Consider the following 72089-nt stretch of genomic DNA (forward strand, 5'->3'; position numbering starts at 1 on the left):
TTGATGACATGGAGACATCTTTTAACCGCCTGCGTCGTGTAGATGATTCTCCTCCTAGTCCTTTCACGTCAACTTTATTTCCTCCTGTTGGGAAACCAGTTAAAGTATATGAATTCTTCAGACTCACTCCCACAAAGAAACTCCAGGCACACAGACATATTTTGATAAGTTGCAGTCAAGTTGAACCCTTCATGTATTAAGTATTATATAAGCTCACTAGCTTTTACACTTTATATTTGTTTCTCACTGACTCTTCTAACAAATTACACGTCACTGTAGTGAGTTTAGAATTTACCTTAGGCGGTAGCTACGGGAGCATGCACGTTCCGCTGACATTGATAAAAGAGTCTACAAAGAGTTTTCCGGTTGGTTTACATGTTGAATATGTAATGACAACAGCCCATACACAGATAAATTCAAAGCTCTTTCCCTCGGTCTGTTAGACCATGCATGAAGGTTTACCACGTATAATGTCAACGGCTTCAAGTTCTGTACGGTTGAACGTGATCAGGGATTGCTCACACAAAACTCTAGAGTTTGCGAGACATTTAGGACGAGATGTTATGTTAGGAGCAGTGACGGCGATATGTAACTCTGTTCAAGTGCTCCTGGGCAAATACGACAACTTCACGGGGACTTGCTACTGACCACTTAGGCATCACCTCTGTTAATTTCTCTAGACTTATTCATACGGGAGAATCTGAAGATGATGAGCCATATATTCTTGCCTCCGAGGCACCTAGATGTGGGAATCAGGGGCTGGCGGGCTTAAAAGGGCTGGCCCTCTAGGGCTGAAGTTTCAAAAATACCCCAATTTGCTAAGCCCGACCCTTAAGCTACAAGGCTCAGGGCCGGCCTACGGGCTTTTGACCTGTTTAAGAAAAAAATACTATTTTTATATTTATCATAACTTTTATAAAAAAATAAAAATAAACCAATGAAATTATTAAAAAAAGACATAAATATGAATAAAATTAAGTCACAAATATAAAATATCACCATATATAAATATCTATCAACATCCAAGAACATCTAAAACATTCATTAACAAGATAACAACATCCAAAAGTTTTATCTATAGTGCAATTGTGCAATAAATAAACACTATCATTAATCTTTTGAAACTTCATCATCACTATAATTAATTACTCTTCTTCATAAGTATGCTTTTCTTTCGTAACAAAAATATCAAGTTTTTCTTTTTTTATAGGAATTTTACTTTTAAATTGTACAATCTAGCTATTATTTTACTTTAATATGAGAAACATTGTTGTTGAAATTCATGAATTTCTAATTCAAATTATAGAATCACAAGTTATATAAGTATAAAAATACTCTATCAAATATATATATTTATAGTTTAAAAATATCAACATATATAATATAAATCAAATCATTATTAAAGTCCAAATTAACCCATTTTTTAAAAATTTAATTGGATAAATTATTGTCTAATACTAAATTTAATTTTAAAATGATAATAATAACTAAATATTTGAAATATTATTAACAATGTAAAAAATTAATAACATTAGAATTATATAAAAAAATTTAAAAAACAAAAAAATTATAAAAGGGCTTAAAAGGACCGGCCCGCGACCCTCCATGGCCGACTCTTTTAAGCTCTCGGCCCTCCAGGGCTTATTTCTTATTTGAAAGGAAAAATATCAAGCCCGACCCTTATAATTTTAGAGCCTAAACGGGCCGACCCGACGAGTTCGGCCCGTTTTCCCGGCTCTAGAGGCACACCGGGTTTACTATGTCGAGAACGAGAAACATAAAGACTAGAATATGGTCGTTCACCTCAAGCCACGTGATCTTTATGATATGGGTGATGGTGATATTATTTACGACAGCGAATCCTTTCAACCCCTGAATTTTGAAAACTTCTTTCCTCAAGGAGATGATAATTTGGCAATTATCAGGTATATGTCTTTTCTTAAATTATTTAAATAATTAACTACTAATTACTAATTTTTTCTAAATATATTATAATTCTAACATAATTTTTTTAATATCTCCTTTTAGGCACGATGATGATCAAGAATAGCAATTTCAAAAATTTTAATTATTCAAAAAATTTGTCTTTCATAAACAAATATGTATACATTAAAATTGGTCCAGTTTTTAAAAAGTAAAAAATTATAATTTGTAGCGATTATATAACCGCTACAAAATGCAAAACCGCTGCAAAAACTAGCGGTTATACTATACGCTAGACAATGCAAGGCCGCTACAAAATGAATTAAAACGCTGTAAAAAAACTGCTACAAATATCTCGCTGATCACTATAAATGACATATCACCTTCTCATTCATTTACCCCATCTTTTTTTCCTTCCTCTCTCCTTTTTCTTTATAATTATCTCTTTTTTTCTTACTCTCTGATGTGGTGGTTTTTTTCTCTTTAGTATATGGTAAGATGATTTTCATTTTATAAGTCTTAATATCTTTTCTTTGTCTGTATTTATAATTTACTAACATATTTATTTCTCTTTTTCTTTCAGATTTTTCTTCTTCACATTTGTCATACCCTTCTCAACTGATTTAAGGACTTCTCAACATAATAGTTTAGGTTCAATATTATAAACTATCTTATCTCCAATTTAGCTATCTTATTAAATTAAATTCACTTCATTTGACACAATCTTGATTTAATTACTTATTATTTATCACAAAATTCAAATATATAACATGTAATACATTGGTAAATATACATATTAATAAAAATTCTCTAATATAATCTACTTAATGGTTTTTAAATTTATAATACTATTTTTTTAATAATCAAACATCTCAATTTTTTTTCCTGGAATAAAATTTCTAGCGGTTCCCAAACCGCTAGAAAATGAAAAAAAAGAGGGACAAATTTCAAAAAATTTAAATTTGTTGCCACATCAACCGCTAGAAATTATTGGCGCCAATTCCAAAATTTTATTTCCCAGCAAAATTTGATTTCCTCTAAACTTTCTAGCGGTTATTAACTGCTAAAAATTTTTGGCGCCAAAATAAAATTTTTTGTTTCCTTGTAAAATGAAATTTCACTCACAATTTTCTAGGGTTTATAATCATTACAAATTTCGTCTCATTGCCATGGGATTCCTTGTTTTTTCTAGCGGTTATTTTAACCGCTAGAAAGTTTTTGACATTTTGACATACTGCGTAGCAGTTCTCATAACCACTAGAAATCTGTTTCTTGCACTTGATTTTCTAGCGGTTTGTCTAACCACTACAAATGTTATTTGTTGCGGTTAAAACTACTAGAAACGTCATATTTTAACCGCTACAAAATACATGTTTTTTTGTAGTGTCAGGACTTTCCCAACCTCCATAAGGCTTTCCAGGAGTGGGCAGACAAGCTATTTTCCTGAAGTTCCATAGCATGCTATCAACATCCAATAGTAACGTATACTCTAAATTTTTGTGAGCTGTGCTCGAGCGTGGATTGAGCCTGGAAGCAATCTCACATCATGCAATGAGACCTCTTTACTTGGGGTGTGTTCAACTGGCCCTTATTCTTAATTTTTATGTACATCATTGCCCAATCATGCTCATCTTTTTCTTTATTCATTAACTTTCTGGGTAGCAAAGTTTTCCAGACAGAGTCATTGTTGGAGTAAGATGATAATGTGACATAACCTCAACTTTCCATGTCTAGTTTTTAGATGTTAATAACTGGGCACGCATGGTATGAGATTAGGTAATAGTGTTGATGCATTCTTTAAGACCAAAGACAGCAAAAGGACTCAACACCCGCACAACAATGACATAGAGGAAAGTGGTGGGAAGAACAAATAGACCTAAAAAGAACATAAATAAGATCACCAATCAATGGCTTTTTTTTTTTGGTTTAAGAAATTAACAATCATATCATTGATCTAAATAAAACATATAAGGTTGCTAAAATGAGAATTTTAGAGAAAATAATGAATAATGAATACCAAAGCAATAGGAATAACCTGAAGAAGTTGTAGGTTTGCTGAAAGTCTGAATAGTTGGATACATCTGATTCTGCCAATACCAAATAGTTGTTTATTTAGAAAGAGAAGAGAAAGAAAGAGAAAGAAAATGCACTTAAGATGGAAGAGAACAAAGGAAAGGAGAATGGGAAGAGAAGCAATGAAAGATGTAAGCGAGAATGGGGTGTATATATAGTGGAAAAAGGACAAGAAAAAAAATGGAGGAAGGAGAATGAGGCTAAATAGAAAAAGGACAAATTTTAAACAAAACAGAAAGTTCCAGGTAATGAACTTATGAACATGACACAAATGCCATCGCTTCTTTTTTTTAATTGGCATTGTTGACTCATCCCCAACCAAAGAAGCACCTTTTAACAGTTGAGATATATCAAAATTTAGGCATTTACTTATTTTGTCTTAACTTGATGAGGTCAGCCTTATCCATGTCAGCAAAATCAAGCTTGAACAAAAGTTAATATGATTATGGTATGAGAGTCTATTAATGACTATAAGATTCAAAAACAAAACTCCAATAACACACAAGGTCTTTAGGTATATGACTGGGAACCTAGGCGAAAAGAAAAGGGAAGGTCATATTGAGGGTAATGACAATACATGAAAATGTTGAGACTAAAATACACTAAGTTCACGCAATTAGAAGAAAAGATAAACTAAAAGAACGATGGGGTAAATATCAAAAAGTGGAGAATATTAGAAGATTCACACACACATATATATGACTGGATAACAAGTTTGAGGTGGTGATAATTAAGTAGTATAAACTATTTATTTTCATGGATAAATCTAAGAATATTCCTATAGAAAAATTATTATTGTCAAGACAATCTAAACATGGATAGCTCTTCCCCCCAACCCCAATTACCTGAAGGATAGCTCTTTCATATACATATACAAACATACACACACAAATATATGTGTGACTTTATTTTTGCTCACTGAATTATGACTCTATTGCCCAATTAGCCATCTATATTCAGATTCCATGCTAAAACAATAATTTGGTAAAGATTAGCTTATTCATTTAACACACATAATCATTTCTCAATCATATGGGTATTGTTTTAATATTGTTAACCCAAATGAGCATATGCACCCAGATAAGCACGTGCAGGATGGATCAAGGCTATAAGGCCTTTAGGTAATTAAGGCCCCCACATGTGGTATGTATGTATGTAAAGAGTAATTATTTTTGTATTGTTCATACTAGCATATATATAAAGAATATGAGGAGCAAATCTCAAATTAATATATTTACTCTATATAATTTTTAAATATAGATTTAGTTTTTATTTTTTATTGGGTTAATATCTCATTTTAGTTTGGTTGTCATGAAAATTCATCCAACAACTTTAAGGATAATCACAATTCGAGTGTCACCACTGACATAGTAGAGTTGGTTTTCATGGTGCGAAGATAATATCCTACCACTGAAGCAATATACTATCCTCGGTCCTTAATATAAGACTTTGTTTGACTTTTGTTTTGGTTCTAAATATAAGATTTCAATCCACTTTGTCTGTCATATTTATGTATTTTTTTCCTAAAAAAGTCCTTCTAATAATGATAGTTTTAATCAATAGACTTGATTAGTAAAGATATTTTAGGAAAGACAACACATATTCATTATAAATAGCTAACTTAACTTATTTCTTTAATCTCCTCAAATTAGTCAACTAGCTCTTATAATTAGGACCGGAGGTAGTATGAAGCAAGCACAATGAAAGGTTTCATTAAAAAAGATCGGAGCAAGGAAGCCATAATGGGATTCATTAAACCAAAAGTAACAGACATTTGTATCATTATATGGAAATTTTGCTTCGTTTGGAAAAGTTAATGTGTACTTTTACCCTAAGTGAATGTTATGTATCATGTGCACATTTGTATTACTCACTCTGTGAATATATTAACACCTTAACCCAATTACTTCTCATCCGGACAATTAAATTTAAAGTGTATAATTTCAATACACTTCAAACTCTATTCCTATTCGGTGATAAAATACGCGTTTATCAATCCGACACAGCGCGGAATTTTGCAACACCGAAAAAATCCCACAGCAATCATCGTTCCATATAAATCATGCGGCCTTATTCAACCCAACGTGAGCATATATATACAATTTGACACAATGCAGGTAGCTTGATGCTCCTTTTGTGAGCTGGAGTTTCACACCATTCTTCCCTTTCCTGCGTGCTCTAATGCTGTAATTTTCTTTCAACGTTCTCTCCTATGCCCACCACACCAGGATAATAATAATCTTTCTGTTCCTTTGGTTCATTGTAGCGAAGAGGAAGATTGGCGAGAGATAGACGCAATCTTTGAGGGTTTGGTCTTCCCCCGTACGTCCATCTCAATTTTGTTCAGACCCTTCTCCTCTGTGTTATCTGCTCTCGCCTCCATTGCAACTGCTCCATTTGAATTTGCTTCGATACAATTCTGAAAAATTCGTCTTGATTCACGATTGCGTGCTCAAACTAAACTAGATAGCCCGAGCTTACGAGTTTGGAACCATTAATGTTCTTTCCTTCAGTGCATTTATGAATCCAGATTTTCTGTGCGTTTGTATATTGGCGTTATTGGGTCATTGAATGCTTCGAGTTTTCGGTTGTCTTTTGGTGATGCAATTTCACGGCTATGCTTGAGGACTAGGGTTTTTAAGCAAAAGTTTATTGTTTTCTGGGACATCTTCACGAGGGATTCTGTATTTCGGTATTTGAGGTTGTTGTCTTGTTAAATTGCTTCAGTAGCTGAGATTCGGGTTTTGGAGTTTGAAGAGTATTGGTGTCGCCTATAGTGTGAATATCGTTGGGATATGAATCGCAGGGTGAGGAGGAAGGTCGCAAGAAAAGGCAAAGAAAAGGTGGTCTTGCCAAGTTATCCTGAAATTCGAGATGAGGTTTCGGATTCATACCCTGAACGGCTTGTTGATTGGAGGGGCTTGCCTGATGATACAGTAATTCAACTGTTTTCATGTCTTAGTTATCGTGACCGAGCAAGCTTATCATCAACTTGTAGGACATGGAGGCTTCTTGCTAGCTCTCCATGTTTATGGACTTCTCTTGATCTTCGCTCTCACAGGTTTGATGCCACAATGGCATCTTCACTTTCTCCAAGGTGTGTACATCTTCACAAGCTTAGATTTCGTGGGGCTGAATCTGCTGATGCGATAATTCATCTTCAAGCTAGGAATTTGCGTGAAATAAGTGGTGACTACTGCAGGAAGATTACTGATGCGACCCTTGCAGTAATTGTGGCCCGGCATGAGTTGCTTGAGAGCCTTCAGCTTGGTCCAGATTTCTGTGAAAGAATCAGCAGTGATGCTATAAAAGCAATTGCTCATTGCTGTCCTAGGTTAAGGAAAATTAGACTCTCAGGCATTAGGGATGTAAGTTCAGATGCCATTAATGCATTGGCTAAGCATTGTCCAAATTTGACCGATGTTGGATTCATTGACTGTCTGAAGGTTGACGAGCTAGCATTGGGAAACGTGTTATCAGTTCGATTCCTCTCTGTTGCAGGGACGTCAAGTATGAATTGGGGTGTAGTTTCTCATCTTTGGCATAAGCTGCCTAATCTTACTGGAGTAGATGTTTCAAGAACTGATATTGGTCCATCTACTGTTTCGAGATTGTTGTCATCCCAGAGCTTGAGAGTTTTGTGTGCTCTGAATTGTCCTATACTTGAAGAAGACACCAGCTTCTCCACAAATAAATACAAAAATAAGCTATTAATTGCCCTTTTTAATGATATTTTTAAAGGACTGGCTTCTTTATTTTTTGATGATACAAAGAATGGCAAGAATGTGTTTTTGGACTGGAGGAGCGTTAAGAACAATAACAAAGACTTGAATGAAATTATGATCTGGCTTGAGTGGATCCTATCCCATACACTTCTGCGATCTGCTGAGAGCTCTCAACAGGGCCTGGAAAATTTCTGGGTTGAACAAGGTGGAGCACTCCTGCTTAGTCTAATGCAGAGTCCACAAGAGGATGTTCAGGAAAGGGCAGCCACAGGCCTTGCAACCTTTGTTGTAATTGATGATGAAAATGCTAGCATTGACTGTGGAAGGGCTGAAGCAGTTATGCGAGATGGTGGCATACGGCTACTTCTTGGCCTGGCAAAATCATGGAGAGAAGGGCTTCAGTCTGAGGCAGCTAAGGTGATTCTACTTTTCCTTCCTGTGTATCCAAGATCGATCTGATTATCTTTTCCTAGTCATTCTAATATACACCACTTCTAAGATTGATTGATGTGTAGTTTCTGGCCAGGTACTCTGGGCATCACATGTTTTATGCATAATTATACCCTATAGTTGTCCTTTCTGTTGCCTTTAACGTTTACTTATAGTGCTGATAGAAGAGAAAAACTGACCTACACATTATTTGCTATCAAACTTCTTAAATATGTAGGCCATTGCAAATTTGTCTGTCAATGCCAATGTTGCAAAAGCTGTTGCAGAAGAAGGGGGAATTGATATTCTTGCTGGTTTGGCGAGATCCATGAACAAGCTGGTGGCTGAAGAGGCTGCTGGAGGATTGTGGAACCTCTCTGTTGGAGAAGAACACAAGGTTTGGTTTTCTTGCTAACTTGAATTTAAGTTCTCTTGCATTTCATATTTAAAGTCTCAGATATGAATGAAGGATTGTCCCATTTTAGGGTGCAATTGCTGCAGCAGGTGGAATACAAGCTTTAGTGGATCTTATATTCAAGTGGTCCTCCAGCGGGGATGGAGTTTTGGTGAGTTACTTCTATTTTATGTGTATATGGGCATTGAATGTTTCCTGATCTTTCTATAATTGGGGCTTCTTTCTTAAAACAAATACAACAGAACACTGGGCTAACTTATTATTTGTGCTCCAGGAACGCGCAGCTGGTGCATTAGCTAATCTGGCAGCTGATGATAAGTGTAGTACAGAAGTTGCGCTGGCTGGCGGTGTACATGCTTTAGTGATGCTTGCACGTAGCTGCAAATTTGAGGGAGTGCAAGAGCAGGTAGTACAGTAATACTTTCTATTATTGAGGCCATGTCATAGCCAATATAGAATCTGTTCTGGCTTAGAATTGCTTTTCTTTTCTACGTGTCAAGTGTTCATATTCATTTCAACTGATGATGTGTCATGTCTCATGTGTTTCTTCTTTTTGCTGAAGTTCCAAGCTCTGATTCTCTAATTGAATGCTTCTTAAGCTCCTGTCCATTCTATTGAGTAAACTGTAAATAAAATGGCATTGAATAATTAGTGTTACTTCTCTTAAACATTAGGCTGCTCGTGCATTGGCTAATTTGGCTGCTCATGGAGATAGCAACAGTAACAATGCTGCTGTTGGACAAGAAGCAGGGGCTCTGGAAGCACTTGTTCAACTTACACGCTCTCCTCACGAGGGTGTCAGGTAAGCTTCAGTCATTCGAGTCATTCTCAAGACATCTCTATGAATCTATAATTGTTATCGAAGTCTAGGAAATATTAAGAACAGTATTATTAAGCTGAAAGTGGAGAAAATAGGAATTAGAGGCACCTCTGTGTAGCTCTAGCCAGTATTACAACCTGAATCCAGTTTAGTAATCACGGCAGAGAAGACAAAATAACAAAGAGTGGGATCTAGCTTAAATCTTGACTTGTTAGATGTCTCAGTAAACAACATCTGAAGGATTTCTTGCCTTCTCTTCCCACTTCCACCATTTTTGTGCTTTGAGAACATGCACACCTTACCTACCTTGTCAGCCCTTATTTTCTAACTTCAGTTGTCACTTCCTCTGCCACACTTACTTTAGCACAGTCCAAAATTCCAACATCATTCCTCTGATTGTCGTACTCCTTGCTCTGAAGGGTATTATAGGTACTTCGTATAACTCACTGGTGTGTTTCTCATCTTTGCATATTTGTGTGTTCATGTGTGTTTTTGTAATTATCTTTATTGTATTTGATTACGCCATAGTATTGTATTCTACCTTTTGTGCTTGTAGGCAGACTTTAAATTTTTTTAAGCAACCTCATGAGGAATGTTAAACTCTTGACAATTCTTATTTGTCATGATTCTTTTGACATGTATAAAATGATGGTGTTGATGATACTGCATAAATGCTAGAGATTTTGGGGTAGAGAGAATAGGGAAATAGGTTGGAGAGAGAGAGGAGGGAGGGCCTAATTACGGTATTTGATCTCAATTTCTTTTATGATAGCAGAATTTCATCAATAAAGAAGCAATATACAAATGAGGATTACCAAATCTCCATTATAATGTAATAATCTACTAAATCCTCATGCAAAAAAATGCTTGAAAAGAAAGTTCTATCCTATTAAATACTCCCTCCGTCCCTTTTTATAGGATCTGAGTTTGAGTCCCACTGTCCTTTTTTATAAGATCCACTTTGAGTTTGTCTAACCATTAAATGCATTTTTACCAATTTTACCTCTAATTAATTTTTCCTATCTAGTCTCTTTCATCCTTTTGCTGATTATTGCTCTTTCTCATTTACCCTCTTATAAATAAGGGCATATTTGAAAAAAAAAAAGTACCTTTCCTACATATTTATTACTTTTAACTAATTTTAGCAGTTTTCTTAAACCACGCAATTCGGTTATTTCGATCTTATAATAAGGGATGGATAGAGTAACTAATAATGAAAACTGTGATAAACTCACAGTCCTTATTCATCTAGATATCCTAATATGTCGAAGTATTATTCATCACCATGTAATTTACAGATAAATAACCATATCATCATGATGCATCACCTGCCTAATATTCTTATCCCATTCTTCATCAAGTATTATCTCACTCTCTTTGACCAAATGATGCTCTAAAGTTCATTACTTGCTGTCACATATTAATTTGTCACTGTAACACAATATTTGGTTTCATTCAAAGGTAGCTGTTAGGTTGTGCTATCTCCATGTTTCAATCTTAATCGGCTTCATAACAGAGGATGTGCTGAAAATCATACTCAATTTGTTCTAGTCGACTCAGGCTTTGAGTTCAAGTAATAAATTGACAAATATGTTTCCAGTCTTACTTTTGAAAAATTATTATTTGAAACTTCAAGGCTATTCTGTTGATTGGAGTGTTTCAATAATGTTTGATATCAATTATCTTTCACCATATCATCTTCGAAAACAAAGAGGATCAATCACAATTTATCTTCACCTCTGTGGTTCTCCCTTCCTAAAAATCCAAAGCTAACATTGCTTGTCATGTGAAATACAATTATATAGAAAATGTTTGATATACTATTTTCTTACATTCTGTTGTATCTTGGTTTTGGTGGTATTTGACACCAATGTATTTAAGGTACTTCTTATTGGTATGACAGTTTAAAATTGCCATAGAATGGATACAAGTGGTATTTTAGAGTTGTTTATCAAAGCTCAAAAGGACGTGATGTGAGAGTGCTTTTATTTATTTTTAAGGGAGAATTACCAAGAAATCCCAAGGAAGAAATTTAATTACTAAATTCCCAATGACAAGTGACCAGCTTGAACCTGTTGTCATTTCCTACTTTGGAACTTGTTATTGCTTACTCTTCACTTGTCGATAGACTTTAGGGTGATTAAATCCCATTCTTGGGATCTGATCGTAATTCTCCCTATTTTTAATGAATGTTATGACTTACAAGATACGCCAAAAAGAAAGTCATTCTATTACGCCTTGATATTTTGGATAATACCTATCATCTTAAAGAGCAGTGTCCAACGACAAGTATCTTGGATTTTGATGGACATCTAAGATGTTAAGAGTCAAGATAACAGTATACCAAACAACTCTATCATTTGATGATTTTGTCATTGTGTAATGTTATATGTTTGAAGCATAACATGTGATCGAACACTAAATATTGTTTATAATAATATAGAAAAGTAAAGTTGCACCTTGATTAAGAAATGCAATTGGATTAAAATGACAATCATGATTTTGGCTTCTATCTACAGGCGAGCTACTTACACTTTCAAAAATTTTCTTCTGTGTCTGGGAAAATGAAATTTATTATTTTGTTCTAGCCTAATGGGGTAATTGGTTTTGAGAGTCCGTTGATAATCTTCCTTGACATTGTTAGAGTGCTCATTTGTAGCCTAGTTGACCTTATTGCCAGCATTTAGTGGAGTTTGAAATATAATCTGCTATCAAGTGGGATATAATCTGGAGTAGACCTGGTTGCAGTTATTGTTTGTGATTTTCCCATATTATAATCCTTCCTTCTCTTTGATCTCTACTAGTGTACCCACCAGAATGATACATGGCTTCTACTGACTTGACCTTGTATAAACATACATCTCATTTATAGGCAAGAAGCTGCTGGTGCGCTTTGGAATTTGTCATTTGATGACAGGAATCGAGAAGCCATTGCAGCAGCTGGTGGAGTTCAGGCCTTGGTATGCTATTTACCTTATTAATTTGACGTTTGTGGCGTTGTGTATTCATGCATAATTTGGCACTGCTTCCAGTTATGCAATGTAATGAACATCTGTGGCTTAAGCATTTTGTAGGATTTGTTTCCTAAACACTTTCACATGTGTTGTATGTAGCCTCCTCCTTTTATGAAGTTGCTAAATATTGTTTTTCTGAGTAAAACTAACCTTACATGGTTTTAAATATATGGATATGTTTGTAGCCAAGTACATTATCCCAGTTAGAGATTGACGTGCATGCTAATTAACAGATATTTCCACCCGTTGGCGTGCTCAATTAAAATTGATTTTGAGGAACATGGTCCCCCCACCCGCCCCAAAAAAAAAAAAAAACTTTTTGTTTAATGCTTTTGTATATTATTTACCTGTGAATGTTTGAACAGAAGTAGTGTTTTTTTTTTTAAATTTTTTTTTTATAATTCCTTTCTCTTCCCTTATTTAAGAAGAAGGAGAAGAAAGAAATTAAATGAAAGAAAGCAAAGTAGTGAGTACAATATGGTGTTCTCTGGAACTTGCTAAAATAATATATTCCCTCCATGGTGGGGTGTAATGATGCTGATTTCATTAATTTTACTGAAGCTAGAGTTCCTCCAGGCTTTGGGATTTATAGCCACTTTCCTTAAAACAGAAACATTTCGCAGGTTTGGGATGTCATGATCTTGCGTAATCTAACCCCTTACACTTTATATCTGAATTTTTTTCAGATCAGCCCATTCCCTTCGTGACTGGATATTTTATGTGCATAAATAAAGGGAATGCTTGAATCAAGTTGATTGTGTTTGTTGAAGTTCTGAACTAACCAAGTTTAGCTTACAAATTTCAGTCACAAATCTGTTGCGAAGCACAAACAATGCACTCTTGTAACTGATCTGGAAAATATTTTGTATTTAACACATGCTTCTTAATTTTGTGTAGATTAGAGTAAGAAGTCTTCCGGCCATTTTCCAGCTACAAAACCATTTTATTTTGCCGTATCTGGAAGAATATTTTTATGCATCACAAATGAATTTAATCAGACACAATTTTTTTTTTTTGGGTTAGCATTAAAGGTTTTAACATGTTGAAGCTTTTGATGTTGTGTTTCATGTAGGTTGCTCTTGCACAATCTTGTTCTAACGCCTCCCCAGGACTTCAAGAGAGAGCCGCTGGTGCTCTCTGGGGATTGTCAGTTTCTGAAGCTAATAGGTAGGTGTGAGAGTTTTCAATTATCTGGAAATTTTGCTCACGAGAATCAAGATTCTTAGAAAATTTATTATCATCATGTTTTTGAAATGTTATTGCAAATTGCTGCGTGCCATATTTTCAACATATTAAAACTTGCTTTGCACTTTTATTACTGATTACATTCTTTTTGAAGTGCTATAGTTATATTACTTCAGTTTTAAATAATTTTATTGGATTACCCTTGCATCTTTTTTTATATGCATTCTCATTATTTTTCTCTTTCTGTGTTTTGGAAATTGCCATTTCCCATTATTTTTTTCCTTTACTAACTTCTGCAGGAAAATAGTAATGGGCCTAGAAATCTTTTTCTAAGCTGCATCCACATCCCTGATGCTTACAATTCTACCTCACTGAATATTAAAATTGAAACGACAACAACGAACCTCACAAAGAATGTCAAAATTTTTGAACCTACTGTTGTGATTAGCTATTGATGCTGTATGCATTATCAGTAGTGTCTGTTCTGTTTATCCAAATAGGCCCTTTGACCAGTGGTCCCTTATCGGAGGTCAAGTTACTCATCTGTTTATAGAAGTCTTCATATAATTGAATATTCATACTTGTTCGGGTATTACTTCTTTCCTTCATTCCCTTTTACTGGCTAGGATCTTCTGTATTTAGCATGTGTATGGTGTCAAATCAAAGAAAAACTACGGGTGTCAGGCCCACATTAGAGCTCTCCCAATCTTTATTTAATTGCACCTGTACACTGCCGCAGATGTTCCCTTTGTTACTGTTTCTACCACTTCTTGTACTAACCCTTTCTTTTGTTAGGGTCCTTTTTAGGGGAGGGGAAGGAGGGAGGGTATAAGAGGGAGTGAGTGTGTTTGGTTGGACGGAAGGGAGGGGAGGGGAGGTAAAAATTGTCTTTTCGTGCTCTCCTCCCCTCCAAAATTATATCAACATCCTAACCTTATTGTATATATAAAATTGTATACATATTAATATTAGTAAAATATCATTTGAAACGTATATAAAAATATTAAGATAACATGTTTGAGATTCTGATTACATAATAAAATTAATAAGCTTATTAAAATACATATAAAAACATTTTATCATATGAAAATAAAATAAGGGCAAAGTTGTCTAAATACAAATTCCTTCCCTCCCTTCCCGAACCAAACAAGATAATATTAAAATCCCTTCTCTTCCCTCCTCTCCCTTCCATTAAAACCCCTTCCCTCCCTTCCCTTTCCCTCCCATCCTATCCCCTAAGCTAAACCAAATACGCTTTTGGTGATAACCACATATATCCACTTGTATATAAATTTAGTTTGATACTTATCCACTTGGAACAAATTATTGCACGGAGGATTTTTGTGCTAGACCCCAAGGCTCTTAGCTAACTTAAAATGTGTGAGGGATGGCAAATACTCTTGATAGTGCAAATGCAATTAAATTTATGGTGCATTATTGTTTCAACCTAATGATGTTGATGGTTTGAAGACTCGTCAAACAGTGTTGATGAATATTTGCTGTGGAACTTATGCTTTTCAGCTATGGGTGTTCCGTTTGGGTTGTTTAGGGCTGTGGACTTGTGTTGGGCCTCTGTGCAACTTGCATTGACGCCATCACTCTTAACACTCATCTAGGTCACCTATCTAAGAATGATACTATTATCCTTAAGGTTGAGAGACCTATTTGGATGAAGATTGATGCTCAACTGTGTTCTCTACTGTGGAATTCTGTTGATCTAAAGTTGCTTCTCCTTTATCAGTACTTTGAGACTTGATTTGATTTCTGGAATTAGGCTACCATACTGTATATTTATGATGTTTGCTGATGGTATGAGGTGATTCCAACTATTGTCAGTTTGAAACAACATGATGATACTGCTTATGTTAGCCATACTGACTCTTAGACAAGAATTCCAATCTAATGCCTGCAAGGATGGGATAAGCTGTTCATGGTCATGAGCTTACATAATCTCTGACCAAGAAACTAGATCATCGTCAAAATCAAATTTTTGGTGGCTCATCTCTTCCTACTCTAGATGATTTCTGTCCCATCTAGTGCAGCCTTCATTTGGCCACATGCCCAATATTAAGAAAACCTTGGACGCTTTGGTTTTGGTTCCACAAAGTTTTGATGAATGAAGTTGCGGTGATGGTGGACATAATGGCCCTGGTAAATGTCCTCAATGTATCTATTGTAGTAACAAAATGGGTCATACTCAAGATTTATGCGATAGCCTCCATAGGTGACCTTGCAATGCAAATGTCGCTCAGGCATCTTTTGATTCACAGTTACAGCTGCTTGTCTCTATCCCTAAAAGATGTGCTGAAACGCAACCGCTTACATTCATCCTTTTTAGTGGAGACAACTATGGAGAGTACTTATGTTTCCAAGTTGCCAGACAATCATTAACTGTTTGGTCTGATCATTCCATATATTTGGTTGTTTATATTGACGTCATTGTTATTATAGGCAATGATCGAGATGAAATCTCTAAACATTTTATTAACATCCTTTAAAATAGAGGATTTGGCCAAACTCAAGTACTTCTTAGGTATTGATGTAGATCAATCATCATCTGGCGTTGCTATCATAGAGAAAGCATGCTCTATACTTTGACTAAGACAAGGATATTGGATTGCAAGCCGGTTGATGTTGTAACAACATAGTGATGCAAATTGGCGGCTCTTTAATTCCCTAGAAGAGCAAGAAGCAAAATGTAGTTGGAAGGTCTAGTGCTGAAGTAAAATGTTGTACCATGGCAAGAAGCAAAATGTAGTTGGAAGGTCTAGTGCTGAAGTAAAATGTTGTACCATGGCTTTGGCTTTAGCAAATTCACGCATTATTTATTCTTAAATATTTTCATTAACTGGATTTTCTGTCATTGACCATACAGTTTGAATTTGATTATGAGACTATTTTCATGATGTAATTTTAATTTTTACTCCTTATTTATTCATATGTTCATTGATCTTAATGTGTTTTGTTAGCATTGCTATTGGACGTGAAGGAGGTGTCGCACCCTTGATTGCACTGGCGCGATCTGAAGCTGAGGTAATGTATTTTCTTGTTTGGTTGATGTCTAGGAATGTATTTATCAATGATGTGCAACTTTATAATGCTAAACTAGTTTCCTTTATTGTGCTATGGATTTGCTTATTCTAGGAGTGATTCATTATTATCAATAATCTTCTGAGTTGCTTAGCAGTTTTCCCTCTAATTATATTTTTACCCCTAGTCATTTCTCCTTCTTGGTGTTAAATTACGCTGCAAAAGCTTTATCATTTTTTGAGATGCTAAGTGGGTGTGTAAACGGACTAAATTTATTACGGAAAAAGCTCTGGTGCCATGTTGAACTAAGATTGCTTATATTTGGTGCTAGGTTGTTGTAATGATGTCTTTTGTTTTAAGTTGACTGATAGTTGAAACTTCTAGCCCTTTGGTATGCGTGTGTTGTGGCCCTTCATACCTCTCACACAAATCAATTAGATGAATATCAATTGTCCTTTTAACTCATTTCTTTATACAAGTGAATTTGTGGCATAATCCCAGCCTCTTTTCTGCCTTCAGGATGTCCATGAAACTGCTGCAGGAGCACTATGGAATCTTGCTTTTAACCCTGGTAATGCTCTACGTATTGTTGAGGAAGGAGGAGTCTCTGCTCTTGTTGATCTATGTTCTTCATCATTATCAAAGATGGCACGTTTCATGGCTGCATTGGCATTGGCTTACATGTTTGATGGGAGGTAACTAGGCTGATTAAAACTTGTATCTTGTCACTGTAACCTTCTCCATCTTATGTTTTGTTGGAAACCTAAGTAGTTACTGATCCCATTTAGCTTAATGGGGGTTTATTATTATTATTTGATGGTTATTATCTGGTATTTATCGTTATTTTTATCTTTTATCTTGATTAGTTTAAATTAGATTAACCTAGATTTTCCCTATCTTGGTTGAACATAGCCAGGAAGAATATATATCACTCTCTCCTTCATTCAGTAAACTAAGCACTATCATCCCCTTTCTGCTTATTTTTGAGAATGCCTAATACTCTTTTTTGTGCATGCTATTGTTGGCCTTTATTGATGTTTTAATGGGTTTGATTAAACAAGTGCAGAATTTTTGTAATTAGTAGAAATTTCATCTGTGTGAGATGCTTCACTATTATGCTTTTTTTCCCCTCTCTATTTGCTTTTTCCTTGTGAAGTCACATTATATAGGAATAACAAAAGTAGATATATGAGGTCCTCATTGCAGAATTACTACAATGTACAAATTTGATGGGCACTGTCTTGAATTTACATAAACAAAGCATACAAGACCCTGGTTGTTTCATATGGTTCTAAATCTTACCGGGGCTTAATAGCGGTGAAAACTCAATTTTATTCTTTGGTACTTTTGAAACTGGCAATATTATTTCTATTCTCCGGAGCTCAATATTGATTAGTAAGATTATTTTTAATGGTAGGTATGTCTATTAAAAAAAAAAAAAATTGACAATATCCTAATTATATTGCCCACCATTTTAAGAAAGTTTTCATCCATTTCAAATTAAACCTTATGATGCGTTGTGCAGAATGGATGAATTTGCTTTGGTAGGAACCTCGTCAGAAGGCATCTCCAAGAGTGTGAGCTTGGATGGAGCTAGAAGGATGGCTTTGAAACACATTGAAGCTTTCATCCTTATGTTTTCTGATCCTCAAGCATTTGCTGCTGCTGCTACATCATCTGCCCCTGCCGCATTGGCTCAAGTTTCTGAAGGCGCACGAATCCAAGAAGCAGGACATCTTAGATGCAGGTATCTTTCTCACTTTTAGTTGCTAGGAAAAAAATTCTTCTTTTTTTTAGTATTGCAAAAATAAAATTGAATAGGTCCAACTTTTAAGTCTATGTATGCATACTTGTAAAACACCACCTGATAAATGCATGTTTCTATTGAACTGTTTCTGGGATTTATCATTAGTTGTTAATGGGCTATTTTATCCATTGTCTCTTAGTGGTTCTGAAATTGGAAGATTTGTTGCTATGCTACGAAATCCATCATCTATTCTAAAAGCTTGTGCTGCATTTGCTCTTCTACAGGTAACTGTACTATCTTCCCTTTTTTTTTTAATCTGCATTTCAAATTATCATCTTGGCTTAGTATTTTGTATTTTAGAGGATAAAACAAACATTTCACAAAAATGAGGTTATTACCATGCTAACCAGTCAAACATTGGAATAAGGCAAACATTTTTCTTTTTGGATGTTGATAGTGTCCTTTTCACTGTTGAAGTTATGTCAGTGTTGCTGCTTCTTATATTTGAACAAGCATTCTGTTTCTTGCGTTGATCTTTCAAATGCAGTTTACAATTCCTGGTGGACGACATGCCATGCACCATGCCAGCCTCATGCAGAACGCATGTGCAGCAAGAGTTCTTCGTGGGGCAGCTGCCTCGGCAACTGCGCCATTGGAAGCAAAGATATTTGCCAGAATTGTTCTCCGCAACCTTGAGTATCATCAGACAGATCTCCAAACCATCTAGAATAATTCCAACCTCTGGTAGCATTCCCATGTCTGAAATTATGCTAGAGTTTGTGATGCTTCATTTGTAGACATAACTGCTCCATGTTTTGTAAGAACATTTCTCCTTGATGTAAATGAAGGAAATTGATAGAGATTCTTCAGCTTTCTTTCTTATCCTGCCTCAACTGGTTATCCGATAGTTTCTTAACTTTGAGATGTATTTCTTTCTTCTTTTTCTTGTATCAATCTTTTCAAATCAAGGCTGCAGAAGATAGGAAAATTTATATCAAAACTATTGGCCTTGATGCTTTTCCCTTGTAATATTCTGTATAATTATAAACTTAGGCTATTTTTACGACTTTTGTTGAAGGTTGGGATGAGTTCATTACTCGTTTGAGCAAAATAAGGCATTTGGTTCTATATGTTTTTAATTTTTCGCATGTGTTTTTACCAAATCTGGAGTCATGACATTCTTTTTGTTTGTTCATCTGCATTTTCACAAAATATGTATAACAGAGTACAAACATAAGATATAGACCTAAATAACTCTAAAAGCACAAGACAGGCTACTCCTCCTCCTCTAATACCTATGACAGTGTTAATATTTCCCAAGAGTATGTTAAGAAACCCCTTATCTTCAGCTTGTATATGCATTGAGTATGAGAAAGCTGGAGAGACAACCTTGGAGCACCCATTTACAGCAACCTATTCGGGTCACCATAATGAAAGATTTGAAATCCTCCCCCTTGAGGGAAACAGGAATATTTATTTGTCTCCTGTGGATGCTCCTAGAAGTCTTGAAACTTTGTGATGTTTATGAGCCACTCAACTTGAGATTGAGCAATGATTTTTTTAAAATTATTTTAGATCACTCTAGAGTTCAATTTACCAGTACATACAAGCCAGTCTGAATTTTGTAACAAATATTTCATAAGGAAAAAAATATTTAAGAAAATGTCAACTTTTATCCAATAAACTAAGGAAAATTGCGAATTTCTTCTTCTGTAAAAAAAAAAAAGTGTTCAAATTCAACTTTAAACGAAAAAAAAATTAGAACTTGAGTAAAATATGAGGAAATCATCAATTAATATGTACTCCCAAAAGTTTTTTATATGGATGTACTAGTATAATTTTATTCTTTATTTATTATTGTGTTAATTTTGTTTATATAAAGTATAATATATACTAAATAGGGATAAAGTTGAAAAGTTATTGAATTTTAAATGAGAGTTAATGAAGTTTAAAGTTTTTATTGATTTGTGTGAAACACGTTATAAGTGACTCATAAATAGGATTAGAGAAGTATCTCTATTGCACTTTCACACTTGATCTTTAGTCAAAAGGCTGAGAAAGGTATTAGAAACATTATTAATATTTGACAAGCAAAAAATTCGGACTGTATAATTTTTAGATATGTTTGTAGTACAATTATAGTGATTATATTAATTTTTTTAAATAAAGTAAAAACTTCCGCAACGCTTATATTTTATTAGTCATTAACTTAAAATGAAAGAAAATTAGAATCTATAATTTAAAAATTAAATTGGTAAGTTGATAATTTTCTTGCTGAATTTAGAAAATGTTGTTGAATTATTTTTTAAGCAGTAATCCCCTAAAATACACATTTGAACAATGTGGCCTTTGGTTTTATCAATACACGGGAAAACTAAGGGCCATTTTAAGTCTGGGACAACATGATTCTACTTGTCTCTAACGTCCTGTTTGATTAGCATTTAAAATCATTATAAGTACGTTTTACGTAAATTGAGATAAAATTCTTCTCACATACTTACTTTATATTTTGTAAATCATAATTAAAAAGCTGCTTATAAATCATTTTAGGTCCTAGATGAATTGGCTTTTTTTCTTTAAGTACTTTACAACATGATATCTAAAGTAAAATTTCTCTTCTATTTTTTTTTTAGGAATTTGTTATTTTCTTTGTATGGTCCGCCTCTTTGTTGTGTTTCTTATTTTAACTCATCTTTTTATTATAAATTATTTTGTCTTTTTATTAAAAAGAAAAGACCACTTGGTTTGGCAATGGGCTCATCATAAATCAACTGAAAATGCCAAGGAACAAAAAACCGACCGGATACTAAACCGTTAAAACCTGGTTTAAGGGTAGTGGGTTAGATCGGGGTCAGACCGTAATCAAACCGTTGATAATTAAAATAATATAATTTAGTTAAAATTGATAAAAATATTCATATTCTCATTAATAAAAAATAAATTAATTTTAAATGGGAATCATTTACAAAATATTTTGTATATTTTCATTTTTTTTCTTTGTTCTTTCGTGTGACCGAATGGGATCTTCCCTTTTCCTTTTTTCTTTTTTTTTAATTTGTATCATTCTTTTCTCTTCCTCTTTCCCCTCTCTCCCACGTGCACTTCTTTTGACATTTTCTTCCCTATATCGCGCATCACGGAGCAGTCTCTCCGTCTTCTTTTTGCCTTGACAGTGAGCAAGCAGTAGAATGGCTATAGCTGTGAGTCTTGCTCATTGAGCACGCATCATTTGCCCTTCCTCTCAATTGCTTCTGCCTTCTTCACTTCTCTTTCACTTCTCTTTCTTTCTCAAGCGGAGAAACAGCAAACTCAAACACCATTTTTTCTCTGTACGCTTCATCCATTCGTCCTACTCTCTGTATTATATTTTTGCTTATCATCCGGTTTTCTATGGGTATGCTTCAAATGGCGCAAACAAGTTCTATCTTCTTCCATCTTCATGATGCTTTATGTCTACCTTTGTCTCTGCAGTATTCATTGTGCAACGGTGAGGCGTCCGGCGAAAGGTGAGAGCAAGAAAGAAGGGAGAAGAAAACAACCGGCCAGCCCAGTAAAACCAGCGATTCCCGGTTTTTACCGGTTTTTTCCGGTTCGTTCCGAGTCATTCCGGGTTGATGATTTTTAAGTTAAACCAGACCGGATTTCAGACCGTTCACCGGTTTTCTGGTTGAACCGGCCGGTCCGGTCCGGTTTTTTCTCCTTGAAAATGCTAACGAATGTGTGGGCGCGTGCAGGCACCATGTTTTATTAAAAAAAAAGAAAGAAAACGGAATAAATGAGAATGTAGGTTTGTCAATTCCCGCCATGGCTCAGCTGCAGATAAAAAGAAGGAAACGAAAAAGAAATTCCCGCCACGATAAAGGAGAAATTCTCCATAGCTTGTGTTATTAGGGAAGAAGGGGAAAGGCAACTTCGCCACTGTGATATATTGCCATACTTTAGTTTCTTGCAGAATTATTAGTGGAGACTAAAAAGATCAGAGAAGAAGACAGCGGGAAGCAATAGAGACGAAAACTCATAACGGAGAAGATTGGGAAGACAAAGCAAACAATTGGAAGTTTCTTAAAGGTAATCCTGTTCGTTTTACTGAAAACCTTCTGAGCAATCTGTTAATGATGCAAAGGCAAAATTGATTTCGTAGAAAGTGCGCCCGGAAGAGTCGAACCCTTTTGGATTCAAAAAAGATGGCTGGACAATCTGATCCTCACTTCTCTCTGTTTTCAGCTGAAGAGGTATCTTTACTTGAATGGTTAAAGAATTTCATCATACTTTTGTTTGCTGACAATAATTTATGGGTGTGATTTTGTTGCCAAGCTTGAATTTGTAGCTGAGGATGACATGGTTGAGATTGTACCCAATCTCAAAATGGATGCTCTCAACCTGATAAGTGTAAGTAATCAGTTGTAGCTTATACTCTTCCAACTCTCTGCGGAGGAGAAAATACGGTTGCTTTTTATATCAACTTCATTTCGGTGAAAATGGCAGGGAGATTTTGGTCCATTTGCCCCACAAATAGCTACTCAAGTGCCGTTGTGGTTGGCTGTGGCTTTGAAGAGGAGAGGAAAATGCTCTATTCGCCCTCCTGAATGGATGTCAGTTGGTGAGCTGCATTTATTTTTTGTCTATTAATTATCCTTGATCATTTTAATGACGATATTTCATTCTTTATTCTTGTTAAGGATGAATTTATAAATTTATTTCTTGCTATTTTTTTGGTCAAAATTCATTGCTTGCTATTTAATGAGAAGGAAAGACGGCAAAGAGGGGAAGAGAGTGAAGAGGTCTACGAGTAAGATTTTCTTAAGTTCTATATATGTCCACCATTGAAGGCCTGATGTCACAATCACGTTAAGAAAAATATAAACTGTCTCCAGAAAGAACAAATTCTATTCTCATGGATCTTGGTATTTCGAAATTCTAATGCCTTTATCCCAATTGAATGTTATGGATATTTTACCTTGCCTCTGATTTCTTTTCTTTCTTTTTTTTTTTTAATATTTCTCCTTCTTTGTTATTTATGTTCCCAAAATTTTCGTGCCATAGCCTTGCGCGGCATTGAAATTTTTTTTTTTTTTTTGGAGTCAGACAAATATGAATTAGTGTTAAAACTGATCTGGTAATTTCTTACCAGACTAACAAAAGAAAATTCTCAGTATTTATTGTGGATAATATGCAATGTTTCGAGTACTCTTTTTGCAAAAAAAAAAAATGATGGACAATAAATTCTTCTAAATTATCTAATTTTTGAAAATAAGGCGTTATATTGCAAAGTTGATAGTGGTTCTATGAAATATAGAACGGGTACATAATTTTGAGGGTCTAAGTATGCCAGTGAAGCATTCTTATGCAGAATAGAATTGTACCGGTATTTTTTGCTCTGTTAAATAAAGAATATTTTACTTTCGAATATGCATGCATGACGTATGGTCTATAATTGGAGTTGAATCATGAGCTGTACCTGAACGCACTATAGGTCTATTTATCCCACCTTGCATTACTATGTTTTCTTGAATTCAAGTGTCTTCAAGTTCGGGTTCACGTTTTCCAGTACCTTCTTCACCCGCTTGCCTGTGAATCAAGTGTTGGCCTCTAGTTGGTGACCATGTGTTTCTAGAAGAGTTTTTTTCTTTCTCATAGTCCCTTATGTGACTTCCTAATGCGACTTTTGGATTGTCTTGGTTGGTTCTGGTTGGCTCTTGCTGTGACTGCTCTAGTGTGACCGCTGTGTTAATTTTGTATGCCTATTTGTGACTGTTTTTTGTCTCATGTGCCAAATGCACTTTTACCTGGTGCTGTTAATCACTATTCTTGAAGTTAAGATGGTGGATAACAGAGCAATAGTGATAACTGATGCTGTTCCTGCGGCAACTAAAATCACTGATCATAAACCAAATTGAACAAAGTATTTGGGTTGGAGTAAGATGGTTCCTAAACGGAGCCCCCTAAAGATGATTCTCTTGAAGATTGGTTAAGGGATGATGCATGACTGCTTTTGCAGATCTGTAATTCTAGTGAATGTGAGGTCATTGGTTCAATCAATCATTGTGAATTTGAATTAATGGACTATCTAGAGTTATTGTACTCAAGGAAGGGCGATATCTCTCTCATTTTTAAAGTCTGTAAAGCTTTTCTTAGAGCAGGTAAGCTGAATTGGACTCTTAAGTCCTATTTTATTGACTGTAAGAGGACTTATGAACAATTGAATATGTTTTTTTCCTTTTACTACTGATTTGAAAGTACAACAAGCTCAACGGGAACAGATGGCTATCATGAGTTTTCTTATTGGTCTCCCATCCGAATATGAAATAGGGAGGTCTCAAATCCTATCTGGAATTGTGCTCTCTAATATTCAGGAAACATTTTCTAGAGTGCTACGGGCTGAGACTCTCCAGCCAAAGCAATTTATTGACCACAACTGTGGACTAGTCAATCTTGGTCCACCAAATTATGGTGGTTCTAAGCCAGGTGGAGCTAATAAACGTGTTGTGTCCCCCTTTTGAGTTAGTTCATTTTGGTTTGTGGTCTCTATCCTATGGAGTCTAAGTCTATTTTCAAGTACCTTGTTACCCTTTTTTTTTTTTTAATGATTATTACTCTGGTGTCACTTGGTTACATTTAATGGAAAATTGTTCTAAGTTATTTGCCCACTTTTGTGCCTTCTATGTTGAGATTAAAACTCAATTTAATGTTTCAGTATGAACATTATGCAGTGACAATGCTAAACAATATCTTTCAGACTTATTTCAGTCATATATTCCTCAGAATGGTATTCTTCGTCAGTCCTTTTGTGTTGATACATGGGCCCAAAATGGTGTGGATGAGTGTAAGAGTAGGTTCTTACTTGAAGTGGCAAATGAAGGTTCCAAAACCTTTCTAGGTGTATGCGGTTTCTACTGCATGCTTCCTGATCCACTGAATGCCCTCCTCCGTACTAAATGATAGCATGCCTTATACTACCCTTTTTCCTTCTCAGCCTTTGTTTCCTATGGAGCCAAAAATCTTTGGTTGCACTTGCTTTGTTTGGGATGTTCAGCATCAAGTTACTAAATTGGATATAAAGTCTTTTTAAATGTGTACTTCTTGGGTACTCTCGCCTCCAAAAGGAGTATTGGTGTTTTGCTTCCACAGTTAATTGATATTTAGTGTCTACAGATATTGCATTTCATGAGTGCACTCCTTCTATTCTCCACCAGCTTCCCAACTCGAGATGGAAGATGATCTGTTAATCTATACTGTCTCTCACCCTGCAAACTCTGTTGAATCCCCATCAGCTCAAGCATCTGATTGACCCCTTGTTGCTCGTGTTTGTTCTAGCCATCATAAGGAGAATATTGTTCCCGATCCAAACTCATGCCTTTCACCATCTGCTTTGTCATCAAATCAAAGTTTTTGCAATCTAACTTGCTTGAGTCTGATCCTGATCTGCCTGATATCCTAGTCTTGATTTACATATATCCGTTGTCTCTTATGACCATTTGTCTCCTCTTTCTAGTTCCCTCATTGGATCTCTAGATACTGTTTCTATTCCTAAAACTATCCATGAAGCATTATCTCACTTGGGTTGACGTGTTGCAATGGAGGAAGAGAAGTTGGCTCCTGATGACAATGGTAATGGACTAGTAGATGCAAGTGGGTGTTCCCTGTCAGAATGAAGCTTGATGGCATACTTGCCCAAAGCAAAACTTGCCTTATTGCTAAAGGATATGCTCAAATTTATGGTGTGGATTCTCTCACCTGTGGCAAAAATTTTCTCGGTCAAACTCTTCATGAATGCACCATGCATATATAGATTGATTGTCACTTTGTTTGTGATAAGATTCGAGACAACTTTATCCCATTAGAACAGCTCAGAACAGGAGATTAATTGGGTGACATTTTTACAAAAGCTTAGTTGGGCTCGGATTGGATATATTTGTAACAAGTTGGGTCTGATTAACATCATTGCTCCAACATGAGAGGGAGTGTTAGTTAGTAAATGTATTGCAAGCTATGTTATAGGCTATATTGTAGAGTCTGCTAGAAGCAAATAAATATGTTAGGTTATACAGGATAGGCTATGTTGATGGGCAACCAATGAGCCAGAATTACCTAGCTCATCTTCTGTGTCTCATATGAAATAAATTAAATATTTTGGCTCACCGATCTACAATCTGAAAAGGGCTTTTTATTACAAAAAAGTTTATGATCTATCAGCATGTGGAAATTTTTTGTTAATATCATTCTTACATTGTTGTTGCGAACTGACAAGATAAAAGAAATTTTGATGTTTCCACACTATTGTTTGTGAATAGATAATTTAACTCAAGTTCTGGAGGCTGAGCGAGAATCTCAGGAAATGTCTGAAAAATTACCATTTCATTATGTAGAAATCTCAAGACTTCTCTTTGATCAGTAAGTTTAGTGACATTAACTTGTTCTGTTTGTTACTTTTATGTGACTAATTAATATCTTTGTGGATTTTAGTGCACGCGATGACATTCCTGATGTATATATGGTTAGTTTAAGAATCTTTCACCTTCTGCAACTGTGTTAAACGTTTCTTCTTGGTCTTTGACTCCTATCTAATTTGAAAAGGTGAGATCTCTAATTGAGGACATACGAGATGTAAGATTTCATAAAGTAAGGACCGACTTAGAGGCATTCAATGGTCGTACAATTGCTGTCAAGGTAATTTCTTTTAATATATCTGAATGGCGTCATTCTGAATGTTTTCATGTTAAACTTCATAACCAATTACAGGGATACTCTGTCAATCGAGTTATCCAAGGAAGCTGCTCCTTACTGATTATGAGAACACAAATATGAAAGATGAAGAAAAGATTTGGACCAAAAAAAAAAAAAAATCATGTTTGTAATATGTCCCGTATTTCAATATCTAGTTCAGAGTGAAGGATAGACTGTTTTGTTTCATGCCTTTTACAGAATGTAAAGGTTCAAATGAAAGCACCCATTGAGACTTTCTTTTTTCAAAAAAAAAAGAAAAGGAAAAAAAAAAAAAATTGAAACCACCTGTTTAGACTTTCGTTTTCCAAACAAGGAAAAAAAAAATCATCTGCTATCAAGCATTGCTGATTAATTCAGATTTAATTGTGGGTAGACCCCAATTAGAAGGTTCTCTTGACAATATTTTTTTCCACAAGATTCAACTCAAGATTTTGGCTTATTATGACTTTTCCCCCTCCAAGATGCTATACAGCAAATATCTTCTACTCAGCCATACAATTTGATGCTATAGGGTGGGTGTTTGGCATTTTGTTATCGTTTTTCTTGACCTATAACAATAGCATTGGGATTAGATCCTCTTGGAAAATTGTATGTCGTTTTAAGAATGCTTGGTGTGAGAGGGAGAGAGGTATGGGCACTTCACAAACAAGGGCCCTATGTTATCATTAATTTTCATTTTATGTTTATGCTCAAGCATGCCTGTGGCTTTTGGGGTATTGCAGATTAAGAATTTGTCGGCAATGGAGGTGAATATTGTTCGCCCATTTATTAGAAGAGCTTTGCAGGCATTCTGTAAGCATGATAGTCCAGAGTTGATACCAGAACCAGAGAGAGTGGCTGACAAACGCCCACAATTAGTCAACAATGCTCCGAGAGTATGTTTTCACTTCTGCTACATGCTTAGAATCATTTCTTTGTCTTGATCATATTATTTTGCATATTCTTGAAAGGAGATAATATTTCTCTGAAGCTATAGATTTCCATTTGTCATTCGACCATCTTTTACGGAAGATCAAAATAAGTAATTAGATCTTATTGTTGTAAAAAGATATTCCAGTCTATCATGATCATTCTTTTCATCTAACAAACGGTTATTAAATTTATCCTTTTTTGGAAAAATATTACAGAGGCAACTACGACGATGACAATCTACATCTCATCAAATATCATAACCTATGGTATGTGGCTGGCTTTGAGGTGCTTATATCTGAAGGTGTCTTTACAGTGACATTTACCACTGTTCATCATGTATTGGTACCTTGAGCTGACTCTTAATAGATTATCTCTAAAATTCTCATTATTGTTAAGAATCAAAACATACTTTCTTGACAACTAACACTTATGTATGCTCCTTCTGTTATGTAGTCATACTTCGTATGCTCATCATTGGTAATACAAAATGAGCTTTGCTGCTCTAAAATGTTCTCATCATTGTTAAGAATCTATGAACATTTGAAGGATGAATCATAAGTTTTAATGTGGCACTGTGAAGGATTAGGAAAGGCGGATAAGTTAGAGTTAAATTTTAGGTAATAAATTTCTTCGAGGGGACTAGTTTGATCGTAAGGCTTAGTTTTATTAGGAATACCTAAAAAATTTTATTTTTGCTGGATATTATTAGGGTTTTTTTTTGGTCAAGGATATTATTAGGGTTAAAATGTAATTTTAACCCTAATCTTATTTTTCCAGTGTAATTGCCCCTGATCTTTTTAGTGGTGTAATTTTGACCCTGATTCTTTTTGGGGTGCAATTTTGTCCCTAAAGGTCAAAATTGCACCCAAAGATCAAAAGCAAAATTGCATCTGAGAAGAAAAAAAACAAGGACAAAATTGCACTTAAGAAATAAGATCAAGGGCAGAATTACACCACTAAAAAATTAGGGGTAAAATTGCACTGGAGAAATAAAATCAAGGTTAAAATTACACCTTAACTCAATAATTTATATAAGAGAAAATTTGTTGATTTTCCAAGTCTTTTTCTCAAATAATTTGTTGATTATATTTTTAAAATTTGAAGGAAAAAATTGACTAGTAGTTGCAAGTTGCAACGGCCGTCATATTTGGATGCTAGATTTTTTTTCTTTTTAAATGACCAAATTTGGATATAGATTTAAGCTCGGCGTTATATGTTTGTGTGAGGGTGTTTAATTTGCATTCAATAAAAAAATATGAAAGAAAACTAATTTTTTTTTTAATGTTTTTTTACCAAAACTTTTTTATGATTTGAAGTTTTGAGCCATGAGAAAAGTAGAAATAAAATAAAAAAGAAAATAGCGAGGGGACGTAATGTCTACTGTTTTCCAGCCCCTCCCCCCCGGGGGGCATCACAGTCTATCAATGAAAAAAATTGAACCGAACTGGGTGGTCCTTTGTTTTCCTTGTATGTTGTTATTAATAATTTTTGATGTTGTTATATTTTATTATTTTTAATTAAATTATATTATTTTAATATGATCGATTTGATCTCGAGTTAACTCCTATCCGATTAATTGACCCTTGAACCACCATCTTAATCGATTTGATGTCCAGCCTGGTTTTTTGTTTCTTGTTATGTATCCTCTCGTCTTCTTTTGCCACTATTTAGGGCATATTTGGGATAGTATTTAAAAGCACTTATAAACACATTTTACATAAATTAAGATAAAATTTTTTTATATATTTATTTTATATTTTGTAAATCACGATTGAAAAGTTACTTATAAACTATTTTAAACATGGCTTAATCTGTCTTGTTTGGGGTGACCATAAAATGTTAGTTGAGTGGCGTCTAACGACTTTTTTAATGTATTAATAACAATTCAAATTAAACGAACAATGAATTATTCAAGTTCAAGAATTTCAAGGATTCCGATTTTTAGATAAAAAATTGAAATATAAATTACTACCAAATTATTTAATTTCAAATAATAAATTAAAAATATATTTTTCTAAATAATTTTATTTTTAAAATGTTTTGATGTATTAATGTGATTTTTACTTTCAATTTATTTTTATAAGGGTAGTAAAATAAGGCCTAAGAGTTTAATAGGGGATATTAATCTCATTATGAAAATTGCATACTTTCTACTAACATGTTATTAGTTGAGATGGTAAGTGGTCTTACCTCCATAAGAAAAAGAATACAAATTTAAATTTCAAAAAGTATATTTGTTAGAAAGACTTTAATCTTAACACTCTCGGTCCAGTAAAAAGTATTCATATACAAAATCAAAATAGCTGGTTGCAACCTGCAAGTCCAAAAGCCTAGCTTAACCTGCCTTTGTTTTCATCTTCTTTGATTAAATGTAAAGGTAACTTAACTAATTTAGATAAATTAAAAAAATTATGTAAATTAATTATTACTCCTCCGGTCCTTAATATAAGATCCATTTAACTAATTTGATTAGATTAAGGAAGTTAGGTAAGTTAGTTAATTATAAGAAATGTGACACATTTTTCCTAAAATACCATAATCATCTTTCTTAATACCCTTTCTTCTTCTATTTGATTATGGTTGAGGGAGTATCCATAAGGGTAATTTAGAGAAAATTGATAAATATGATAAATGGGTCTTATATTTAAGACCAAAACCAACTCAACAATTGGGTCCTATATTAAGGACCGGAGGAGTATAATAAATGTGACTTGATTTTCTTACTGTACTCTTATGTAAACTTTTAAGCTATTGTCGAGGGAGGTTTTTTTCTTTTTTCCCTCGCCAAGTATTGTTGAGTGAATATCAATTAAGGTACAGGTACAACATTTAACTATAGAAGGCAATTTTTGTGCAGATGCCTTAGCGAACTTAAGTTTACGGATTGATGATGATAGTTGCTTCTTTGAAAATCTACCACGGAGTATGAGAAGCCTTTTGTACAGTGATTGGGCGGGAACTTCATACCCACGAGTTGTAAAGATTAAAAAAAATATATCAATTAAGGTATTTAAAAAAATTAATAAAATGAAAGACAAAAAAAAATTGAAGTATTATATTAACAACCAAAACTAGTCCTTATAGTAGGTTTCTCTTCAATTAAGATGATAGGAATTAATATAATTTTTGATCTCTCAAATTTGCTCTCATTTTGGTTTCGGTCCCTCAAATTTCAAATCATAGGTTTTGGTCTCTTTAGGAGCAAAATGGTCTAAATTTTTATTGGATTATAGAGACTAATATTTTAAATGAAAAGAAACTTGAGCAACTAAAACCTATTGTTTAAAACTTGAGGAACTAAAACTAAAATAAAGGCAAATTTGAAGGATCAAAGTTTGTATTAACCTAATTATTAATTATCAAAAGAAAATGTGTTCAATCTTATTGTACTCATTTGGTTCTCAATATAAGACATATTTAACTAATTTGATTAAATTAAGTAAATTTGATAAGTTACTTAATTATAATAAATATGACACATGTTTCATAAAATACTATAATTATCTTTTTTAATACCATCACCTCTCTTTTACTTGATTATTATTGATGAAGTATTGCTAAGTGTAATTTGAGAAAATTGATAAATGTGAAAAATAGATTTACATTTAAGATCAAGATTAACATTACAATTAGGTTCTATATTAATGATAGAAGAAGTATTACATTTTATTTTAGCACTAACAAAAGGTTAATATAATTTTTGGTTCATAAAATTTGAGCCTACTTTACTTGTGTTCCCTTAAATTTAAAACCCATGATTTTAATCTCTTAAATTTAATCCTTCTTAAAATGTTAGTCCTTAAAGGTGTAATAGTGTTAAAATGTGCTGAAGTATCATAAACAGTATTAAAATGGTTATATGGACTCACTAGATGATATTTAATTGGATCTTGTGTGAATAACATAGAAAAAGAAAAACTAAATACTTAAAATGCTCATTTTTTTCTTCGTTGTTCATTAGAGAAGTTGTTCACTTTGTTGCGTTTTGAGAACTTATCCTTCTTCCTCTGCATCATCATTTTAACACCATTTACAACACTTCAACATATTTTAATACTCCTCTGATCCTTAATATAAAACCTATTTAACTAATTTAATTAGATTATGGAAGCTAGGTAAGTTAGTTAATTATAAAAAATATGGTATGTTTTTCCTAAAACACCGTAATCATCTTTCTTAATATTATCCTTCCCTCTTCTACTTGATAATGGTTGAGGGAGTATCCATAGGAATAATTTAGAAAAAAATTAATAAATATGTCTTATATTTAAGACCAAAATTAACTTAACAATTAGGTCCTATATTAAGAATTGGATGATTTTTTTTTTATGTATAGGTATCTTTCTATTGGAAGCAATCCTATTTGAGACGCTGTCAAATACTAAATGTGGACACCTCTCCTAATGGAGGGATTTGAATCTTGGCTCATTACATTATAAGGGATTGATCCCAATCCCCATTGGTTGGAGAGAGAGGTGTTATACCTTCATGGATTAACATCTTAAAGAGGACTAAATTCTAGGAACTAAAATCATGAGCTTCGAATTTGAGGTACCAAAATCAAAATGGGTTCAAATTTTAATGACAAAAAATTTATATTAACTCAAAAAAGGTAAAATAATACCTCTAATCTTTAATAGAGAAAAGCTAGTAGGGGATTAGATTTGGTTCTAAATATAAATCATCACTTCGTTTTTCATCTTTTTTCAAAATATATCTATTGATTATAAAGAGTTCCCGCTAATAAATAATTCCAATCATTTAATGCATATGATTAAAGAATATATTTTAGAGATTCTCACACATATATAATAAATAATTAATTTAATTAATTTTTTAAACATCTCCAAACTACAATCAAAATGCCAGCCAGTCACGAGACATGACACGACGAACCAATAGCCCAATGCAAAGATATGACTATTTAATAATTAAAATCTCAACTTCTGTTACATTACGTAATTTTCCTTTTATTTTCAAATAATAAATTATATAAGTCTAAAGTCTCCTTGAATTTTACTGAAAACACATCAACATCTTTTCATTTTTCGTGATAGACTTGTTTCACCTCCTATTTTTAATACAAGAGTTAAATAACTGATTTAAAAATATTAAAAAAAATTAGTTAAATTGATTAATTGTAATAAATGTGTTTTTATTTTCCAAAGCTATCTTCGACAATCATGCATATTAGAACTATTTCTTCATAAGAACTGATTGTAAAGATATTTTAAATAAACGTCATTGATTTGAGAGACAACATTGATTAAAATCTTATGTTTATAATCAAACCCAAGTGTCAATTAATTATATTAAGAATAGAAGGTAATAGAATTTTAATAAAATTAATAGAAAAAAGAAGTTTGTGTAAATTAAACTTTGTTTCGACAGAAGTATGTATAAAGCTTATAAGGCTATATCATTTTAGCTGAAAATATATAATTCATCTTTATTTTAAAAATGAAGGAAAGATTTGTATAAATTTCGCAAATAAAAGCAAAGTTTATTGGGTTAAAATGCAATTTTAATCCTAATCTTATTTTTCCAGTGTAATTTTGCCCCTAATCTTTTTAGTGGTACAATTTTGACCCTGATTTCTTTTTTTGGGTGCAATTTTGTCCCAAGTGGTCAAAATTGCACCCAAATATCAGAGGCAAAATTGCATCCAAGAAAAAAAAATCAATGACAAAATTGCACTTAAGAAATAAGATCAGAGACAAAATTATACTACTAAAAGATTAGGGGTAAAATTACACCTCAAAAATAAAATCAAAGTTAAAATTATACTCAACCCATATTATTATTAGACGCAATGTAAGTCATGAATCGATGATGATATCCTAAATATTCTGAATGTTTTTCCTTTTAGTTTCAATGCAGCAGAGTGTAAGCATCCTAGACGTAATTTTTCACACACTTCAAACTTCGAATCTACGGGAAGGCCGATCAAAATAAACTTGGGTTAAGGTATAATTTTAATCTTGATTTTATTTCTCAAGTGGAATTTTACCTTAATCTTTTAGTAGTGTAATTTTGCCCCTGATTTTTTCTCGGATGCAATTTTACCTCTGATCTTTGGGTGCAATTTTGATTCTTAGGGACAAAATTGTACCCAAAAAAGAAATCAGGGTCAAAATTGCACCACTAAAAAGATAGGGGCAAAATTACACCGGATTGTTTGTCTTATTCCACAATCTCAATAAGTCAATATTTTTGTCATTTAATTGTCAGGTCAGATTATTTTTTTCGCCCCCAATTTTTCCTTACTCTCCACAAATTTTTTTTGGGGGGGGGGGGGAATCCCCAACTCCCTGTCACTAAATAACCCTACCTGCTGTTACGTCACTCCCTTCCCATTCACCCCTCTGCTCGCTCATCGCCTCTCTGCTTATCGTTGCCGTTACTATTGCCGTGAAGTAAACCTCTGCCCGGCGATGCACTTACTCTTGCTCATCACCTCCAGTTGTGTCACTCCCCTTCGCTCTTGCCCATTGTCTCTTTTCTTGTCTTTTTCTCTGTTACCACAATATTGGTATATAAGCAGCAACATTTTTCACTCTTAAAATAAAGTTGCACCATTTATGCTAGTTTGATATCAAAATGTCACTTAGTATATGTAGAATCAAATGCTTAAGAGAGAAAAAAATTAAGAAGGCTATGGCTGTACAAGAGGCATTAGAGATCATTGCTCCCATCCAATTCACCTCCTTTCACATGGCTACAAGCTAAGTTACCTCACATGGCTAATTTCGAAGGTAGTTTTGGGCCATCATTTGATGTGGAATTATAAAAGAATTAGGAGATGCGTCATCTTCTTCATTCTTAACTAGCTAGCAGTCTCTCTCAGCCATCCTCTTAACTCCAAAAATTATTGGTCGAAATAATCATTATGCTCCTGCTTCGATTATTACACCTGCTCAACAAAATGTTGATGAATTTTGGTCTGCCATTGGCTCTAATAAGATTAGGGCAAAATTAGATCAGCCCCCCAAAGCTGAATTTTGCAAGCCACCAAGTGGGAATTGCATATATACAAGTGAACTATCATGGTTCATTTGAACCTAATTCTAGAGGGTGGGTAAAATCTGTAGGGACCATCTGGGACGAATTATATGGGGATTTAGAGAAAAAGTGGAGGCATATGTTTTTATTACTCAAACCTTCTATAATTCTCTGCGGAGTCCATATGTGATTTTGATTCTACAATTTGAAGTAGAAGAGTCATAATAATATGATGAACAGGAAAGGAATGAATAAAATTGTGTGTGGACACTACTCTTCCCCTGTTAAAAATTCTTCAAAACAAATGATGGGTTGTACTTAATAATGAAATCTAAGGCAAGGGCAGGAGTTCCTAGCCCCGATGGCTATAATTATCACATAATAGTAGCAACAATTTTATAAGTAATTCAAATTCAAAGTACATACACAATAGTCATGATACAACTTTATGAGGCTTGCCAATACATGCTCGAAGAATCAATAGAGTCATATCGTGCATTTTCGATTCCCTTCCTTGGATGAAATTATATCTGACGATTGAGCTTATTCTTTGCCCTTTTCACAGGCCCAAACACAAAACACAAGGTGAAGAACAAAGCGACAAACGAGAGAAACCCAATCCAACAGTAAAGAGATGCTCTAAACAGTTTGTTCGCTGATTTAAAAAGTTCACCATCTGGAGTCACCAGGTAGAGTCCTTGAAGATAAGTAAGCGATAAGAACGTGAGAGTAATGCACATGGCAATAGATAACACCCATACCACAACTCTATGCTTCAAAGGAACCCCACTAACAACTAAGAGGATGACACATAGAGATCCAATAAAACAGATGGTATTGTACTTCAGGTAAGGATGAAATAAATCTGAGTATGTAACAGCTGATATTGCGTCGCCAGGGCATATACTTTCCCCCTCATCGTTGTCTATGCATTTGAAGGGATCCTCTTTCAATATACTCTGTTGAACAAAGCCACCAGGAGGGTTAATTAACGCTTGAAAGGTTATAGTTGAGATCACTGTGGCCACTAGACTCAAATTTCCTCTCATCTCGTCCAACCAATTAGGGTTGTTATGATTTAACATACGTGTCATAAAACCTAAAATGTTTCTCCAACCCTTGGGCTGAGTAGTTTTTTGTGTCGCGGGCTGAGGAAGACCTTCCACAACATGGCTCTCTTCAATACCTCTGATTTCGGTGGTTGGTGATGATATTGGATGATCCGTTGCTTTCAACATATCTCGTATTTCATATATCTCCAATTCTTTCGGAACATGCTCCAGTATATCATAGGCTGTTAAACCCAACTTGTTCTTCAACCCGACTACTTGCCTTATTTCAGATACTGAGAGGAGGTAACTTGTCGTCTAACGGTTTAAATAGTATGAACATGTTAGTTAACATACACACACACATATGTACATATTGTGCTAAGTGGAGCAAAATGATAAAAGGAAACAATCTTTCAATTATTGATGACAAAATAAACAATATATTTTGCTTGAACAAACTTCTGCTAATAAGAAATTAAGAAATAGTACATCAAATCATACTAAAAGGACAAAAAAATAATATATAATTTAATAGGTTTATTATTATACTTGCATTCAATTATTTACAAAAAAATAAAATGATACTTTTAAAATTTATGAATTATTAAATAAGTTAATTAGTAATTTAATTTACTACTTATTTAAATAGTGAAAGAAAGGGTAACTTGTGGCGAATATGATAGTCTATATATACTGCGCTAAGTGAAGCCAAATGATGATGGAGCGATTTTGTAATTTCCAAATAATTTGTTCTATCAACTTAATAAAACGAATCAAAATTAACATTATATTTTGCATGAATGCTAACAAGAAACTAAAATAATAGTAGTCAAAACTTACATACTAAAAAGACCACGAAAAACCAAAATAATGCATAATTTAGTAGATCTATTATTATAATTGCATTCAATTATTTGAAAAAAATAAATTAATTCTTTTGAAAGCTATGAATTATTAAATAATTTAAAAGCTGATCAAAATTAAAAATAGTGTTCACAAATCATCGATCGGTCATTATGTTAATTTTTAGAACAACAATTTTTTTATGCGGTATTTTTGAAAATAGCCAATACTTATGTCAAGTTTCTTAGGTTTATTATGTCATATTCTCAAATCAAACATAATCATGTGTCCTATTTTCAAAATATTGACATTTAATAGTATTTAATTATAAATCCACATGAAACAAAAAAAAAGATATATAACAATATGTAATTGAAAAACTTGACATGATGGATATAAGAAATTTGACCCAAGTATTTTCTTTTAAAACTAACACACATAATTAAAACACTATAGGAAAAATAGATCCGTACATTCTTATAGTTTTATCTTTTTTAAATCCTATCTTTGTAATTATTTTCTCTTTATTGGATTCTCAAAGATTTCTCAATTATAGGCATTGGTCCCTATGATCAAAATTTGTTAATTACGGCTGATGTAGGTGTTGATTGAGTGACATTCAAGTTGCCAAAAAAAATAATGGAAAAACAAAAAGAGATTTTTTCTGAACAATGAAACAATAGAATAAAATGTAATTATTATCACCATATGACAAAACTAATCTAGGTGTATATTGAGGAAGAGCCACATGATTAGCTACTCACACCATTTTTTAAAATATTAACTAATTATGAGCGTATAGAAAAATGACTATGATTGAAAAAAAAAAACTGCAAGTATCCAATAAAAAAAAAAAAGCACGATTACTTAATTAAAAATAAGGTAAAACTATAAGAACCTATGGATTATTTTTTCCGGAGTCATATTATCACCTTTGAATAAATAGATAGAAAAGAAAGAAATTAGAGTATACCTCAACTTGCTTTAACATGACAGCTAAATGAAGAATGGTGTTGAGGGTGCCATCGACACTAGTAAAGTTGAGATGCCGATCATCAGTAATGTCAAGCTCTGCTTCTATTAAGGCCTTCAAAGTTTCAAGATTGTTGTACTTAACACATACGTGAAAAATAGTCTCCCCTTTGACACGAACACTTAGAGACTCTGACTTGGCTCTGATCAATTCTCTCACAACCTCTAATCTCCCCCTCATAACTGCATAGTACAACGGTATTCTTCCTTTTTCATCACGAAACAAGCATGGATCTTTGTTTATTTTGAGAAGTTCCTTCACAATGTCGATGTGGCCCTCAGCAGAAGCCACATGGAGGGCTGTCCTATTGGAGTAGTCCAACTGAGTGACTAGGGTGGGCTTGAGACTGAGGAGTTCCTTGGTGAAGTCAAGATGACCACAAGAAGATGATATGTGTAATGGAGTTTCATGGAGGTCTGTGAGTGAAATTCTGTTTAGGATTTGTGAGTCTTGTTTAATCACAGAACGCAAAGTCAACAAATCTCCATTTGTTGATGCTTTAAAAAGAATGCTCATCATTTGGTCACGACTTATTCCTTGTTGATCAGAAGCTCTCATTTTTATCTCCCTCGAAATCAGGTGTTCTAGCTTCGTTGATGCTATGGAGGAAGGGGGAGAGAGAGTATTAGAGTTGTGTAAAGAGGCGAACCGAAAAGCTCACATGCCTGCCTGGTCACTGAGCTACACGCACACGCATATATACACACCCTTTTGTCTTTTTTTCAAATACGCGCGCGCACATGCCCCAGCGAACACACAAATTTAGGAGTTTGTTTGGTTTTGGGCACGACGGACTCCTTTGATGAATTAATGGGCTAAGCCCAATATCCATTTTCTATTTGATATTAATTATTGGATGATGATAATAACAGTAAAATAATTAATTAATAAATAAATTTATTTAAATAATTTTCTTAAAAAACACAATTTTATTTAGTATTAACAAGTCTGAATTTACAAATAACAACAAATTTTTGTTGACATTTCTTATTTAGTATTTATAAAATTTCAACTTTTTGTGTCTTGTCATTATCCCCCACAAAACTAAGAGTTTGTACTTAAATGCATGTTGTTGAAATAGACGGGAAGTTCCTGTAACCAAGGTTAAATGCAAGGGAGGTAGAATATATTTCACTCTAATATTATTAATAACATTAATAATTGAAAGGAACGAAGCAGTCACAATTATAATACAAATTTGAGCTAAACTCGTGAATCTGATGGTGAAGACAGAGTTCTATAATGGAATAAGAGGTAATACAAAAATTTGAAACTAGCATAATTAAGAGAAAGAGATGGTAAAAGAAAGAGATAACTAACCTGATGGTTTAGCTAATGTTGAGGAAATTCAGGAGGATACATCTCAACTTCACTTGTGAATTTGTCGACCAAGTACTTTACGCCTTATGCATCACGCTCTCTCACACACACACATATATAGGAGTAAAGTCAACTTCAAGTCTTCGCTAGTTAATTATGGTAGTCCTTCTTCATGCAAAATCCACCCAATCTCATCACATGCCAGATTTTTCTTTGCTTGGTGGCTACCCAAAGTCCATCTTCTCAGCGACAATGACATCATTAGTGACATCCAACTCTAACTCGGTTCTTAACTAGCTCCGGTTTGCGGTCGAACTCCGGCTTTCGACTGAAAAGCTAGTTAAAACCGGCTCACTCTGGTCAAACTCATAAAATGGTTCAGACGGAAAAAATGAGCCTGTAAGTTCTCCGGCCGACGGTCTGGCCGTTCTGATCGATCATCCAGTCCGATTCGAGTTTTAAAACATATTGAAGATGAATAGGAAGAAGGAAGAAAACTGAAGGCTGAAAACAAAAGAAGCAATGAATAAGAAAGACAGAAAGGAATTGAAAAAATTAATAGAGGAGGATGATGCCAGGGAGATCCACATCGGAAGCAATCTATTTACTAAGAAGGTTATTGGAAAGATATAGAAGTAAAAGAAGGGATTTACATATGGTTTTTATTGACTTGGAAAAGGCTTATGATCGTGTGCTAAGAGGAGTAATATGGAAGGCTTTAGAAAAGAAAGGTGTACGGGTTGCTTATATCAAAGCTATACAAGATATGTATGAGGGGGTAACTACCAGTGTAAGGACGCCTGGAAGTGAGACAAAGGACTTCCCTATTCAGATCGGCCTACATCAAGGATCATCTTTGAGTCCGTACTTGTTCAACATTGTTCTGGATGTTTTAACTGAACCTATTCAAGAAAGAATCCCTAAGTCCATGCTTTTCGCCGATGATATAGTTCTCATGGCGGAATCAAAAGAAGAGATTAACACTAGATTGGAGTTATGGAGAAGGACTTTAGAGTCAAAAGGTTTCCGTTTAAGCAGGAACAAAACAGAATATATGCATTGTGATTTTGGGGGGAGGCAAGGCAATGGGGATTTGGAGGTGAAAATAGGGGAGCAAATCATTCCTCAAATATCAAAGTTTAAATACCTAGGATCCATTATACAGGAGGATAGGGAAATTGATAGAGACGTTTCTCATAAAATACAAACTGGCTTGTTAAAGTGGAGGAAAGCTACTGGAGTTATTTGCAATAAGAAGGTACCTGAGAAATTTAAAGGAAAATTTTATCGGACTGCGATAAGACCAGCTATGTTGTACGGTAGTGAATGTTGGGCAATAAAATGAAAACAAGAGCACAAAGTCGGGGTAGCAGAAATGAGGATGTTGAGATGGATGTGTGGTCATACAAGAAAAGATAGGATTCGAAATGAAAATATCAGAGCAAGAGTAGGTGTGGCACCTATCCAAGAGAAAATAGTTGAAAATCGCTTAAGATAGTTTGGACATGTGCAGAGAAGGCCATTGGAGGCCCCGGTGAGGAGGGTGGATCAGACAAGATGGAGTCCCATAAAAAGGAATAGAGGAAGACCAAGAAGAACATTTAATGAGGTCATTGAACGAGACCTCCTAGTCAATAACATATCTAAGACTGGGTTGTTGACAAAGTACAATGGCGTCGTGTGATTCATGTAGCCGACCTCACCTAGTGGGATAAGGCTTGTTGTTGTTGTTGTAATAGAGGAGGAAGATGGAAACCTGAACATCAAGAGAGGAACGAAAGAACCAGATTACGCAGTGGTAACCTTATGAATACCGAAAAGAAGATCCGAACTGCTGAACACTAAAATGAGTGGTTTGAAATGCGTGAAATGGAGCGGATGAAAGCAATTATTACAATCGGGGACTATATGGAGAATCTTGTACCTTGCATCAGAAAGGATGCGACAAAGCAGAAGCAATACACATCTTTAATTTCTCAACTGGTTTTTAGGATAGATCATGGTACCGAACGAAATATTGAAGCTAACTCTGTGCATTTTTCTGTTTATAACTTTTATAATAATTATTTGGCAAAAAAATTTTTTATAATAATTATTGACGGCTTATTATTTATCTTCTCTGGATGTTTAAATTATAATTATAAATTAATTCATTAAAAAATTTAAAGTATTCTAAAAAGGAAAACAGATGTTATCATTATAACAAAATAATAATAATAAAAAAGCTATCAAAATTTACTAAATTTTTAGTATATTTTTATTATTATGCTTTTAACTATTAATTTATATAGTAGTATTATTATTTTTAATTAGACTTATTGTGTATATATTTGTTATACATTATATATGTGTATGTGTGTATATATTAATTTTTTATTAAATTTTAATTTAATTATTATGTCACCGGTTGGACTAGCGGTGCAAACAATTGGACCATGAGAACCATAATTCGCTGACTTTTTCGGCTTAATACCGGTCCCACTTTTAGAACATTGGTTGCAACTTTTAATTACATGCATTTATTTTATATCTGCAAGTATATATGTACGCATGAATATTATTACTACTGGCTATCAAGAGGACACCATCCAACATGACTAGCTATTCCTACTGACTTCGAATTGAAGATAATTAAATCTACATCGATGCTTTGCCTCCCCTTGCTATATAAATGTGTGTATACATATATTTATAAGTCCTAATAAAAATTTCTTCATATAATTAATACTCCCTCCGTTCCTTATTATAAGAGACATTTGATGCTTATAGCATGTTTCTAAATATAAGAGACACTTAAAAGTTGTCTTTACTTTTTTGTGTTGATTTCCTATTTTACCCATATTTATTGTCTCCAACTCACACTCTCTCTCCTTTCCACTTCTCTTTCTTTTAAGAATTTACTATTGTTCTCTCTCATACTCTCTCTCCTTATTAATGAGGGCATTTTTGGAAAAAAAATTATACTTTTTACATATTAATTGTTCTTAACTAATTTTAACTATTTTTTTGATCAACGTAATTCGGTTATTCGTCTCTTATAATAAGGAACGGAGGGAGTACTTGTTTTACAATTTCTTGCTACAATTAATACCCCTTGTAGGAAATTAAAATTTCTAGATATAATTAATACTTGCGGCATTAAAGAGAGGGTGAAAATAAAGCTTAATAGATTTGTGGGGTTTTTCAAAATTAGGACTTACAAACATGTTTATTAAAGAGAGTATAACATTTTAGAATATTGTATAGCTTCTTTTTTTTTTTTATACAATAATTGTCACATTGGAAATGCACCCACATGGATTAATAAATTTAATAAATTTCCTAATTTTTTTTCAAAATATAGTTTACCAACATGCCTTATTATTTTATTTTTTAATAAAAAAATACTCTTCGAGTCCTGCTCTGTATTTATTATTGTGTAGACTCTGTTCTTATGGGATATTATGTGTACTAGATAGAGATAAAGTTAAAAAGCTGTTAAAGTTTAAGATATACTCCTCTGATCCTATTTATAAGTCACTTCTAATATGTTTCATACAGATAAAAAAATCTTAACTTTTACTAACTCTCATTTAAAATTCAACACAATAATAAATAAATGGTAAAATTGTACATCCATGTAATAAATTTCTCTCAATATTCTATAAATAGAACTAAAAAATGTCTTCTCTTTCTACCTTATAAAAAGGACCAAGGGAATAGTTAATAAAATTTAAAATTTTTCTTAGCTTAGTGAAACATATTAAAAGTGACTTAAGAATAAGATGTCAAGAGAGTGCCTTCCTATTATAATGTCTTAAAAATGTTTTGTTTTGTGTGCCAGATATATTGCCTTAAAAACGTTTCAATGGATGAATTAACAAAGAGTACTTACTAATATTTCTTGAAAACCTAGAGTAGTAAAATTAAAATTCTTGTGAAACAAAGCCAAATAGCAGCTATTATGATTTTTGAGATAATGTGCTAAAATATCCCAGAAATGTATACCAAAGAGCACCTAGCACCAAAATAAATTTTTTCTCTAAAATATTCTGGAAGTGTAAGTTCGTAACAAAGGTTAACTTTAACCATTAAATTTTTCTTTTTGACCAACTTATACTGACATGGCTGCTGAGTTGGGAAAAAAAAATTGGCGCACGTGGTTACTTCCCTCATTCTCTCTCTCCTTCCCAGAACGTCTTCAGTTTGCTCTTCGTCCACAACATCCGGACCCCGCAAACTCTCAGACTCGTCACCCATTCAGACCCCGCAAACTCTCAAACTCTTAGACTCTTTCGGTGCCAGCATGTATATTCATCTTGGGCGACTATCACAGGGTCGAAAACCAGAAACCCAACGTCAGAGACGCTATGTCCATACTCAGCCAGCCGGATTTGTTCTAGGTTTTAATTTCGAAGTTTTAATGTTGCTTTTACTTCTAATATTTGCTTTTCGTTGACTCTTCATGGAGCATCGACACCCGACCTGAGATTGTTGATCGCCCAAGATGAATATATATGCCATCCCCCGGCACATTTTTCTTTATCAATTTCTAGTCTTGATTAAAAGCAGGGTCGTTGTGAGTTCATTTTCGAGGTGCACGCCAATACCCAAAACTATGATTGAAGGCAAGGAGCATTTTCGAAGGACATCGGAGATGGGCTTGAGGTCGTAGTAGGGCATGTGGTAGGGGTCGTTGGATTTAACGGCATAATGGAGGAGAGTGTTGATGCCGGTGGGCAGCAAGGAGGCGGTGGTATTAATCCAAGAAAGAGAGGCAGCGGTGATGGAGGGCTTGGTACGGGTGTTTCATAATGTTAGACACTAGGTCCAAGTCTGCCCTTGATGGGCCGGACTACTTAATCCAAAAGAAAAGAATCTCTTGAATCAAGAAAATCAATCACAAATCAGAAACAATTAGTGATTGATTAGGGAATATTTAATCAAGCGTTTAGTACTTGATTGATTGGAGAGAAATCAATTCGACATTAATTGTCAATTGTAGAATCAGAATATTATCCCATAATAAATGAGGGAGATTGCACCTTCTTAAAATATGGGCCCCCTGGCCCTATAAATAGGAGGTGCCTCCAACCATTCTCTTCACCTCACACTGTAGAGCTTTCTGGTGTTCTCTTTTCCTCTCTCTGGTGCATCTATTGTGCCATTCTATTAAGACTCTAGTAGTAGGATACTACGTAAGCTACCAGCATCATGACCTAAAACTGACCCGGGATGTTTCCTTTCCCTATCTATTTTATTTTCTTTATTGGTATCAGAGCCTGCCTGATCCTGTGGCTGTGCTTATTTTGCATGTGTTAATTATTTCCGCTGCATTTTTTTTATTCATATATGTGTTATATGCCTTTTTTCCCAAAAACAAAACTTGTGCTGAATATTTTTTTTTCTGCTGTTTTGAATTCGTTTTGAAACATCTTGCTTCTTTTGCCCGAACTGCATCCATGCTTGATTTCCTCTTTTTTTGGGTTTCGTGCTTATGGTTCATTATTATTGCTTCTGGTTGTTGCTTTCACCGAAACAACTTGTTCAACATTGTCATTCTTTTTCCGGATTAATGATGAAAGATTGAAACTTTCATAGCCTTTTAAAAAAATAAATAAAGCTTTATCTCAAAACTAAAGAAAACAAGCTTTTATAATGTCATTTTTCATCCGAAAATGCTGTCCGAAGCTTCTGCATCAATGGCCGAAACATCCACCGGAGTTTTTATTTTGGGTCTTTCAAATTGCATCTTTCTGTGTGAGAAAGGGGCACGGTTGTGTAGTTCGTGACGGGATGATTCCAACGACACCAGGAATGCATCAAACGGACATCGGATGAGGGAGAAACAAAGGAGAGAAGGTGGTGGGTCGCTGACGAATCCACTGGACCTCCAGTCGAGTCAGGGCAACACAATTAGAGGAAGAAGATGACCAGGGGCCCCAAAACGGTGTCATTTTGTGACCTCCAGACGCTACGTTTCACTTAAGTGAAACCCAGTGCACTCTAGGTGAGCAACAAACTCATTACCCGTCAGCCCGCCGTGGCCCATGAAATTTTTGCCCATTTAAGCCCGCCCAATTAGCCCAAATAAGATATTATAAACGGGTGGGCTTAAATGGGTAAGGCAGCCCATTAAACGGGTTGGGCTATGGGCAAGGTATTGGGCTGCCCATACCCGCCCGTTTAAATTTTAATTTTTTTATAAATATTTTTATTCTTCATTTAATTGATGACATTGTTTCTCATTCATCTTTTATCAAACTTTTATGCTTGTCTAAACTTTTATTTTATCCTTTAAGTAGAAGTTGAAACTTTTAAAATTTATGAGACTTTTTATGATTAGTGACTACTTTTATGATTTTATCAAACTTCGATTGTTTGTGACTCTAAGTGATGTTGTGTGATTGAATATGGTTGATATTATGTGATATTATTTTATATTTGATTTGCTATTTGGTATATAAAATTTATTGACAACTTCATAAGGTTACATATACAAAGTAACTATGCTAAAAAAAATTACAAAAAAATAAAAAAAATAAATGGGTTACCCCATAACCTGGTCAGCCTAAATGGGCTGCCCCGTAACCCATTTAATACGGGCTAAATGGGCTGCTATCGGGTTATGGGTTAGCCCATACCCGTTTATTCATAAATGGGCGGGTTATGGGCTAACCTTCGGGCTAACCCACCCCGCCCATTGCTCAGCCCTACAGTGCATTGGGCTAGCGAGCCCAGTGGTCCATTTAAAAAAAATGTTTTTTTTAAGGGGTCCTGGATTCGACGATTTTTTTTAAAAAAAGTTTTTTTAATTCACAAAAAATACTTTAAAAATTTTTTTCTTAAAAAAAGGGGGGAGAGGTGGTTCTGCTTGTCTATGTGACACGTGGGACCCACCCTTAAGCCTAATGGTCAACCTAAAAACATCACTATGCTCATAATGACATGTGGAGTCTAACAGAGTACTGTCCTAAGGAAACGAAGGCCTAGATGGCAGCAAGTAGATGTCACGCGCCACCCCTGCGAGTGGGCTTCTTTGGAATTTTCTATTTTTCATGAATTTTTAAATCCTAGGGTGTCTAGGGGTGCGTGAAGGCATATGGGAAGTTCTTTTTGGGCATGGTTTGATCCGAAAATTCCCTAAATTCTTGAGCTTCATATTGATATGAATATTGGACATTTTACATATAATGTGTGTTTTTTTTATTACATTTATCATGTATTATGACCATTTTTGAGCATTTTCCCCCTATTTTGATTATTTTTGTGAAAAAATTCCCTAATTAAAAAAATTCAATTTAATTTGCTATAGGTAAGTCATGGCTAATCATGATTCTGAGTTCTTCCCCACTTATTCTCTGTTATCCAATAACGAATCAGCCAGTGTGAAAAGAGGAGAAGCATAGAGCATCAACAAAGGGATGAAAGCCCCGTCTACTCCAGGCTCCAATATCCCCAAGGATATAGAAGGCAATAAGGAAGAGCCCTTACCTGTCAAGCCCACCGATGAAGAGGTAGACAGAGAAACCGACAAAGAATTGATCAAGAAAGTGGCAAAAAGGGATGCCTGTGACTACGAATATATGGGAAATTTGCATGATGCCCTACATCGATACACCACAAGTGTCACAAACCATAGCGATGCTATGTTTTATGTGGATATGATAACCTAATACTATAAGGTGTTGGTCAGACATGAGACCAATCTCAGCACAAATTTTAAGAAGATTGTCGCTACCAAGCACCTTGAAAATGTTCCCGTAGAACATAGAGAAAACTTTGTTCAATTACGCTTTCGAGCTTTAAGTTGTACTTATGCTTGTTGAGTTTTTTTTAAGTTGTATTGCGTTTTTTTTTACTGTCAAGACAATGTGAACCTTACTGCAACTGTTTTGGGTGTTTTTTTTATTAATAATATTTTATTGCTTAATTGAGTGGAGCCATTTTCGGATTGTGAAATCTAAATGCTTGAACAAGGGGACAAGTTCGGATAAACCAACAGTGAGAAGGTGAAAAGGGAACCAACATGAGTGAGATGAGAGCCAACCTAGTTGACTCTTGATTGCAAAATTGGCAATCCTTTCATCCTATTACTATTAGTCTTCCCAGAACATGGTTTTTGTATACGATTGAATAAAGTGCATAATTGTCTATGTAACAGTGACATGCTGCAAATGGCTATGAAGTCCATAATAGTTGAGCTAAGCAAAAAGCGACAAGTTGAATGGAGATAACTACGGTATGTGGCACCATAAAATCTCCTATGTCCTTGAGGAACAAGACGTAATGGATGTCTTATCAAATGTACTATAGCAACCTGTTGCTACAGGGTCATGAAGGGAATAAGAAGCGTATACTGCTTGGAAACAAAAGAACAATATCGCTATGTGGATGGCCTTCAAGGACAAGTTTGATGGCACTTCTGCCACTAAATTGAGAAGGCTTACCATCAAGTTTGACACATATAAGCTGAGGCCTAACACTCTTGTCAAGCAACACTTATGGGACATGTCGAACATGATTTGAGAGCTAAAAGAGGCAAGGGATGCTCTTTCTGATGAGCAATAGGTACAGGCCATCATAAGATCACTTCCAGCTAGCTGGGAGCACACAAAGCTCAACCTCACACTACAAGAAAATGTTGAGTTAGCAGCGGAACATTTCTAGCGGTTCAACCAAAACCGCTAGAAATTCCAACATTTCTAGCGGTTTTAAGAAAAACCGTTGCAAATTAGCGACGCTTTGACCATTGCCCGCATATTTCTAGCGATTATAACCTAACCGCTAGAAACTTAGAGCTAGAAAATTCCCCGGGTTTTGGCGGGAACTTGGCGCCAAAATTGTAGCGTTTATTTTCTAGCGGTTCAGGCCAATAAACCGCTAGATTCGGAACATTTCTAGCGGTTAACACATGAACCGCTAGAAACGTTTTAATTTCCCGAGGAGTTTTTATGTGACCGTTGCAATGTAGAGAAACCGAGAGAAATTTCTAGCGATTCATGTAAAAACCGCTAGAAATTACTAGCGGTTTTTAGAGAAACCGCTAGAAATTTCTAGCGGTTTTTACATGAACCGCTAGAAATTTCTGTAAATTCCCGAGGCGCTGTAAATGGGGTGGTGACCGTTAGGCTTTTGTAGCGGTTTTTCCTAGAACCGCTAGAAATTTCTAGCGGTTTTTACAAAAACCGCTAGAAATGCTCGGCCTATATATACCCCCCTTCACTTTCACTTCTTCAATCGTTCAAGAAGCGAAGCTCTGCTGAATTTTCTCCACAAAATATATTCGAGTTTTGGTTCAGTTGCAGATCCTTATTTTCAGGTAGAAGTAGTAATTTATTGATAGATAATTTTTATTTTTATGTTTTATTTTATTTAATTTATTATGTTGTGGCTTATAAATAATTTTTCTTTTTATTTTATTTATAAATAATTACTATTTGTTGTTATTAGGATGAGTCGTCGGCCAGGGAAGGAGCCAGTTGATCCTGAGAGAGCTAGACCCAGTGAGGATCATCATGATGCTGGTGAGCCATTCCCCAGCATTCATGACTACGATCTCAGCGAGGAGGATATCCTCAGTTTTATGGAGCAGGATGATATTGAGCGGACTGAGAAGGCTCATTTTACTGGGGATGAGCAACCTCATGCTGATGCTGATGCTGCTGACGAAGAGGAGGAGGAGGAACAGGATCAGAGGAATGAGAATCCCCAGGCTGCGCAGCGTCCTGCTCCCAGACGTCAGGCTGGTTTTGAGGTGGAATTTGTCGGTAAGTATTTATTTAACTTTTTTAAATTTTGATAAGTATTTAATTTATATAGAAATTGTATTAATTCATTGGTATAAAATTTATTTCTTAATTAAATTTTATAGACACTGAGGGGAACAGGTCCTATAGGAGGCTGACAGCCAAAGAGCTGTCGATGATGACGAGCAGACGAGTGGTTGTGCCGCTCAATGAGTTGAGCCAACCGACGAAGAAAGGCGGCTGGTTGTACAACAAGTACGTGCGCCTCCTTGGTCAGCAGTGGACGTTGTTCCCCATCTACGTGCAGGACTGGAAGAAGATCACCTCAGAGAAGAAGCAGCAAGGTTGGGAAATGATGAAGGTAATATAAAATTATTATTTATGATTTTTTTAATTTAAATAAATGATTATATATTTTGTTTTCAAATAATTTAATTGTTTGATTATAGTTTTTTATTGATTTAATTTGTTTGTTATTTATAATATTTTTAAAAGTAGTTAAATGAATATATATATTTTTTTATTTAAATTATTTAAAAGTAGTTAAATGAAAATAATTTGTTATTGATTTCATTAATTTATTACTTATAATAATTTTAAATTTAGTTGAGTAAAAATATTTTTTCATTTAAATTACTTAATTGTTTAATTATTATTTGTTTTTGATATAATTTATATTTTATGTGTAATATTTTTAAATTAGTTAAAAACTAAATATTTTTATTGAAATTGCTTAATTGTTTATTTATAATTTGTTATTTAGTTAATTTATTATTTTAATCATAGAGTAAATTTATTCTGGGGGAGGAGTTGAGGGCTGACACGATTAAGAGGCTTGGGATGGAATGGAAGAACAGGAGGGCCGACCTATGGAGGGAGAAGAAAGGTGACGGGACGAGGCCCCTCCAGGAGATACTGGCAGATGTACCTGGTGGAGTCCCGGAGCAAGACTGGTCCAGTTACGTCTATTTTAGGATGACGGCTGACCAGATGGTATGATAATATTGTATTAATTATATTTTTTTTATTTTTTATCTGACTTGACTAATTTAATTTAATTTTTTTACATTTTGCTTCAGGCTCTTTCTAGGAGAAATGCTGGGAGCGTCAGGCATCAGACGATACGTCATAGGCTGGATCCAGGAGCTTTGCGATCACTTATGACGAGATTGTGAGTACTTGAAATAAATTTATTAAATATGTATATGTATTTAATTTGTAACTAATTATTTCTTTGATTTCATTTACAGAGGGAAAAGATACGGCAGGAGCGGGGATACACGGCCACTTATGGCGAGATGTGGCCGATGGTGTATAGACCTTGAGACGGGCATGCGTCGGATGAGGTTGAGGAGATAACGGTAAGTAATAAATTAAATATTAAAATAATATCACAGTGTAAATATCATTATATTATAATTAACTTCTTTATATTAATTTTGGTAGGCACGAATGACTCAGGTCGATACCGAGTTGCGTGAGTCTCAGGGGTCTGCCTTGGATCCCACTGCCTCACTTTTAGCGGGTCGTGGCCGGCTGCAGCAGCCTGGTCGAGTTAGCGGGCTTGGACTTGGACCTACACCGACTAGGTTGCCCCGCTCAAGTGGCGCTGGCCCTTCATATATTGCCGGGAGCTCTCAGGCGAGTGCGAGAGCGAAGCGGCCGGGTTCCTCATCCTCAGAGGAGTTGCGAGAGGAGCTCAGACAAGAGTTAGAGGCCAGCATTGAGGCCAGGGTGGAGGCCAGGATCGAGGAGCGTGATCGTCAGCTGCAAGAGCGTGATCGTCAGCTTCAGGCGCAGCTTGACCAGCTCTTGGCAGCTGCTACGGCTATGCGTCATGTGGTGGTCAGTATAGCTCCAAACATCTCGATTCCTGAGATCCCCGACCTACGCCTGCCACCAGTCCCACCCCTACCCCCCATCCGCCAGTCCAGTCCCAGCAGGTTGAGCGGCCTGCCTACCCCCAGCCGGAGGATCCAGCAGAGGATGATCATGATGATGCTGCTTCTACCCCTCACCCATGATTTATCTTGCTTTCATTGTATAGGATTTTATTAGAATTTTGATTTTATGATTTTATACACTATTTAGATATTTATTTAAATTTTATATTTATTTGTTTACTTTATTTATTTATTTCTATAATTTTATTTATGTCAAGTATTAATTAATATTGAAATATTTATTTATTTATTACAACATGAACATTACAATTTATTAAACACGTTAAACATGTTAATTAATCAAAATAATTCTATAATCATTTATTAATTTAATAAATATTTATTTTTGTAATGTTATTAATTTATTACGCAGTATTTATATTTAATATTTAAAAATAATATCATTTCTAGCGGTTAATAAACCGCAAGAAAATCAAGGCAAAATATTTCTAGCGGTTCTAAAACCGTTAGAAAATTCAACCGAATCTCATTACAACGCGAAACTTTTCTAGCGGTTACAAAACCGCTAGAAAATTCAAAAACCGCTAGAAAATTACATAATTTTCTAGCGGTTTTGTAACCGATAGAAATTTCAAAACCGTTGGAAACAAAATTCCCGTTAAAACCGCTAGAAATTTCTATCGGTTTGTAACCGATATTTTGAATTTCTAACGGTTAATAACCACTGGAAAATGAAAATTTCTGTTAAAACCGCTACAAATTTGTAGCGGTTTTGTAACCGCTACAAAAAAATGACCGTTCCACTTCGTTGACAGCCTCCTTTATAAGTTGAAGCACTCCAACTGAATTCCATTTTAACTTCTCTTTGAGCTTCCTGTGTCATATTTTCACGAAATTTGAGCAATATTAGTGATGGATAGGTCGTGGATCAACTTGCACCGGTCAACTCTGCAATACTTGGCTGGTCTAAACTATTTGTTGGATTTTGCTTTCGCCAATGCTGCCGTAAATGGTAAGATTCAGTGTCCCTGTCCTAAATGTAATTTCAAAAAGTGGCATCCCAAAGATATTGTTAGGGAACATTTACTCTTTAAGCCTTTTCCGTGAGAGTACGTATTTTGGCAACTACATGGGGAACGGCTAGATATGGGTGCTGAGTCAGTTCCAGTAATTTCACGGATGGGAGTTCGAGTGGATGAAGCCGATGCCGTGAATGATGCTGTGCGTGATGCTTTTGGTGTTCACGAAAGCCCGAATCCCAACGAAGATGAAGTAGAGGGACCTCAACCGGAGTTTCTAAGAAACGAAACTGCTCGGGAATTTTTTGACCTCATGACCGAAGCTGACAAGCCTCTTTATTCTGGGTGCACAAAGTATTCGAAGTTGTCATTCTTGGTGAGGCTGTATCACATCAAATGCTTGTGCGGTATGACTGACAAGGCGATGTCCATGTTGCTGGAATTACTGGGAGATGCTTTCCCCCAAGCTGAATTCCCTCCATCTTTTTACGAAGCAAAAAAGATTATTAAGAAGCTTGGCTTGAACTATAAGAAGATAGATGCATGCCCAAACGACTGTATGCTATACTGGGGAGATGATGCCAACAAAGAGATTTGTACGAGATGCAAGACGTCACGCTATAAGTCGGTACGGAAGGGCAAGAAGCAAAAGAAGAAACCGGCCAAAATTCTCAGGTACAAATTATTACAGTGTGTTACTTGTTCCGTCTCTAAATATTCGATATTTGAAATTCTTAAAACAATTGATTATATCATCAATTTTTTAAAATTGAGTCGATATTTAGTATTTAAATATTCGCTATTTTAAATTTTTAATATATTATTTTCTTAGATACTTTCCTTTGAAACCACGGTTGCAAAGAATGTATATGTCATCAAAAATGGCTCAGCACATGAGGTGGCACGCGACTGAGGAAAATCTAGATGGTAGGTTAAGGTACCCACGAGACTCGGAGGCGTGGAAAGCATTTGATGCGAAATTTCTAGACTTTGCCAATGATCCTAGAAATGTACGTCTTGCATTGGCAATCGATGGTTTCAATCCCTTTGGAAACATGAGCACAAGTTACAGTATCTGGCCGGTGGTGTTAATTCCATACAATCTACCACCTTGGATGTGCATGAAGCAGAGCTCCTTTTTGCTTTCCATGATCATTCCTGGCAAGAAAGCACCAGGAAATGATATTGAAGTATACTTGCAACCATTAATACACGAATTGATCGACCTATGGACGAATGGTGTTGAGGCATATGACTCACATGACAAGCAACTATTCAATCTCCGTGCAGCCTTGATGTGGACAATAAGTGATTTTCCCGGTTTGGGAACTTTGTCTAGCTGGAATGTGCATACTGGGTTGTCCTGTCCTGAGTGCAATTTTGATTCTGTGCCATGTCGCCTTCCACACAGTCGCAAGTGGTGCTTCATAGGACATCGACGGTTCCTTGATTCCAAGCACAGACTTAGATTGCAACGGATTCGCTTTGATGGGAAACAGGAGAAGAGAGATCCTCCTGTTACTTTGTCTGGTATGGATATTTTGCGGCAGTTACAAGATGTTAATGTCGAGTTTGGTAAGAGTTTGGATCCCGAACGATTGGGACGACGATCTCGTGGGACATATGATACGCAACCTATGCAATGGCAGAAGAGAAGCATATTTTTCACTCTTCCTTATTGGGAATCTAATTTGCTACGACATAGTTTGGATGTTATGCACATTGAAAAAAATGTGTGCGATAATGTGCTATATACGTTGCTCAATGAAGCTGGAAAGTCCAAAGACCATCTCGCAGCTAGAAAAGATTTACGGGCCTGGGGAATTCGTGAAGAGGCTTGGCCTGATGAAAATGACAAGTTTCAACCAGCTAAATTCACCTTGACAAAGCAGAACAAGGATATCTTCCTCTCGACGTTGAAGAACATAAAAGTACCAGATGGATATTCTAGCAACATCTCAAGGTGTATCGATCTGCAGGCTCGAAAGGTTACTGGGTTGAAAAGTCATGACTCTCATGTTCTTATGCAACAGTTACTTCCATTGGCCTTGAAAAACACACTTCCTTCTGATGTATCAGTGGTTTTAGTAGAATTATGTTCATTTTTCAAGAAGTTGTGTGTGAAGGTCTTGATAGCGGAAGAGCTTGATCAGCTGCAAAATAAAATTATTCTTACACTTTGTCACTTGGAGATGATATTTCCTCCATCATTCTTTACTGTTATGGTTCACTTGACTGTCCACCTTGTTCAAGAAGCAAAGGTTGCTGGCCCAGTTCACTATCGATGGATGTACCCTATAGAGAGGTACTAGATTATCTTTTATTCCCGCCTCTTTAAATTTCACATTGTTCTTTCATTTACTCGTAATTATTAATGCAATTTTAACTTACAGGTACTTGGGAAAATTAAAATCATATGTTAGGAATAAGGCATGGCCTGAGGGGTCAATAGCAGAAGGTTATTCTGGAGATGAGGTCCTAACTTTCTGTTCGAGGTACTTTGATGACATGGAGACATCTTTTAACCGCCCGCGTCATGTAGATGACTCTCCTCTTGGTCCTTCCACGTCAACTTTATTTCCTCCTGTTGGGAAACCAGTTAGAGGATATGAATTCTTCAGACTGATAACCTCTCAAAATTCCTACTGAATTAAGCTGATTTAACATTCTTTTATTGGGTTTATAAGTCAATTTTACAGGAAACAAAGCCTGAGGAGAGTAAAGAATGAGAAAGAGCTGAAAAGAAGCATCCGCCGCGGCCTATGGAAGAAAACGCCGCGGCGGATCACACAGAGAGGGAAGACTGCGCCTCTGTGAAATCCGCCGCGGCGCGGCGCCGCGAGCTACATTGGAAGCAACCCGTTCGGTGAAATCCGCCGCGGCCTATTATCACGTGCGCCGGCACCTGAGTGACAATCCATTCTGTAATAGGCGCCGCGGCGCCTGAAGCAATCCGCCGCGGCGCCTGGCCCCTCGCAGCTGTGCGTTTTACTTCCTAACTTAAAAAATTAGGGCATATAGAGTGAGAGAAGGGGGTTTTCAGAGGGAGTTCGACTTTTGGAGCAATTTTGGAGGCTGGCTCTGCTAGAGTTTGGAGTTTTGGAGGCTTGGAACTTTTGGGCTTGAAGCTAGAAGAGATTCAAAGCTTGTATCTTAAATTTTCTGGGTTTTCTTCTTCTTCCCTTCTTGTTTCTGCTATGACTACTAGATATTCCTATAGTTGTAGTTCTTTACTTGCCATGTATAGCTAAATCCGTTTTTCTAGGGTTATTTTGATCTATTGTATGGATTGAGACTTGGGTTTTACTATCTCTTTAGTGTTAATGATAATATTCAGTTGTTTTTACTTTGAGCTTAATGCTTCCTTTTGTCTGGCCATCATTTGGATTGATTGGTTGATTAGTTTAACTTGAGAAAGTTAAACTAATTCGTGAACTTAGGTAAAAACATGCTAGTCCAGAAATTTATTTGAGTGAATAGATGGTTTGTCGATTGATCAGAGATGTATTTGTTGACCTAGCATAGATTAAATGGGTTTTGGTTTTTAAAGAGCAACCTTTTCAAACAAATGCAAGAGATTGCTGTGTTTTAATGGTGTTTGCAACATTTGGTTTTGACTTGAGAAAGCTTAATCAATTCTATAAACCCAGGCTAACTGAATTTACTGTGAAACACTATTTGAGAAGTAATTAATCCAGTTTCATGAAGTACTTTAATGAAGAATAACCCTAGTCTATTAATTGTTTCAAGGTCGATTCGATTTTATACTGCTTTAAACCATTGTTTTCTTAACTTTCATTTCACAAACTCTTTTACAACAATTATTTCACTTAACCTAATCAAATACACAATTATGATTTTTCAACTCATCTAGCCTTAGTCTCTGAGGGAACGATACTTTTTATATTACTTGCGACCCGTCCACTTGCGGTCAAGTTATTTGGTGAACAAGTTTTTGGCGCCGTTGCCGGGGACTAACGGCTAGAGTTTTTGAGGTTGATTGTCCTTATTATGTGCTTGGTTACGCTTAAGTTCCAGTTAGCATTTGTAGTAATTATAGGTAGTAGCAGTAGTTTATTTTGTTCATTTCTCTTGATAAGTTTGATACTTTTGTTTTTGATTTGAATGTGCAGGTAACCCCTGACGCATGCAAGGAAGACTGGAAGTTATTGTGGAAGAAGTTACTGAAGAAGTATCCAGGTCGGGAGAAACTGAAAACACACCGGAGATTCAACAACAACTCAGTTACTTCCACCGCCGCCGCCGCCGCCACCACCACCTGAATCAGAATCAGAAGAAAACATGGCGGAGGAAGATGAGAACGATGTGTACACCCTGGATGACTATTTGGATAAAGAAGGGCAGACTTTTCACTCAAGTATCCGGTTACCAGACATTCAAGCCAGGAATTTTGAAATCAAGCCTGTTATGATTCAACTACTGGGGATGATGGGTACTTTTGAAGGAAATTTTAAGGATGATCCGAATGAGCATTTGACCAAGTTCATAGAGGTTTGTGAGAACTTCAAACAAACTGGGGTTACTAAAGATGCACTGAGATTGAGATTGTTTCCCATGTCATTATCTCACAAGGCGAAAACATGGTTGAATTCTTTACCAGAACACTCCATTAAGACTTGGGATGAGCTTGTATCAAAGTTCAAGGCCAGATTTATTCCAAGGGGCAAACGTGCTACATTAAGGGGTGAATTGCTTTCTTTCGAGTAGCATCCGGATGAGCTATTTTATGAGGCTTGGGAAAGATTTAAGGATATGTGGAGAAATTGTCCAAATCATGAGCAGAAGAAATATGTTCTAATGGAAGCTTTCTGGAATGGATTGAATGATCAGACAGTGACAATGCTGAATACCGCTTCAAACGGAGGAATCGGAAAGATGAAGGTAAATGAGCTATATGAACTGTATGAAGAGGTGGCATCTAGCACTATGCAACAGTATAACAAAAGGAGGCAAAGTTCTGGGAGACATAAGGAGCCTAGTTCTTCATCATCAAGGGATATTGCATCGCAACTTGAAGCAATATCTAAGAGATTTGACAATCTGGAATTGCAGATTAAGAAAGGAAATGCTGCAGGAGTTCATGCACTTCAGGCTCCGGGATACACTTGTGACCATTGTAATGAGGAACACCATTCTGATCAATGCCCATACACCTTGGAGACAGTCAATTATATGAATAATGCACAAAGAAGACCACAAGGGAACCCTTATTCTCAAACTTACAATCCAAATTTGAGAAATCATCCAAATTTCTCTTGGCGAAATGGGCCAAGTCTGAATCCCCCACAAATATTACCATCCGGTGCTAAACAAATGGGGCCTCCTGGTTTTCATGGTCAACCACAGCAAAATCAATTGCAACAGCAGCATCCTCAAAAGGAAGATTCCAAAATTGAGAAGATGTTTGCTCAATTATTGGCCAATCAAGAATCTGCAAGGGCTGAGAATAAGGCAACATTTTCTCTCTATGAAACTGCCATCAAGAATCTTGAGGTGCAAATGGGTCAACTGGCTTCACAAATGAATGTACTCACAAGAAGCAGCTTACCAAGTGATACCATTCCCAATCCAAAAAGGGATGGTAATGAAGAGTGCAAAGCGATCAATTTGAGAAGTGGAAAGCAGTTACCTGACATTCAGAGGCCTAGTCAGACCGGCAAGGACACCATTAACAGTAAGGCGACTGATCTTGATACAAATGAGCTTGCAGAAGAAGGTGGTATAGTAGAAGAGGAAGAAACCAAGAAAAGGAAACAAACAGAAGAAAATCTCACTGATGTGGTTCGAGGAAAGAAGGTAGAGGGTGAAACAGTTGATGATAAAAAGAGGAAGACAACTCCCCCTCTTGCTACACAGATGCCGCCGCTTCCATTTCCTCAAAGGTTCAAGAAGAAAGATGAAGATGTCCAGTTCAAGAAATTTGTGGACATGTTTAAGCAATTACACATCAACATCCCGTTTGCTGAAGCATTAGAGCAGATGCCTAAGTATGCTAAGTTTCTTAAGGATGTTCTCTCCAAAAAGAAGAGATTTGGTGAATTTGAAACGGTGGCTCTGACTGAAGATTGTAGTGCCATCTTGCAGCGAAAACTCCCACCCAAACTGAGAGATCCAGGCAGCTTTTATATTCCTTGTAACATAGGCAAACACTTCAATGGAAAAGCCCTATGTGATTTGGGAGCAAGTGTTAACTTGATGCCTCTAGCTGTATTCAATCGATTAAACTTGGGTGATGCAAGGCCAACAACAGTTACATTGCTCTTTGCTGACAGAAGTATCTCATATCCAAAAGGGATTGTAGAAGATGTCTTGGTGAAGGTAGACAAATTCATATTCCCAGCTGATTTCATTGTGTTAGACTGTGAGGTAGATTGGAATATCCCCATTATTTTGGGACGGCCATTTTTAGCTACTGCAAGAACCCTCATTGACGTAGAAAAGGGTGAGATCACCATGCGAGTAAATGATGAGAAGGTGATATTCAACATGAATCAAGCCTTGAAGTTTCCAGATGATTCTGCTCACTGTAATTGTATTGATGTGATTGATTCCACGGTGCAAGAGGAGCTGATTAACTCTTTGACCAAAGACCCATTAGAAGCAGTGTTGATTGGAGAAACAAGTAGTATTGATGGCAAGGTTGAAGCTTATGCAGAAATGATGAGTATTGAAGCGTTTCCGTATCGAAAAGCTAAGACTTTTGAGCCTCTAGATGTGACTAGTGCTTTGAGCTCTCCTCTAAAGCCTTCTGTGGATGAACCGCCGGTGTTGGAGTTGAAGACTTTACCATCACATCTCAAGTATGCCTACTTGGGTAATTCTACCACTTTACCTGTGATTGTTTCTTCTAAGTTGTCCACGTTGCAAGAAGAGAAACTGTTAAGGGTCTTGAGACACCACAAGAAAGCTATTGGGTGGTCCATAGCTGACATCAAAGGGATCAGCCCTTCTATTTGTATGCACAAGATTTTATTAGAGGATGGTCACAAACCTTCTATTGAGCATCAAAGGAGATTAAACCCGGTTATGAAAGAGGTAGTCAAGAAAGAGATCCTTAAATGGCTTTCTGCTGGAATAGTCTACCCTATTTCTGATAGTTCATGGGTGAGCCCAGTTCAATGCGTCCCTAAAAAAGGCGGTATAACTGTAGTGGCTAACACCCAAAATGAGCTAGTTCCAACTCGTACTGTGACTGGGTGGAGAATTTGCATGGATTATCGAAAGTTAAATACAGCAACCAGAAAAGACCATTTCCCGCTGCCATTTATTGATCAGATGTTGGATAAACTTGCTGGGCAAGAATTCTTTTGTTTCTTGGATGGGTATTCAGGATACAACCAAATTGTAATAGCCCCAGAAGATCAAGAGAAAACAACCTTTACTTGTCCATATGGCACATTTGCTTTCAAAAGAATGCCATTTGGTCTTTGCAATGCTCCAGCAACATTTCAAAGATGCATGATGGCCATCTTTGCTGACATGATTGAGAAAACAATTGAAGTGTTCATGGATGACTTCTCTGTTTTTGGAGATTCTTTTGATTGTTGTTTAGATAATTTGGCGGCTGTTTTGCAAAGATGTGAAGAAACTAATTTGGTTCTGAATTGGGAAAAATGTCACTTCATGGTGCAAGAGGGCATTGTCCTTGGTCATCGAGTATCCAAACAAGGCCTAGAAGTTGACAAGGCAAAGATATCTGTTATTGAGCAATTGCCTCCACCAACAAGTGTTAAGGGTATTAGAAGTTTCTTGGGTCATGCGGGATTCTACCGTCGGTTCATTAAAGATTTTTCTAAAATCACTAAGCCCTTGTGCAATTTGTTGGAGAAAGATAGGGAGTTCAAGTTTGATGACACTTGTATGAACTCTTTTGAGGAATTAAAGAAGAAGCTCACCTCAGCACCCATTTTAGTGGCACCTAATTGGGAGCTACCCTTCATCATTATGGCAGATGCTAGTGATTTTGCCGTTGGAGCAGTTCTAGGACAAAAAGTAGATAAGGTCTTCCATCCCATCTACTATGCTAGTAAAACGTTGGATGATGCCCAACTTAACTACACTACTACTGAGAAAGAATTGCTTGCAGTGGTGTTTGCTTGTGAGAAATTCCGGTCTTATATTGTGGGCACCAAAGTGACTATCTATACGGACCACTCTGCCCTAAAGTATCTGTTTACCAAGAAAGATTCCAAGGCACGCCTAATTCGATGGGTCCTTTTGCTTCAAGAATTTGATTTGGAAATTGTTGATAGGAAAGGCACTGAGAACCAAGTGGCCGATCATCTATCTCGATTAAGTAGTGAAGCTCAACATGATCATTGTCTAGAGATCAATGCAGCTTTTCCTGATGAATGCTTGTTCTTTGTGGATAACTCAACTACTCCATGGTATGCAGATCTGGTTAATTATCTGGTTTGTGGAACTCTGCCACTAGACCTTAACTCCCATCAAAAGAGGAAATTTCTTCACGATGCAAAGTTATACTTCTGGGAAGAACCTTATTTGTTCAAAAGATGTGCCGATCAGATGATAAGAAGATGTGTTCCGGAAGTTGAGCAGCAAGATATTCTAGAGTGTTGCCACTCTTCAGCTTATGGTGGACACTTTAGAGGAGAGAAAACGGCTGCCAAAGTCCTTCAAAGTGGTTTTTATTGGCCTTCACTATTCAAAGATGCATATGCCTTTGTGATTCGATGTGATCGATGTCAACGAGTGGGAAACATATCAAGAAGGAATGAAATGCCTCTGAATAATATTCTGGAAGTTGAACTCTTTGATGTTTGGGGAATTGACTTCATGGGCCCGTTTCCAAAGTCTCTAAATCAAGAGTACATTCTGGTTGCTGTGGATTATGTCTCGAAATGGGTTGAAGCTACTGCATGTGTATCCAGTGATGCTAAAACGGTGATCAAATTCTTAAAGAAAAACATCTTCACGAGATTTGGAGCACCTCGGGCTATTATTAGTGATGGTGGTTCTCACTTTTGCAATCATCAATTTCAAGCTCTGATGAAGAAATATGGTGTAAAGCACAGGGTAACTTTGGCTTATCATCCTCAGTCAAATGGCCAAGCAGAAATATCCAACCGAGAGATCAAAAGCATTCTTGAGAAGGTAGTAGGTGCAACAAGAAAAGATTGGTCATTAAAACTGGATGATGCTCTTTGGGCTTACAGGACAGCATATAAAACTCCGATTGGGATGTCTCCCTATCGGTTGGTGTTTGGAAAAGCATGTCATTTGCCTGTAGAATTGGAACATGGAGCTTATTGGGCCATAAAAAAGCTCAACTTTGACTTTCAAGCTGCTGGTGCAAAAAGGCTCCTACAACTGAATGAGTTAGAGGAATTTCGCCTTAATGCCTATGAAAGTGCAAGGCTCTATAAGGAACGGACCAAGAAGTATCATGATCAGAAAATTATTCCCAAGATCTTTGAAGCAGTGCAAAAGGTGTTACTTCATAATTCCAAATTGAGACTATTTCCGGGCAAACTCAAATCACGTTGGTCAGGGCCATTCACTGTGGTACAAGCTGCTAACCATGGTGCAGTGGAGCTGGAAAATGAAAAAGGTGAAAGATTTCATGCAATGGCCAACGTTTGAAGCATTATTGGGGTGGAAAGGTGGATCGTCAAGTTTCCACGATCTACTTTGCTGAACAATCATAACAAAGCTGAAGAGTCAGGCTGAAGACTATAAACCAAGCGCTACTTGGGAGGCAACCCAAGCTCTAAACTTGCCTTTGATGTGTTTCTTTTATTTCAGTTGTGTTTTAGTAGATTTATGTTTGATCTTTGTTTTTGTAGGCCTCTTGGTTTATTCCTCAAACTTTGGAGCTCAGCAGGAGTGGTTGATTTCTAATTAGCGCAACCAGGGAAGTGCACCTAACTTCAATCTCTAGCAGTGGCATTGACTTTGATTGGTTTAAATTTGTGTTAAATTGAGACTTGTGGGTTTTGCTTTTATGTGGTTGTTTGTCTTGTGTTTGTTTTTATGCTTATGTTGTGTTTAGTCTTGTTTTATTATGTGTAGGGTGTTTGAGTTTGGTAGGTCCAGTCTGTGTTTATTAATTTTTCGTGTAGACCTTTTCTGTGTTAGGCGCCGCGGCGCATTTGATCAGAAGCCGTGGCGCCTCGTCTGTTCAGAGTTCCCTTTCTGTAATAGGCGCCGCGGCGCCTGAAGCAATCCGCCGTGGCGCTTAGTCCGTGGCTCCCGTCCCTCTCGGTGTAAACCGCCGCGGCGTTTGAACATAAACGCCGCGGCGCGTTTACTTAAGCCCACTTTGGGCAGTTCTGTGAAAGGCGCCGCGGCGCCGCCTTCTCGCATTTCCAGATTTGTGTTCCCCGTTTTAGCCTTGCTCATTTGTCTCAATACCCACTTTGCCCTTGTGTATCTGACCGTTTTTGAGGGTAGATTCATTGATTTAATTTTAAAAAACCTAACCCTTTGGTCTTTTCACTCCCCAACCCAATTTCAAGCACCCCCTTTTCATATTAGATAACCCAGTCGGTTCCTCCTCTCCCCATCATATTCGAAATACTCATCCCTTCTAGACCAGAATTTTCACACCCTCTTCGTCGCCCCGCGGGTTCTCGTCGTCGTTCAGCCTCTCATCGCCGGCCTTTCTGTTTTCCGTCACCTATCAGGCTCGCGTTGCCGGTCACCGGTCACCGAACCGCTTCGTCTTCCAACGCCAGTCAGTGTCTCCACCGCCGCCGCCCTCATTTCTCCCCCCACCGTCGGCCTTCCTCTTTCCTCTCCTTTAGTCGGCCGAATAGGTACTCTTTCTTACTCTTTTGTTTATTTTAATTTCTTCTAGTTTAGTTTAGATGGGGCTGGGTAGTGTTAGGGTTGTGCTTTGTGGTTAGATGAATTTTTGAACTCTAGATGGTAGTATTTTGATTATCTGAAGTTACATTGTGGTTAGGTGATAATTGCTTATTGCCCAACTATCTGTAAACATATTGATGAAAATATGATACATGTGAAATTGAGTGATCATAACTTGGACCTGATTTGAGAAAAGGATATGCTTGTCTAAATTTTCAATAACACCGGTTCATTACCCAAGTTATGTTGTTCTATTTCACTTGTAGCTGATTGGAAATGTTATTCTGATCTAGTGAAATTAGTTTCAATTGGTAGCTACTGATGGTTATCTGATTTTGAAATCACCAGATATAGGAGAACCTTTGTAAACTTGTTTTGAATTGGAGGTATTTTATAATTCAGGTTGAGAAAGGGATTAAGTAATGGTGAGATTGTGGTCTACCTCCTTGATTTAAGTTTGGGGGATAGTTTTTCTTTATTTTTAGGTTAGTTTTCTTCTTTTTCTTTGTTTTTGTGCTTAGTTTGTGTGTGGTGTGCTTTGTTTGTGTCCTCTTAGCAGGTAACAATCCAATGGCCCCCAGGAAGAAAGCCTGTGCCACCTCCCCTGATCCTCCAATTAAAGAGCTCATTGAGAAAAGAGGTTTGCATCTAGAAAGAGAATTCCCGTGCAAAAATAAATTCGCAATCTCCTCAATTTGATTGGTCCCAAAGGTAAAGGGAATGAGAAGTTGGTCAGAAAATTCTATGTTAGAGTGGCTACAAACTTGAGTAATGAGATGATTATACGGTACAAGCGTTTCCTCATTACTCCATTGAGCATCAGAAATCACTATGAGCTTCTCGAGGTGGACAAGTGCCAATATCAGTATTATCTCAACCATCAGAAGGAGATTCCCCTCGATGCCATCTCAGCAACACTCACCGATTCTAAGGAGATGTGGGTGCGGCCTAAGAGAGGCCAGGCGTATATTATGAGAAAACACATGATACCGGAGGCCAGAATTTGGTTGCATATTGTCACAAGAAACATTATGCCAACCACGCATCTCAGTGAAGCCCCAAGGAATCTGGCACTCCTGATTTATCTACTTATGATCAAGGCAACAGTAGATATACCAAAATTGATCTTTGATGCTATCTGGGATGCCTGCAGAGCCCACAATACAAACCTCGTCATGCCTCACCTCATCTCAGATTTGCTATCTAAAGCAGGGGTAGAGTGGAAAGACAAAGACCGCAAGTTCAAACCTGTGTCACCATTCAACTACTCTAACCTGGTGCCTGAACGAGAACAACAACGGATCACTGAAGCCCTGTTTGCTGAACAATTCTGACGAATATAGGAGGCAACAGGAAGCTCAAGCCAGTGCCAGTGTTGACCCTACCACTAGAAGCTTGGATCTCCTTCATGAAAAATTGGACAGAGAGATACGTCACAGGAGACGTAGAGAAAGGCGCATGGAGGAGTTATTAGTCCAGATTGCAAGGAACTTGGCCATTGATGCGCCGGATGTGGAGGATACAAGCACTGAGGCAGAGTCACTGGAAGAGGAGCATGAAGCCGAAACTTCTGGGGCTGGTATTGGCTCGGGCGATGATATGGCTATCGATCCATATGAAGAGGGTGCTGAGGATCAGGGGGATGAGCATTCTGAGGAGGAAGAGGACTAGCTGGGGCCATTTCTGCTGCTGTTGTTGCCTGCTTTGCTGTTTTTATCATTTTGTGTGTTTTTGAATTTCTCTTGCTTTTGGTCTATTTTGTGTGTTATTGCTTCTATGATTCTGGCAAGGCTACTGATGGCCTATTGAACTGATTCTGACTGTTAACCAATATCTATCATTGCTGATTTTCACAGCATTAACTATTGCGAAATGATTGAACATGTGAATGGTTAACAGATCTTTTGATTGATTAATTTGTGGATGTCTTTAGTAATTGATGATTTCATAATGCTTATCTGATGATGATACTATTGATAGTTGTGCATACTAATATACTTATACAGGAAGCAAAGCGAAATTTTGACCTTTCATGCAGCGAATTTATTGTTTTTTTTTTTCAATTCTACCTGCATGCCCTGATCTTTACTTCCCCTTGTTGACAGTGAGGACACAGTCAATTTTAAGTTTGGGGGTGAGGATTGAAATTTTTGGATAATAGGAATTTTTGTGTGGATATCAGGACAAAAGTTTTGTGGATAACAGGATTAAATTTGAAAATTTTGTGGATAACAGGGTTATATTTGAAAATTTTTGAAAGGTCATTTTGTTGAGAAAATTTTGAAACAGCTGAAACAGTAGAAATTTTGTCAGCTTAAATTTTTGCTTGGTTGATTTTATGAAATATAAGCTGAAGTGGCAAGTGGTAGTTGAGGATGTATGAATGGTCCAATGATTGAACAAAATGCTTGGTTACTATGCTTGATAGGAAGTTTTGAATTGCTCTTCGATACTTGATTTGTGAGGTTAAAACCTATGTTTCTTTAATTTTGGAGAAGCTAATGCACTAAAAGGGTCAAGACATTTCAAGGGGTTATGTTGAGGTTGAGTGGATAATTTAGCCTATATACTGTTGTTTCAACTAAATTGTTTCATAACCTTCTTCTGATTTCTCAAAGTTTATAGTTTGTTCTATATGAATTTGAAAAAGGATTAGGGCAGTTCTTAAATGCGTTTGAGCCTTTCAAGCTGACCTTATAGGTTTTATCCTTTGAACCCATGCTTTGAGCTTAAAAAATAAATAAATAAATAAATATGTTCAAGTTTTGTTTCAAACCCTAACCTCTTCCTAACCCAAAACCAATTGAGAAAAACCATGAAATCCCTAGCTTTGAGATAAATGGAAGTTGAAAGGATAAGGGGTTTGGTGAAATGTGGAGATTTTGAAAGGTTGAAAAGGGTAGTCAATTATTCTGACAAGTTAAAGTGTCAGGTGCTAAGTTGTTATAAAAAAAAAAAAAATTGTGTGTACTTATCTATATACAAATAATTGTGGTACAAGTTTGGGGGAATGAAAGTGGTTGAAGTAAGTTCGGATTGTTGGATATCTATTTATCTCAAAGTATTTGTATGATCTACTTTCCCCTTTCTTTCCTAAGCCATTACCTCTTGGCCACGTTATAAGCCGAAAAGTCCCTTTGATTTCAAATGTATATGGGGTGAGTTGTAAACAGAGAGAGAGAAGAAGTTAGGCTTATGAAAAGATACGGTTGAAGGTTAGTATGTTGGCTAAAGTCTCTCATTCCACTGAAACAGTATCTTAAGAGATGCTCATTGACTCTATACACACACTCACACTCCAAAATCATTGAAAGTTTGTTTTAAGTTCATGAAACTTGTGTCTTTGGGTAATTCAGTAATTTCCTATCTTGTATAGTGTCTTGAGCATTTAATGAGGATACAACTCTTCCTACAATCTTCAATGTGCAATTTTGTCACTTAGTCGCTGGTTTGCTGTTTTACTCGAGGACGAGCAAAAGTTTAAGTTTGGGGGTGTGATAACCTCTCAAAATTCCTACTGAATTAAGCTGATTTAACATTCTTTTATTGGGTTTATAAGTCAATTTTGTAGGAAACAAAGCCTGAGGAGAGTAAAGAATGAGAAAGAGCTGAAAAGAAGCATCCGCCGTGGCCTATGGAAGAAAACGCCGCGGCGGATCACACAGAGAGGGAAGACTGCGCCTCTGTGAAATCCGCCGCGGCGCCCTACTGCATCCGCCGCGGTGCCCGAGCTACATTGGAAGCAACCCGTTCGGTGAAATCCGCTGCGGCCTATTATCACGTGCACCGCGGCGCCTGAGTGACAATCCATTCTGTAATAGGCACCGCGGCGCCTGGCCCCTCGCAGCTATGCGTTTTACTTCCTAACTTAAAAAATTAGGGCATATAGAGTGAGAGAAGGGGGTTTTCAGAGGGAGTTCGACTTTTGGAGCAATTTTGGAGGCTGGCTCTGCTAGGGTTTGGAGTTTTAGAGGCTTGGAACTTTTGGGCTTTAAGCTAGAAGAGATTCAAAGCTTGTATCTTAAATTTTCTGGGTTTTCTTCTTCTTCCCTTCTTGTTTCTGCTATGACTACTAGATATTCCTATAGTTGTAGTTCTTTTTTCTAGGGTTATTTTGATCTATTGTATGGATTGAGACTTGGGTTTTACTATCTCTTTAGTGTTAATGATAATATTCAGTTGTTTTTACTTTGAGCTTAATGCTTCCTTTTGTCTGGCCATCATTTGGAATGATTGGTTGATTAGTTTAACTTGAGAAAGTTAAACTAATTCGTGAACTTAGGTAAAAACATGCTAGTCCAGAAATTTATTTAAGTGAATAGATGGTTTGTCGATTGATCAGAGATGTATTTGTTGACCTAGCATAGATTAAATGGGTTTTGGTTTTTAAAGAGCAACCTTTTCAAACAAATGTAAGAGATTGCTGTGTTTTAATGGTGTTTGCAACATTTGGTTTTGACTTGAGAAAGCTTAATCAATTCTATAAACCCAGGCTAACTGAATTTACTGTGAAACACTATTTGAGAAGTAATTAATCCAGTTTCATGAAGTACTTTAGTGAAGAATAACCCTAGTCTATTAATTGTTTCAAGGTCGATTCGATTTTATACTGCTTTAAACCATTGTTTTCTTAACTTTCATTTCACAAACTCTTTTACAACAATTATTTCACTTAACCTAATCAAATACACAATTATGATTATTCAACTCATCTAGCCTTAGTCTTTGAGGGAACGATAATTTTTATATTACTTGCGACCCGTCCACTTGCGGTCAAGTTATTTGGTGAACACAGACTCACTCCTACAGAGAAACTCCAGGCACACAGACACGTTTTGATAAATTGCAGCCAAGTTGAACCCTTCATGCAGTAAGTATATATATCATATAAGCTCACTAGCTTTTACACTTTATATTTGTTTCTTACTGACTCTTCTAACAAATTACACTTTACTATAGTGAGTTTAGGAGTTATCTCAGGCGTCAGCTACGGGGCCGTGCGCGTTCTGCTGACATTGATAAAAGAGTCCACAAAGAGTTTCCTAGTTGGTTTACACGTCGAATACGTAATGACAACAGCCCATACACAGATGAATTCAAAGCTCTTTCTCTTAGTCCGTTAGACCATGCACGAAGGTTTACCGCGTACAATGTCAACGGCTTCAAGTTCTGTACGGTTGGACGTGATCAGGGATTGCTCACACAAAACTCTGGAGTTTGCGGGACATTCGAAACGAGATGTTATGCTAGCAGTAGTGATGGCGATATGCGCTTTGGAGGCGTCACTTACTAAGGAAAGCTAATTGACATTATTGAGTTGAGTTACCAGCTTTTCACCGTGACACTGTTCAAGTGCTCCTGGGCAAATACGACAACTTCACGGGGACTCGCTACTGACCATTTGGGCATCACCTCAGTTAATTTCTCTAGACTTATTCATACAGGGGCATCTGAAGATGATGAGCCATATATCCTTGTTTCTGAGGCACACTAAATTTACTATGTCGAGGACGAGAAACATAAAGACTAGAATATGGTCGTTCACCTCAAGCCACGGGATCTTTATGATATGGGTGTGGTGACATTATTTACGACAGTGAACCCTTCCAACCCTCGAATTTTGAAGACTTCTTTCCTCAAGGAGATGATAATTTGTCAATTATCAGGTACACGTCTTTTCTTAAATTATTTAAATAATTAACTACTAATTACTAATTTTTTCCAAATACATTATAAATTTAACAAATTTTTTTAAAATGTGTCCTTTCAGGCCGGATGATGATAGAGAATAGCAGCATCCAAAATTTTTATTATTAAAAAAAATTTCCCTCCATAAATACATATGTATAAATTAAAATTCGTACAGTTTTTTAAAAAATAAAAAAAATTAAATTTGTAGCAGTTACATAACCGCTACAAATTTATTATACAAAATTATAATTTGTAGCGGTTATTAACCACTACAAATACATATGTATAAATTAAAATTCGTTCAGATTTTTAAAAAATAAAAAAATTAAATTTGTAGCGGTTACATAACCCCTACAAATTTATTATACAAAATTATAATTTGTAGCGGTTAATAACCGCTACAAATATAACCGCTACAAAATACTAGCGGTTAGGTATACGCTAGAAAATGACTAACAGCTACAAAATGCAATAAAACGCTACAAAAACACCGCTACAAATGTGTCGCTGATCTCTATAAATATCATATCTTCTCTACATTCATTTACTCCATCTCTTTTCTTTCTTCTCCTATTCTTCCTCATAATTCTCTCTTTTTTTCTTACTATCTCATATGGTGGTTTCTTTCTCTTTACTGTATGGTAAGTGAATTTTATTTTATAATTCATTGTATCTTTTATTTGTTTTTACTTAAAATTTACTAACATATTTATTTCTCCTTTTCTTTCAGATTTTTCTTCTTCACACTTGTCATGCCCTCCTCAACTGATTCAAATACTCCTCAACCTAACACTATAGGTTCAATATTACAAACTATCTCATCTTCAATTCAACTATCTTATTAAATATTCAATTCAATTATCTTATTAAATTAAATTCACTTCTTTTGACACACTCATAATTTAATTACATATTGTTTATTACAAAATTTAAATATATAAAATGTAACATATAACTAATTATACAAATTAACAAAAATTCTTCAACATAATTTATTTAATGGTTTTTAAAATTACAATATGAAAAACCATAAATTTTTTTTCTGGCACGGTAAACATTTCTAGTGGTTCCAAACCGCTACAAATATTTCGTGAAATTTAAATTTTGTGCCAAAATTTCTAGCGGTTCAAACCGCTAGAAAATTTTTTTGGCGCCATTCCAATTTAATTTCCCAAAAATTTCTAGTGGTTCTCTAACCGCTAGAAATTTCAGCGTGCTAATGAAATTATTTAATTCCCGGCAAAATAGATTTGGTTTAGCATGTTTCTAGCGGTTATAAAACCGCTAGAAATTTTTTTCCTTTAAACATTTTCTAACGGTTAAAAACCGCTAGAAAGTCTCTAGCGTTTTGACCATGATGTGTAGCGGTTGCCATAACCGCTAGAAATTTTTTCTTGCACCTGGTTTTCTAGCGGTTTTGTTAACCACTACAAATGTTATTTGTTGCGGTTAAAACCGCTAGAAATGTGTCACTTTAACCGCTACAATTGACATATTTTTTTGTAGTGTCACGTACAATGAAAGCATAGTGACCTTCACAGATGTAGCATGCCACGTTGAGCTTAAGGATGGAAGGTAGGAGGCTGGGAAGTTCACCAACCAAGCATACTTAACTGAAGGTAGGGAAGGTTCATCCTCCAAACAGCAAAAGGGAAGAGGTCCCAACAAAAAGGCAAAAGGGGGCTCAAAGGCTTAGAAAGGCAAGAAAACCTTCAAAAAAAAGCAGGAAGCCTGCCAAGAAGAAGCTTGACATGGCGAAGGTCAAGTGTTATGCTTACCGCAAAAAGGGACACTTTGCCAAGGATTGCCCTGAGGAGAAGGTATTAAGTTCAAATCCTTCACATTTTTCATATGTTTCTGATATTGCTTTTATAGCAGAAGCTAATCCTATATGGGTTATAGACTTAGATGCAACAGACCATGTAAGCAGAGATCGTGAGAACTTCATAGTTTTCCGTTGGCTACTGGCTAAGAGTAGATGGCTTTACGTTGGAAACAACGCAATGGTGGAAGTCAAAGGGATCGGCACCTACAAGCTGACTTTGCAAGGAGGGCGAACCCTGGTCTTAGAGGATGTGCTCTATGCTCTAGATATCTGGCAGAATCTTGTCTCTAATTAAGTTCCGTTTTGGTGTTCACTTTCATAATTATGTCATTGACATTAAACATGGGATCGAATTTATCGGATCTGGTTATGCTTTGGATGGATTTTTTGCTTAGGAAAATTTTAATAATAATTTCAATTCTATTTCTTGCTATGCTGTTACTTCTTATACGAACTATGATCTATGGCACGCTAGACTTGGACACATTGGTCAAGAACGCATGATCAAACTAGCAAAGGAGGGATTGCTAGGAAATGTATCCAAGAAAGAAATGTTCCTATGTGAGCATTGCTTAGCTGGCAAAGCCTCAATGAAGCCTTTTGGAAAGGCATCCAGAGCAGAATATCCTCTGCAGTTAGTACACTTTGACATTTGTGGACCTATGAGTGTGAGGGTAAGGCACAGAGCTTGGTATTTCATTACCTTCATTGATGATTTATCTCAATATGGCCATATCTAGTTGATCTCACACAAGTCAGAGGCCTTGGAATGTTTCAGGAAATACCTCAACCTTGTAGAAAATAAGTTGGATTACAAAGTTAAGGCCTTAAGGACTGACAGGGATAGAGAGTATCTATCCGACCAGTTCAAAGCACTCTATGACGATAAAGGGATAGTTAGGTAGCTAACTATTCCTAGTACCCCACACAAAATGGGGTTGCTAAGAGAAGAAATAGGACCCTTCTCGACATAGTTAGGTCTATGATGGCTTAAGAGGAGCTACCAATCTCCTATTGGGGAGACACACTTTCAACTGCTACCTTTATACTTAACCATGTGCCCTTAAAATCAGTCACTTCAACACCTTATAAGCTATGGACAGGACGCAAACCAAGCCTAAGTGTCCTGAAACCTTGGGGATGTGCTACATATGTTCATGACTCCTCCTATAAGTTCACAAAATTAGGACCAAGAGGCAAGAAGTGTATTTTCATACGCTACTCAGAACATTCTAAGGGGTACGTCTTCATTGGTAAAAATGATGACGGCTCAGTGACTGAGATAATCTCAAGAGACGCCACATTCTTAGGGACAGAATTTCCTAGCAAAGGGATCATTGATCGCACTATATCTCTATATGAGAATGACAATCAGGAGGAAGCAACCAATATTCCTCAGTCCATTGATCCAAGTGGGAGGGTTGAGCACTTTCACCACCAGAAAACCTTACCCAGACGCAAGCGTAGGAAGAGAATCCTATACAAGAAACCCCACTTCGGAGAAGTAAGAGGAACAAGACCCCTTGAAGACATTTCTCAGTCGAGGGGGCAGCTCTCATCGTCAGTCCAAAAGATGATGAGGAGGATCCCAAAAGTGTTCATGAGGCACTAACAATACCAACCAAGGAAAAATGACAGAATGCCATGCAGGAGGAAATGGATTCAATAAAATCCAACCAAGTATGGGAATTAGTTGATCTACTACCCAGCCGAAAGGCTATTGGGAACAAGTGGGTTCTCCAATACAAAAGAAAGGCAGATGGGTTAATCGATAAACCCAAAGCACGCTTGGTGGCAAAGGGGTATACATAATGGGAAGGGGTT

General features: G+C 36.0%; 3 protein-coding genes across 4 annotated transcripts; 2 read left to right on the forward strand and 1 right to left on the reverse strand.

Moving 5' to 3' along the window:
• The first annotated feature begins 6117 nt into the window (after positions 1 to 6117).
• LOC114713602 (protein ARABIDILLO 1) lies at positions 6118 to 19489 on the forward strand. Its single transcript, XM_028898272.1, has 12 exons — positions 6118 to 8138; positions 8389 to 8547; positions 8636 to 8716; positions 8840 to 8971; positions 9240 to 9367; positions 12258 to 12345; positions 13472 to 13566; positions 16554 to 16617; positions 17134 to 17309; positions 18140 to 18361; positions 18561 to 18645; positions 18909 to 19489. Exons 1-12 carry the CDS (start codon positions 6792 to 6794, stop codon positions 19086 to 19088), a joined length of 2757 nt encoding a protein of 918 aa, XP_028754105.1. The 5' UTR covers positions 6118 to 6791; the 3' UTR covers positions 19089 to 19489.
• A 2736-nt stretch (positions 19490 to 22225) lies between these two features.
• Positions 22226 to 28549, forward strand: LOC114713603 (DNA replication complex GINS protein PSF2-like). Of its 2 annotated transcripts, XM_028898273.1 has the most exons (10): positions 22226 to 22429; positions 22503 to 22593; positions 22676 to 22750; positions 22847 to 22961; positions 23115 to 23150; positions 26653 to 26752; positions 26825 to 26855; positions 26936 to 27028; positions 27808 to 27960; positions 28213 to 28549. In XM_028898273.1, exons 2-10 carry the CDS (start codon positions 22546 to 22548, stop codon positions 28228 to 28230), a joined length of 669 nt encoding a protein of 222 aa, XP_028754106.1. In that variant the 5' UTR covers positions 22226 to 22429; positions 22503 to 22545; the 3' UTR covers positions 28231 to 28549. The 2 variants fall into 2 exon arrangements, with proteins under 2 accessions (XP_028754106.1, XP_028754107.1); XM_028898274.1 differs by lacking the exon at positions 23115 to 23150.
• Positions 28550 to 35523: 6974 nt separating this feature from the next.
• On the reverse strand, positions 35524 to 38485 carry LOC114713593 (ankyrin repeat-containing protein NPR4-like). Its single transcript, XM_028898260.1, has 2 exons — positions 37868 to 38485; positions 35524 to 36366 (listed from the first exon to the last, which is right to left on the reverse strand). Exons 1-2 carry the CDS (start codon positions 38483 to 38485, stop codon positions 35524 to 35526), a joined length of 1461 nt encoding a protein of 486 aa, XP_028754093.1.
• Between the last annotated feature and the right edge of the window lie 33604 nt (positions 38486 to 72089).

This window comes from Neltuma alba, unplaced genomic scaffold (assembly GCF_004799145.2).
Source record: "Neltuma alba isolate B1F8T4 unplaced genomic scaffold, ASM479914v2 tig00011439_pilon, whole genome shotgun sequence".
Taxonomy (NCBI): domain Eukaryota; kingdom Viridiplantae; phylum Streptophyta; class Magnoliopsida; order Fabales; family Fabaceae; genus Neltuma; species Neltuma alba.

What these genes read in the sequence shown, in the direction of transcription:
- LOC114713593 (XM_028898260.1), bottom strand. Translation starts at nt 38,485, where the DNA reads ATGAGAGCTTCTGATCAACAAGGAATAAGTCGTGACCAAATGATGAGC. An exon ending in TCATGTTAAAGCAAGTTGAG is followed by an intron (nt 36,367 to 37,867) that starts GTATACTCTAAT and finishes TTAAACCGTTAG; the next exon opens with ACGACAAGTTACCTCCTCTC.
- LOC114713603 (XM_028898273.1), top strand. Translation starts at nt 22,546, where the DNA reads ATGGCTGGACAATCTGATCCTCACTTCTCTCTGTTTTCAGCTGAAGAG. An exon ending in TCAAGACTTCTCTTTGATCA is followed by an intron (nt 26,753 to 26,824) that starts GTAAGTTTAGTG and finishes TGTGGATTTTAG; the next exon opens with TGCACGCGATGACATTCCTG. An exon ending in ACATTCCTGATGTATATATG is followed by an intron (nt 26,856 to 26,935) that starts GTTAGTTTAAGA and finishes TAATTTGAAAAG; the next exon opens with GTGAGATCTCTAATTGAGGA.
- LOC114713602 (XM_028898272.1), top strand. Translation starts at nt 6,792, where the DNA reads ATGAATCGCAGGGTGAGGAGGAAGGTCGCAAGAAAAGGCAAAGAAAAG. An exon ending in TTGAGGGAGTGCAAGAGCAG is followed by an intron (nt 8,972 to 9,239) that starts GTAGTACAGTAA and finishes CTTAAACATTAG; the next exon opens with GCTGCTCGTGCATTGGCTAA. An exon ending in CTGCATTTGCTCTTCTACAG is followed by an intron (nt 18,646 to 18,908) that starts GTAACTGTACTA and finishes TTTCAAATGCAG; the next exon opens with TTTACAATTCCTGGTGGACG.